This window comes from Gorilla gorilla, chromosome 10 (assembly GCF_029281585.2).
Source record: "Gorilla gorilla gorilla isolate KB3781 chromosome 10, NHGRI_mGorGor1-v2.1_pri, whole genome shotgun sequence".
Lineage (NCBI taxonomy): Eukaryota > Metazoa > Chordata > Mammalia > Primates > Hominidae > Gorilla > Gorilla gorilla.
In genome coordinates this window covers 126,351,691-126,423,779 of record NC_073234.2, presented here as the reverse complement: position 1 = coordinate 126,423,779, position 72,089 = coordinate 126,351,691, and the positions used below count along the sequence as shown (strand labels likewise).

General features: G+C 44.3%; 1 long non-coding RNA gene across 1 annotated transcript; it reads right to left on the bottom strand.

Moving 5' to 3' along the window:
• Positions 1-46,624: 46,624 nt before the first annotated feature.
• LOC134756589 (uncharacterized) lies at positions 46,625-71,834 on the bottom strand. Its single transcript, XR_010129423.1, has 3 exons — positions 71,735-71,834; positions 59,625-59,714; positions 46,625-50,215 (listed from the first exon to the last, which is right to left on the bottom strand). It is a non-coding gene; the product is annotated as an uncharacterized lncRNA (long non-coding RNA).
• Between the last annotated feature and the right edge of the window lie 255 nt (positions 71,835-72,089).

The window sequence follows — 72,089 nt, the reverse complement described above, 5'->3', positions numbered from 1 at the left end:
GCCAGAGCTGGGTCACACACCCATTCCTGAATCAGTGCCTGAGAGGAGGAATGGGATTCTTCCGCAACCCAGTGGGCTCGCCTTCCCCTAAGGCAAGTGACTTGGTGGGGAGGGGGCTGGGAACTTGAACAAAATGGGGGGCGGAAGAGGGGCAAGAATGCTGGAAAGGCAACCAACAGTGTGAACTATACAAGATGACACTAGCTGCTCAGCTACGTCTCAGGGGGGAAGTAAGATTCAGAAAAGTTGTAATTCTCTTCAATATTGTGAGAAAATATGGGACGGAGACCATCCCAAACCTGAGAAAATCACATACCACAGGCACAGATGCAAAACCCTGAGCTAGCTCCACCCAATGCATTTGTGTAAGTCACAGGCTTCTGTGACAGAAACAAAACTCAAATTCACTTAGGCCTAAAATAATGTATTGGCTTTATGTGGAAAGTTGAATGGTATGGATGGGCTTCAGTCATAGCTGGATCAAGAGCCTCTGCAGTTGAATTTTTGACTTCAATATTCTCTTTCTCTGGGCTCCAATTTCTTCTGTGTTGTCTTCATTCTAGACAGGCGTCTCCTCTCAGAGGGGCAAAGTTGGCTACCAGAGCCCAGACTTCCATCCTCCCAGCCTAACATCCCTAACGAAAGGAGAGTGCCCCTTCCCAAAAGTTCCCTCAGAAATCCTGGGGAAGCTTTTCATTAGTCCAGAATGGATCATATGCCTATGCCTGAACCAGTCACCAGGACTCTCTGCAAGATGGGGCCCAGATAACATGCCCAATTCTATAGCTGTGGCAGGGTGCTAATGAGTAACGAGAGTATGCCAGCCAAAGAGAAATGAAGAAGCCACATTTACAAGAAAGAAAAATGGTATGCAGGCAAAGGCAGTGCTTGTCTCCTCTGGCTTTAATTTTACTGATAGAGGAACTTAGGCCCAGAGAGGGTAAGACACCTGCCCAAGGTCTCACAGCAGTGGATCAATGCAATGAACTCCAGCTCCTGAACTCTTAACCACTCCACTGCCACCAGCAAGAGTGAAGAGGGCAGGTGAGTCTGTGATTCCCTATGACACCCACTGTAGACTCCCTTTCACCTGCCATCCTCCTTATCCAAGGATTGTCACACATGTTTCTTAGCTCGAGATTGTGTCTACTTTGCAGCTGAAGCATGACATTTTAGGGGCTTGCTACAGACTGAAGTGTATCCTTCTGAAATCCACATGTTGAAGCCCTAACCTTGAGGTGATAGTATTTAGAGATGGGGCCTTTGGAAGATAATTAGATTTAGATGAGGTCATGAAAGCAGGGCTCTAATGATGGGATTAGGGCTTTTATAAGAAAAGACACCAGAGAGCCTGTGTGTGCACGCGCTCTCTCTCTCTCTCTCCTCTCTGCCATGTGAGGACATAGCAAGAAGGAAGCCATCTGCAAGCCAGAAAGAGAGCCCTCCCCAGAACCTGACCATGATTTTGGATTTCCAGCTTCTAGAACTATGAGGAAATAAATGTCTGTGGTTTAAGCCCCCTGTCTATGGTATTTTGTTATGGCAGCCCCAGCTGACGAATGTAGGGTTCCATTTAGAGCAACAGGCATTTATTGTGAACCTGCTAAGTGCTAGACACATGCAGAATGCCAAGGTTCATTCGCTGAGTCTCAGTGCACAAAGAGCTTGGAATCTAGAGGTAGTACTGAAATGTCAATGATGGGGCCAGGCACTGTGGCTCATGCCTGTAATCCCAGCACTTTGGAAGGCCGAGGCGGGCAGATCACTTGAGGTCAGGAGCTCGAGACCAGCCTGGACAACACGGTGACACCCCGTCTCTACTAAAAATACAAAAATTAGCCAGGTGTAGTGGCATGTACCTGCGATCCCAGCTACTTAGGAAGCTGAGGCAGGAGAATCGCTTGAACCCTGGAGTAAGCTGAGATCACACCACTGCACTCCAGCCTGAGTGACAGAGTGAGACTCTGTCTCAAAAAAAAAAAAAAAAGTAATGGATCTCTTTTATGTTTTCTGTAACTTTCCAATCACTTTTATTCAAGAAAAGAAATTTCTAACTCAACCAATAACCTCCTTGCACTTTCTTCCTCTCTCCATCTGTCTCCGGAGACAGAACAGCACGTAGACTACAGGACTCTGGATTCATTTTTTTCCTACTTATTTCCCTCCATGGCAAGAGAAAAAAAAAATGGCAGCTATAAAGAGAGATGGCAGATGCTCTTAAGTGCCCTGTGTTCAGGGCTTTCTGTGTCAAACCTCATTTAATCCCCAAGCCAGCCCATGAGGCATCCATGACTAGTCCCGTTTCCCAAATGAGGAACCTGAGGCTCAGAGAGTCAAAGTGATTTGCCCAAGATCACATGGCTGGGTGAAGCTGAGATTTGAGCTCAGATCTCTCTGGATTTTTTCTTTTCTTTTCTTTTTTCTTTTTTTTTTTTTTTTTTTTTTTTTGAGACAGAGTCTTACTCTCTTGCCCAGGCTGGAGTACAGTGGCATGATCTCAGCTCACTGCAACCTCCTCTTCCCGGGTTCAAGTAATTCTCCTGCCTCAGCCTCTCAAGTGAGTAGCTGGGATTACAGGTGGCTGCCACCACGCCCAACTAATTTTTGTATTTTTAGTAGAGACGGGGTTTCACCATGTTGGCCAGGCTGGTCTCTAACTCCTGACCTCAAGTGATCCGCCCACTTCAACCTCCCAAAGTGCTGGGATTATAGGCATGAGCCACTGCGCCCAGCCCAGGTTTCTCTGGATTTAATGTCCAAGCTCTTAGCTCCCCACTGACTCCTACTGGCTAACCTGTTCCATGGATGAGCTCATAAAACAGATACTCATCCCAAGTTGAGACATTGTGATGACCTAAATTTTTTCATAAGAGCAGACGCCACTGAGGAAGCTAGTCGTGATGTGGATGGGCACATTACAAACTGTTATTGACTCTCCAAGTGATAATAATGGTATTAGTTTTGCTATTCACAAGAGCCTGAAGTCACTGAGCCTGTTCCCCGTGCTGGTCACTCCACATGTTTTCACTCTTTCCCTCTCGCATCAATCCTATGAGGTAGATCCTAGCGGCACCCCCATTTTCCAGATGACAAAACTGAAGCTCCACAGAAATCTCACCATTGAAAACCACTGAGGGAGGAGTAAATTTCCCAAACCCCTTGAGGTATAGAATTTTACAAGTCCATACTCAGAGACAGGAGCAAGATGGAAATTTAGAGCAAAATTTTCCTCTCGTAGAGGAAAGATGCTAACATCCATGCAGAATTCTGGGAAAATGCCAGAATTCTGGGATGTGGGAGAGAGAAGGCTTTTAAGGGAACCCCACGGGAAATGCAATGATAGCAGTGTTGTGCCCTGGGAGAGCTGTGGATGGGGTCCTCAGTGACAGGGGAGCCGAGATGCATACGCTTGAGTGGTTCTGCTGTCTGAATGTGCATAATGAAAAAACCTGTATAAAAATGTAATAAAATAGGCCTGTGAATTCAACTTTAAAACATCATGTGCACCTGGGTATTGTCCTGAAGGAAAAAAATCCTACCACCAGTTTGGTGAAGTCGGATGAGGGATGTGGTTAACAGCTGTTTATTATTTGCTTTTGTGTCTTTTGCAAAGGTAATACATATGCATTATTAAAAATGCAAGCAATGTATAGGTGATGGTGTTTCAGTTAGGAATGCTTCTAGCTACAAGTAACAGTAAACTCAACTAATGCCTCCTTAAAAGACTTAAAAGGGCATTTATTGTTAATTAGCAGGAAGCCTGAAGGTAGGGAGTTCTGGGCTTGGTTTAGGGACTCAACCAAGGCAACAAGGACCCAGACTCCTCTGCTCTTTCTGTTCTGCTAGACTCAGTGTGCTGGTGATGTCTCCCTTCATGGTCACAAGGTGGCTGCCACAGCCCCAGACATCAGGTCCTCACATCTGAGTCCCATGCAGAAGGGAAGAGGTAGGATGGGTCTAAAGAGAATCTTGTCTTCTTTTATTATTTACTTTATTTTTATGAGACAGGGTCTCACTCTTGTTGCCTGAGCTGGGGTGCAATGGTGCCATCACGGCTCACCGTAGCCTCAACTTCCTGGGCTCAGGTGATTCTCCCACCTCAGCTTCTCAAGTAGTTGGGGCTACAGGTGTGCACTACCACGCCCCGCTAATCTTTTGTACTGTTAGTATAGATAGGGTTTCGCCATTTTGCCCAGACTGGTCTCGAACTCTTGGACTCAAGCCGTCTGCCCACCTCAGCCTCCCAAAGTGCTGGCATTACAGGCATGAGCTACTGCGCCTGGCCATTTTCTTCTTTTATTTAAAAGGATGATCTTCCTCAGAGATTGTCCCCTTCCTTCACAAAGTTGGATCTCTGTCCATTTAATCTCTCTGAGCCTCAATTTCCCCATCCTGGAAATGGGAGTAATCATAGCACCTTGCTGATAAGGTGTTGTGAGAATTAGTTGAGAAAGCTTATTAGCCTGTAATAAGCACTTGCTATAATAAGTAAGTGCACTGATATCTTCACTTTGCCTGTCCAGATCCACTCTTCTCCACCTCTCTCCAGCTTGCTCTGTGCTGCCCCAGGACTGCAACGGCCTCCCTCGGCTCTGGCTTCTGCTGGATTTGGCCAATGGAAGATATTGACAGGAGATCAGATGCAGGAAGGAGAGGGAGGTCAGGTATGTATTCTTCTGGCTCCCTCCCTGGGGGACTGCCAAGGGAGGCTGAGCTTCTCTACCGATGGCCATGGCTTCTCTCTCTCTGCCAGCTGCTTGCTCTGTATCTCAGTGATGCCCACATGGGAACAGCTCCCTGTGGCTCCTAGCACAATTGCTGTTTCCAAATCTGCCTTCACCTTCATAAACAGTCTTCCAGCCTGAGCAACAAAGCAAGACCCTGTCTCTACAAACATTTTTTTAAAAAATTAGCTGGGCTTGGTTGCATGCACCTGTAGTTCCCAGGTACTGAGGAGGCTGAGATGGGGGGATCACTTGAGCCCAGGATTTCGAGGCTGCAGTGAGCTATCATCCCACCACCACACTCTAGCCTAGGCAACACAGAGAGACACTGTCTCTAAAAGTAAATGCATAAATGTCTTTTTATTAAACTCCTCTGTAAATGCCAGTTGGAGGGGTTTGCCTTTTCCTACCAAGACACTGACTGATTCATTAGCTTTTTGTTTGTTTGTTTGTTTGTTTGTTTCCCCAAAGTTATTTGCAAACTTTGGTATTTCATTAGTAGCTACAAGTGACTTGTGTTACACCTTGTGATTAAGAATCACCTGTCCACTTGGTCAAAAAGTCGGTAAGCTCAGATGTGATTGGGTTGGCTGTTACAACCGTGAATTAATTCTAAATCCTCGGGCTGCAATACATTCTAAATTCTAAATCCTCAATACATTGAGGCACAATATCTTTTATGTGAGAATGATTTTGAAAAATAGAAAAAGGAAAGACAGGATTTTACATTTACATGGCCTGAACTCATGGCTGTGTATTCTTGACGCCCTTCAGTTAAATGGAAAACACTGGGTTTTGAAACTATATGGATTTCAGTGGGCATATATTATTTTACTGTAAGTACCAATGTCTGTTGTACTTAATATACAATGGATTAATTTAAAATGCATTAGTTTAATAAAAATGCATAAAATAGAATAGAATTGCATTAGCTTCAATAAAAAATTCAATTTCATAAATATTATCTCCTGTTAAAATGCATTGATTTTCAGAAAAATATATTGGTCAAAGGTAATTTACATTGGTTTGAATGGAAATGCACCAGTATCCATACATATGTATTAGTTTAGTCAAACGTATCCAATTGTGTAAAATATCAGTTAGGCTGAAATGGATTCGAACCCTGTTGCTCTCATTGTTGTTGTTGTTTTATTCTCTTTTGCTGAATAAATAAATATCTCACACGATGGCTTTAATGTGGCCCAGTTCACTTGAAGGAAGGTAGTGAGTAAGCCAGGGGAACATTCTGGTAACCTACAGGTTTGTGAGTGGCACTGACTTCAGCGGCAGTTAAGGGTGGCAGTGAAGGGGCAGCCAGCTTCCCCACCCAGGCTGGCTATAGGATATGAGCAGAAGATCCAGGCTGAGGGCCCAGAAGAAATATCCCCTGCCCCCCTGAGGACTGATTGGAGACACCCCTAGACTAGGAAAATGGCGTCTTCATCATGGCACCCACTGCAGGCCTTGACTACTGAAACTGCCTTTGTAAAATTATAACTAAGGAAATTATGACAGTGAATGCTATCAAACCTAATCAACTCCATCTTGCTTCTAACCTCTAAACTGTCCTTGTCCATTCCTGGGCATAGGCCGAACTAGCCTTGGGAAGGAACTTAGTTTATAGTTTAAATAATAGCCCTTCCCAAAAGCTAAACTCTTCTTGTAAAAGGAATGAAAGGCCACCAGCCACCAAGTTAGAATGAGAGGGGCTGGAATTCTAAATATTACCAGCCATTATCCCAGAGGTCATAAGATTCGCAACTTCCCCAATTACTCTTAAAGGTAACATCGGCCGGGTGTGGTGGCTCAGGCTGGGCGTGGTGGCTCACGCCTGTAATCCTAGCACTTCGGGAGGCTGAGGCCGGCGGATCACCTGAGGTCAGGAGTTTGAGACCAGCCTGACCAACATGGAGAAACCCTGTCTCTACTAAAAATACAAAATTAGCTGGTTGTGGTGGCACATGCCTGTAATCCCAGCTACTCAGGAGGCTGAGGCAGGAGAATCGCTTGAACCCAGGAGGCGGAGGTTGCAGTGAGCTGAGATCGTGCCATTGTACTCCAGCCTGGGCAACAAGAGCGAAACTCCATCTCAAAAAAAAAAAAAAAGTAACATCACTGTTGTGAACCCAAGATTGGCCTTTTGGGATGTCTTTTCAGGTTTTTGCATTTCCTAAAACCAGATGGCCCCACCTGGACATGCAAACCAGTTCTGTGGCCCCCACCCAGGAACTGAGTCAGCAGACGAGAACAGCTTCGACTCCCTATGATTTCATCCCCAAGCCAACCAATCAGCACTTCTGATTCACTGGCCCCCTACCCACCAAATTATCCTTAAAAACTCTGACCCCCAAATTTTGGGGGAGACTGATTTGAGTAATAATAAAACTCTGGTCTCCTGCCCAGCTGGCTCTGCGTGAATTACTCTTTCTCTACTGCAATTTCCCTGTCTTGATAAATCGGCTCTGTCTAGGCAGGAGGCAAGGTGAACCCACTAGGACAGGGGGAGCTGGAAGGAAGCCTGAGATACAGGGACAAACGGGGACCAGAATCAGGAAGTGAGCTCAGGGTCAACAGGACACAGGATCCCATGAGGTTCTGGGGTCACCCAGGCCTGGGTCCAAACTCTGCGCCTGCCACTTCCTGTGTGACTGTGGCCAAATCACTTCACCTCTCCGAATCTCCATTTCCCCCAGGCGCTGTTAGACACTGCTCTGATCACTCTGTATATGACTGATTTGTTCCAATGGCTCTGTAACCCCATGGTACAGATAAGTGACTTGTTCTGCTCCAGCTAGCAAGTGGCAGAGCTGGGACCTGAACCAGAGTCTGTGCTCTCAGCCACTAGATTGCCTCCAATAATTGCTTTGTGGCTTCAGAAGGAGGCATCACATGGCAATTAAGGGAAAATATTCTAATCCTGGCTCTGCAGCTTTCTATCTGGGAATCTTGGGATAAGTGATCTGCCTCTTTCAGCCTTGGTTCCCTCATCTGCGAAACAGATATAATGATAGCATCCACCTCCTAGGGCACTCAGCATAGTGCCAGGGACATGGTAGGGGCTCGACAAATGGCAGCTCTTCCCTCCAGCAAAAACATATTGAACACATTTTTGTGGATGCAGGACTTTTCAGAGCCTTTAGTATGCTAATGTGGGTCACGAATCTCTAAGAGGGAAATGAGTAGGCAGGGTCTACTAAAGATATCATTGAGCTGTGAGGAGAAGAATTACAAATAATAATTAGAGGTCGGGTACAGTGGCTCACACCTGTAATCCCAGCACTTCAGGAGGCCAAGGCGGGAGGATCACTTGAGCCCAGGAGTTTGAGACCAGCTTGGGCAACACAGTGAGATCCTGTCTCAGCAACAACAACAACAACAACAACAACAACAACAACAACAACACACACACACACACACACACACACGATTAGCCAGGAGTGGTGGTGCACACCTGCAGTCCCAGATACTTAGGAGGCAAAGATAAAAGGATTGCTTGAGTCCAGGAGTTCAAGGCTTCAGTGAGCTGTGATCACACCACTGATCAGCCTGAGCAACAGAATGAGACCCTGTCTCAAAAAATAAATAAATAAATAAATAAAGGAGAAATCGCACCAACTGAGTAGCATTTTCCACAGCGCAGGATGAGTTCCTGTGATGTGTGCACAGTTGCTCTTGCTCTCCCCAGGTGGACATTTTCCAAAACCTTTTACTGGGGAAAAATATTAGTAAAGTTATAGGCCAGGTGTGGTGGCTGATGCTTGTAATCCCAGCACTTTGGGAGGCCGAGGTGGGCAGATCGCTGGAGCCCAAGAGTTTGAGACCAGCCTGGGCAACATAGCAAAACCCCCATATCTATAAAAAACATAAAAATTAGCCAAGAGTGGTGGTGTGTGCCTGTAGTCTCAGCTACTTGGGAGGCTGAGGTGGGAGGATCACTTGAGCCCAGGAGGTCAATGCTGCAGCCTGGATGACACAGGGAGAATCTAAAAAAAAAAAAAAAAAAAAAAAAAAAGAAAAGAAAGAAAAAGAAAAGTTGCAAGAAGAGTAAGGTACAACAAGCTCCCTGAATTTCCCCAGATTTGCCAAATGTTGACATTTTGCCACATTTACTGTATCTCTCTTGCCTCTATTTCCCAACCCCTGAAGCATTTGTGAGTTAATGCAGTCACTACCATGATCCTTGACACACACAGTTCAGTGTGTCTCTCCTAAGAATAAGGTCATTCATTCCCTTATATAATTACTGTACAATTATCACATTCAGAGAACTTAACATTGATGTAGTTCTATGATCTGAATTTTTTAGATTCCATCTTCAAATTTCACCAATTGTCCTAATGCTATATTTTATAGCAATTGGTTTTCCAGTCTAGGAGCAAATGCAGGACCATACACTGAAATCAGCGGTCATGTCTCTTTGGTCTCCTTTGATCTGGAATCCTTCCTTAGCCTTTCTTTGTGTTGGTCTTGACATTTTCGAAGAGTCCATTTTGGAGGATTTCCCTCACTTTGGGTTTCCTGGATGTTTCCTGGAGATTAGATTCAGGTGATGCACTTTTAGCAGGAATACCACAGAAGTGATGCTATGTCCCCCTCAGTGCATTGTAGCAGGAGGCACCTGGCATCTGTCTGTCCCTCTGGTGTCATACCTACTTACTTCTTGAATAGGGTGGTATCTGCCAGGTTTCTCCACTATAATTTTTCCCTTTGTAATTAGTAAGAAATATATAAAGGGAGCTATTATAGATAAGACCATACCAAGTTAAACATGGAATTTTTTAAAATTAACATATGTAGATTTATTTTTCTGTTAATTTTTTTCTGCAAAGGAAAACTGGTGTTTCATTTAAAGTAGCAACGTAATGTTTCCTTCTCCAATACATATATTTACAGTAAAAAGAAGAAAAAGAAAACTGAGTCCATTTGAAGAAAAGTGTAAAATAAGTGACAACAGTACATATGGGAAGATACTATGAAAGGTGGCTTCTGGGTGGCTGTTTTAGAGACACAGGATAGAGTCAGCTCTTGTCCCAGTCGGCACAGCAAAAGCCCCTGGAAGGTGGTGGAGCAAAGCTGTCGGGCTGGGAGAGGGTGCTTTTGGGGTCTTTTGAGACTTACCCTGAACTCACCCTCTGTCTCACCCTGCAGGCAAGGGGAGGCAGCCACTGGGATGGGCATTTTGGCCCCTTGACTGGCATGACCAGAGGGATCACCAGCTGGTCTGGGAGGTCCCAGGGACTGGGTGTGAGTCCTTGTTCTTGGAAATCCACCCAGCAGTCCATACAAGCTGAGCACCTACAGAAAGAGCCCCTCCCAGCCTCTCCTAAATCAGAGCCATGGGTAACAGCAAAGGCAGGCTGAGTGTTGCTTTTCTGGACCCAAACTTGGGCTCTTGTAAAGAAGGGTGAATGCACCAAGAGGCAGGGCCAACAAGGAGGACACACATAGTAGTGTTTGCTAACAAGAATCATCAAGGGGCTGATGTTTTTTGAGCAGTGACTATGTTTGAAGCCCTGGTTAAGCCTTTGACATGTGTTCTTACATCAAAACCTCAGAACCACCCTAGGTGGCACCCTACATGGCACCAGACAAGACAGAATGAGAGGCAAGTGAAAGGGGAAACTCCTTATAAAATCATCAGATCTCGTGAGACTTATTCACTACCAGAAGAACAGTATGGGGGAAACTGCCCCCATGATTCAATTATCTCCCACCAGGACCCTCCCACAACACATGGAAATTATGGGAGCTACAATTCAAGATGAGATTTGGGTGAGGACACAGACAAACCATACCAAGCCCTAATTTCATTCACTCACTTCTCCATTCATCCATTCCGCACTTACTGAACAATGGCTTTCACGCTGAGCAGTGTTTTAAGCACTTTCCTTACAGCAATTCATGTGACTCCCACAGCACCCCTAAATGAGGTAGACGCTATTATAATTTCCCTTTTACATATGGGTGACCTAAGGCCCTGAGAGGGACTGTCACTTGCCTTGGGTAACACAGCTTGTAAATGTTGAAGTCAGGATTCCAACTCAGAGCACCTGGCCACAAAGTCCATGCTCTTAACTTTTTATAGCCAGATGTTTCCTCTCTGCAAATCAGAGGTTATAATAGCACTTTCCTCCTGGGGTTGTTGTGGGGATGAAACTCAGTCTTGCCTTTACACAATTAGCACAGTGCCTGGTCCTCAGGGAGTTGTTATTTTAATTTTTTTTTTTTTTTTTTTTTGAGACGGAGACTTGCTCTGTTCTCCAGGTTGGGGTGAAGTGATGCGATCTCAACTCACTACAACCTCTACTTCCCAGGCTCAAGCGATCCTCCCACCTCAGCCTCCTGAGTAGGTAGGACTACAGATGCATGCCACCATGCTCGGCTAATTTTTTATTTTTTTTTAAATGAGGTCTCACTATATTGGCCAGGCTGGGGAGCTGTTATTTTTATTTATTATTTTCTTTTTCTTGCCAGTACACCTCCAGGCCTCTGCACTTGACTCCCCTCTTGGCCTGGCTCTCTTTGGATTGCCTTTGAAGCCTCCAGTTCAAGTGTCACCTCTTCTAGGGAGCCTTCCCTGACCTTGCAAAACAGGCTAAGTGTAAGCAGAGCCCCTGAGGTTACCACACTGTTCTACGATGTTCCACCTCCAGCTAATATAGGAACAGCAGTTGTGCTTTCTTTTTGGTATTTCTGGCTCTTGATATGGTTCTGAACCACTGCGGATGCATGCTCAGAGAACAAGTACTCTTCGTTCAACAAAATGTTCCAGCACTGATGGCGTGTTGGGCTCTGGAGCAACAGAGTGTGAGTTTGTTGAATGGCTAAAGGACCTGTTTCCATTTTTTGTGCTCATTTGGCCATCTCACTGTGAGTGCTACTCCCTCATGTACCTGAAAACGCTAAGGTGGCACTTTTTTTTTTTTTTTTTGAGACAGTGTCTTGCTCTGTCCCTGAGGCTGGGGTGCAATGGCAGGATCTTGGATCATTGCAACCTCTGCCTCCTGGGTTCAAGCGATTCTCCTGCCTCAGCCTCCTAAGTAGCTGGGATTACAGGCACCTGCCCTCACACCTGGCTAATTTTTGTATTTTTAGTAGAGACGGGGTTTCGCCATGTTGGCCAGGCTGGTCTCAAACTCCTGGCCTCAAGTGATCTGCCCGTCTCAGCCTCCCAAAGTACAGGGGTTCCAGACACAAGCCACCACACCCAGCCTAAGGTGGCACTTTCTGGAAGGTTCCAGGCTCCTCCAAGTAGCAGCCCCCTCCCCAGTTCCAGATACCCAGCGATCTGGCTGTTTTCCCCTCATTCCTCCCTACAAAGCTCCCAGGCTGCCCCTGGACCCAGCCCCTCTCCTGAAATAGTCTCTTGTGGCTTCCCATTTGTCTTCCCAGAGCAGTCTCGTTTCTTTCATGTGCCACGGGATGCACCAACTCTCCAGGCTAAAAATACCCCTGACATTTCTGAAGGCCTGTTACGGCCAGAGCTGCTCTCCTGAAGAGAATGAGTGTCTCTGCAAATGGAAGCAGGTGGCAGCACAGTCGCGGGCGGAGGGCACCTATCGCACTTGTGGCTCAGTCCGCCCAGTGGCCAACTGGCCTGCGTCCTTCATGACCCCCTCCTCGACCCTGAGCTCCTGGAGACCAGGAGTTATGAACTGGATTACATTCCCATAAAGCTCATATGGTGAAGCCCTAAACCCCAGTGTATTTGCAGACAGGGCCTTTAAGGAGGTAATTAATGTTAAATGGGATCATAAGGCCGGGGGGCTTATCCAACAGGACTGGTGTCCTTAGAAGAGGAAGACAATAGATCTCTCTCACGCTTTTGCTCTGTCCGCACACACAAGGAAGAGGCCATTTAAGGACCCAGCAAGCAGGTGGCTGTCCACAAGCTTGGAAGAGAGAGGCCTCACTAGAAACCAACCCTGATGGTATCCTGATCTTGGACTTCTGGACTCCAGAATTGTGAAAAGATAAATTTCTTTTCTTTTCTTTTCTTTTCTTTTCTTTTCTTTTCTTTTTTTTTTTTTTAAGACCAGCTCTCACCCTATGACCCAGGCTGGAGTGCAGTGACACGATCATGGCTCACCTCAGCTTCAACCTCCCAGGCTCAGGCGATCCTCCCACCTCAGCCTCCTGAGTAGCTGGGACTACGGGCACGTACCACCATACCTGGCTAATTTAAAAAAATTTTTTTTAGAGACGAGGTTTTGCCATGTTGCCCAAGCTGGTCTCAAACTCCTGGGCTCAAGTGATCCGCCTGCCTTGGCCTCCCAAAGTGCTAGGATTACAGGCATCAGCCACTGCACCCAGCCAAGATAAATTTCTGTTCTTTAGGCCACCCAGTTTGTTGTGTTCTGTTATGGCAGCCCTAGCAAACTGATGCACCAGGGATTAGGGCTGGTTCCTCTCCATGTCCTCACACAGCCTGGCACAGAGTAGGTGCTCAGTAAATGTTTGTTGAATGAGGCACAGTAGTTATGAACAGGGATTATGAAACCAGATTGCTTGACTTCCAGTTCTGGCTCTGCCCCTTACTGGGTGATCTCTCTGTACCTCCATCGTCTCATCTGTGAAGTGGAAGTAATAAAAGCTCCTAGGGTTGTTAGAGGAACACATAAATATAGGTATTGCTTCTAGAGTAGAGTTTGACAATGGTAAGCACAAGATATGAGTTATTAGTATTCGTATTCTTGTCATCATGTTTATCTCATTGGGAATCTAGCTTTTCTTACTGCTCTGCTGTTTTTGTCTATAGTCTTTATTCTCAGTCATGTGGCAAAATTTTTCCACCCTCATGGTGGGAAAATACCTGCTAGGTACTCAAGCTTGCATCCCATCCCTCAAAAACCCCAGTCTAAAGAGAGCTTGTCGTTTCCTTCCTCAAAGTTTCAGCAAAAATCCTGGATCGGCTTTCTTCAGTCTGTCTTTGAGTCCTGCCCTTTCCTGTACCAAACTCTGGGGCCAGAGAGAGAGCCTGTTCTTATGAGCCAGTCTTAGAGGTGTGCCAATCCCAGAACCAATCACTGTAGCCAGAAGGACAACAAGCTCTGATTGGCCAGGTCTGACACCAGTGATTGTGTCTAGGAGGATAAAATGCTCCAATTGGCTAGGCCTGAGTCACATGGGCATCAGGAACCAATCATTATGTCGAGGCAGATAAAATGCTCTGATAGGCCAGGTCTAAGTCATTGTGCTCATCCTTGGAGCCAAGGGTTGAGGTGGGCTTCACCCAAACCTTGCACTAGGGTGAGGGAGGGGTGAGGGGTGCTGCTCCTAGATGCGGGAATGAATACAGGCAGGCAGATGATAGCAACCTCAAAGTGGGACAAAGCCCTTTGTCCCTTTTCCCCAGAGTGCCAACTCTAGGTTATACTGGGTGTATGACTTTTATTAGACATGACAGTTGCAATGGTGTGTGCATGTGTGTGTGTCTACATCACATTGCACAATGCAATTTAAGATTAAATATTAGATCTCCTATTCTTAAAAGCCTTCAGGTTCTTCCCTCCCAGCATCAGGGAGTTGTCTCTGGTGAGCCTCTGGCTTGTCCAGAGTCCCCCTATCCCTAGGGGCAGACGTTTTGTGGTTTCTCTATCTGGGTCCATAAGGACATCTCTCTGCATCAAACGACATAAAATGCATTCACTGAACAAACATACCTTGATCTTATCTTCCTGCCTTGTCTCCTTTTAACCCTTTAGCTCCTCCTTCCACACAATGAGCAACTATTCACTTGGCAGGATTTGAAAGTCAAGCTTCATTCACTGTGAGGGTCTCCCCAGCATGAAAAAGTCGAGTCACATCTTAGAATAAAAATGGTTGTGGGAGGGATATGGGAATAAGAAAGTTCCAAGGGAAATTCTCCCCCAGACCTTGGGTAAAGCCTTTCAGCTTCTCAAATCAGGCAAGCAGTTGTCTTATTTGATTAGGATTAACAGATTTTCCAAAGATAACCTATTTTGGTTTTATGATTCTATCTCTCTAGGCAGTGTTTACAATATGTATTTGCAGAAACAGAAAATGTATGCCAGGAACGAGGCGAGGGCCCTTGCCTCTGCTCACACAGTCTGTCATAAATATAATATTAGGATGATGCCTGAAATTAATGTGAATCATTTCCCAATAAATATAGTCAGTTAGTGAGGTGTTCCAGGACCGCTGATGGGAGATTTATTTTGGTAAAATATGGTTTTTTTATCGGTTGGGAACTGGGGGTGGGGGCACAAGGAAGGCATAAATCTCTATGGAAGAAGTATCTTTTATGATTATTCAATTCCACAGTAGCTCTAAGAGCCTAAAGTAGATTCATATTTACAGTTCCTGGAAGCACCTGGTTTTTATATATTGGGGAAAGAATTAGTATCAGGGCCTCCTCGTGGAAATCACTGACTTATACTCTTGGACGGCAGGGAGGTGAGAGGCTCTTCTGCCAGGGTGCTCCATGAGACTGAATTAATTTCATCTGCATCCAGGCGTGGTGTGAAGGAGACGTCACACAGCTGTCAGGGGAGAAGGGGCTGCTGGAAAGGTGGTCTTTGCTGGCCCTGATGCACAGGTGGCCCCTGACGCACGGGAGACAGGCATCGGGAATGGTGGATCGGGGGACTGGGGTTAGGGCCACAGGGCTGGAAGAAGAAAAAGCATGCTAGGGAGAGGGCTAAAGCTAGCTGGCTGAAGGCAACAGTGATGGGGTGTATGTGCTTCTGTCCCTGAGAGCTCGGGCTAAACATACATATTCCCCATCTCGTCCCACCTGCCTTGATGCTCCCAAAGTCTGCAGATGAAGGAAGGAACCCTGGCCCTTTGTCACTTGCTGTTAATTTCCCTGCATGGGCATTATTCATTTCATTTTTTTTTTTTTTTGAGGTGGAGTTTCACTCCTGTTGCCCAAGCTGGAGTGCAATGGCACAATCTCGGCTCACTGCAAACTCCGCCTCCGAGGTTTAAGTGATTCTCCTGCCTCTGCCTCCCGAATAGCTGGGATTACAGTTGCCCACCAGCACGCCTGGCTAATATTTTTGTGTTTTTAGTAAAGACAAGATTTCACCACGTTGGCCAAGCTGGTCTTGAACTCCTGACCTCAGGTGATCCACCTGCCTCAGCCTCCCAAAGTGCTGGGATTACAGGTGTGAACCAGCACGGCCTTAATTTTAAGGTTAACTTTTGTATTAGTCTGTTCTTGTACTGCTATAAAGAACTACCTGAGGGCAGTTGCAGTGGCTTATGCCTGTAATCCCAGCACTTTGCGAACCCGAGGCGGGCAGATCACTTGAGGTCAGGAGTTTGAGACCAGCCTGGCCAACATGGTGAAACACCATCTCTACTAAAAATACAAAAAAAAAAAAAAAAAAAAATTTAGCCGGGTGTGGTGGCACATGCCTGTAATCCCAACTACTTGGGAGGCTGAGACAGGAGAATTGCTTGAACCTGAGAGATGGAGGTTGCAGTGAGCCAAGATTGTGCCACTACACTCCAGACTGGGCAACAGAGCAAGACTCCATTTCAGAAAAAAAAAAAAAAAAGAACTACCTGAGATTGGGTAATTTATGAAAAAAAAAAAGAGGTTTAATTGACTCACAGTTCCATAGACTATACAGGAAGCCTGATTGGGGAGGCCTCAGGAAACTTATAATCACGGCGGAAGGCGAAGAAGTAGGCAGATTTTCACATGGCGGAGCAGGAGAGAGGGGATGGGGAGGGGCCACATGCTTTTAAACAACCTAATCTTGCAACACTCACTCACCATCACGAGAGCAGCACTGAGGGGGAATTCCACCCCCATGAGCCAATCACATCCCACCAGGCTCCTCCTCCAACACTGGGAATTACAATTCAACATGAGTTTTGGGTGAGGACACAGAGCCAAACCATATCAACTTTATCATTTTTTTCCCTTCTGCAAACAAAAATAATGCAAGTCCACCATCTGTTAGCCAAAATTCTAAAGTCCTAAAAGCTCTGGAAACTGTTGAGTCCTTCCTGGTTAACATGTGTGGTGGCAAAAGCTGATCGGAACCAATATGAGGTTACTTATATTACTTATTCATCCCCCTTTGTGGAAATGTTTATACCTTTCACTGCAGAAATATTAATGTGTTTGATTATAGAGTGCTGCCCCAAACCTCTCTGGGAGTGTTAGATAAGACACGGCTCCCGATGCCTTTCTAAGAGCCACACAGATTTTGAATCCTGAAATAGATCTTGCCCCAAAGGTTTCAGATAAAGGACTGTAGACTTGAACTGGCTATTTGCCATAAGAAAGTCTATATAATGTAGAAAGTAAAAGCCTTAAACAAAAAGTGGGCAAAGCATGTAGATATTCACAGAAGAAAAACAACTGCCCACTAAGCTGAGAACGAATTCAACTGTACTTGTAATTGAAGATGGCAGACTGAAACCATAATAGGCTCCATCTTTATCAGTTTAAAAAAATAGGAGAACAGGCTGGGCGCGGTGGCTCACACCTGTAATCCCAGCACTTTGGGAGACCGAGGCAGGCGGATCATGAGGTCAGGAGATGAAGACCATCCTGGCTAACATGGTGAAACCCCGTCTCTACTAAAAATACAAAAAATTAGCCGGGCATGGTGGTGGGCACCTGTAGTCCCAGCTACTTGGGAGGCTGAGGCAGGAGAATTGCGTGAACCCAGGAGGCAGAGCTTGCAGTGAGCTGAGATTGTGCCACTGCACTCCAGCATGGGCGACAGAGCCAGACTCCATCTAAAAAAAAAACAAACAAAAAAAACAAATGGAGAACATCCATTGTTGGTGAGGATGTGGTTAAAAGGCACTTCCATTCATGCAGATGATGGGGTAAATCTCACCAACTTTTTTGGAAGACAATTTGGCAATACCCATCCATATTTTATGAATTTATCTTCGAGACGAGGGTCTCACTACATTGCCCAGGCTGGTCTCAAACTCCTGGGCTCAATTGATCCTCCAGCCTCAGCATCCCGGGCAGCCGGGACTACAGATGGATACCACAGCGCCCTGCTGGAGTGCTGCATCCACATTTTTATAAGTGTATCCCCCTTAGTCCAGCAGTTTCACTTCTTGGAATTTATCTTGTAACTAGTCATATTCACCTAGTGCAAAGATGAATGTTCACACATATTCAGTGCACCCCTCGTTCTGGAAGCAACCTAAACATTAAGTGTTTATGAGAGAGGATTGGTTAAATACACTTGGGGCACGAAAACCATGGAATATTATGAAGCCATTAAAAAGAATAAACTAGATCGACATGAACGGACTTGGTAAGATGCCCACAATATAGAGTCCCAGGGACAGAGCATGCTATGCAATTCTACAATTCAGTTTTTAGCTTCCAAAAGTACATATATGCATATTATGTGTTTATGTGTACAAAGAAAAAATTGTGGAAGAATATGTTCCAAACCATGGTTATACTTCTATAAGATGCATGAAGACCAGGGATATTTCTCTAGATTTTATGCATTTTTGTAATGTTTAAAAGTTTTTACATCGATTCTATATCATTTTTTAGTTAAAATAAATTACCCACAGTGAGGAAAAGGAAGCAGAAATTTCCCTTAATTCTACCCTCTTACCCAGAGATCACTGTTGTTGAAATTTGGCGTTTTTTTTAGAATTTTCTCTGTGACTACATCATATTTACATCCCTGCGCAGGTACATTTATTTTCCATCCACAAAAATGAGTTTGTGCTGTCCAAACTCAAACTCCCCTGCAATTTTCTTTTCCCTTTAGACATGATGCCCTGGACACCTTCACACCTTTCCACGTTACTGCCTGGAGCTCCCCATCCCAGGCATGCCACCATGAGAAGGCGTCATCGTCCATTTCACTGGCCACCCGTTGATGGACACCTGGGCTGACTCCAACTTTGGAGGCCTCATGTTCTGAAAAATTTTTGTCAAACAAACTGAATTTATTAAGTAATAATTAATTTGTTTCCCCATTTTTTATTCATCAAAGACGTACAAACTGCAGACCAAGGTTTCTGATTAGCAGGAGGCTCCCAAAGCCCAGAGAATCCCAGCCAAGAGCAAAGCGGCTGGGTGTTTGAAGAAGGCTGGGTGGCCTTATGGGTATGTGGGTTCCCTTTGTGTGTCGGGCCTTTTGCTTTTTTAACACAGGAGTAAACCCAGACCCCAAACAGAGAGGGGAGGGATGGCAAGGGCATTGATGGGCAGAAAGCTCTGGTGTTCAAGGGAACAGTAATTACAAAGTCACAGTGAAATCCGCCTTTGGGTAAGTGGCTTAAATGTTCTGAGCCTCAGTTCCCCCTTCTGTATGATAGGGATCATCTTTTCTGCCTCCTGCTAGAGTTCCATAGTGGCACATGGTAGGGCCTCAATAAACTCAATAGACATTAAAGGTAAACCACTAGAAATGAGGTGGAGCTTCTGTTATTTCAACAAATCTGTGTTGTGCTCCATGCTGATTGCTGGAGATGCGGACGGGACCAAGACCCAGCCCCTCCTCTCCGGGAATCCAAGGACTAACTGGTTTTGCACAAGGAAAGGATGATTTCCCTGAGGAAAGTAAGGTGTTATTCCAGGCAAGGCATTGGATACTGGATGGGCCAAATCAACTGGAAGCTGGAAGCAGAATGAAAAGGGCTAGGGGCTGGGGGAGGGGGAAGTGGGGAGTGACTGCTTAGTGGGTTTGGGGTGTCCTTCTGGGACAAAGAAAATGTTTTGCAACTAGATAGAGAGGGTGACTGCACAACACTGTGAGTGTACTTAATAAACACCACTGAGTCGTACACTTCAAAATGGTTCATTTTATATTACATGAATTTCACCTCAATGGAAACAAAAACCGGAGGCACAGATGAGTAAATGCAGCTCCACCCGCCCTCCTACCTAGCCATGTGAAGAGGAGCGGGACCTACTAGGTGTCGGCACATTGCTTAACCTCTTGGTGCTTCAATTTCCTCATCTGTCAATTGCAGATTATAAATATCCACTCACAGAGTTGCCAGAAGAATTAAATCAGGTAACAGTTAAATCAGGTAATTAAATCAGGTAAAGCTTATAGCAGAGCCTGGCCCACAGTAAGTGATCAACAAATGGCAGTTACTATTACCATTACAGGCAAGAAAAAAGGTGCTCAAGGGTAAAGGCAGAGAGACAGGCAGGGAGATTGCCTGGGCTGTGGATTGCAAGGTGTTACTTTGGGCTAGAGACACCCACAGGCATGATGAGGGAAGGTGGGAGAAACCAGTCTATTTCTGGATCCAACTGAACATGCTAGTGGGGGACCTCATCTGATCACAGCATTTATTGCAAAGTATAAATATGTAGTTTCCATGTGACACACTTGAGTCCAATCAAGATGATCAGGCTGCACCCTCAATTGTAAGAAGGTAAACTTGGAAAGGAAGGTGTAACCCAGTGCTCCCCAAAGTGAAATCCCTGGAACCCCAGTTCTTTAATGTTAATGTAATCCCTTTAAACCCCAGGGATTAAAACAGGAATAAGGTTTCAGGTCAGTTGCAAAGGTATCATTGTTCAAAATAACCCTTGGCAAGGGCACAGGAACTATCTTTCTTCTGTCTTTATAGCAAACCAATTATTCATTATTGTTTGTACAATAAACTGAGGATTTAAAAAAAATGCATGTTGATGACTATTCTGTTGTTTAAAAAGAAGTCACTGTGCTCTTGGCTTCCCCATTGGCTTTTGGCCTCATGAGGGATATTGGCAGAGTTTTTGGTAGCAGTGCCCCATGAAAGATATAGCAAATGCATGCCTAGCCCCTATCAGGTATTCTGAAAACAATCTAATTGGCAGATTATACCTACAGAGTGGCAGCTACAGGATGGGATTCAGGAATGGTGTGCACCAGGGGCTCTTTGAGAGTATCCTCTAGAACACAAAGGTAGTGAGTTGATAATAGATGTTCTATGAGAAAAGCATTCCCTGGTCAATTAAGTATGGGCAACAGCGAGATTAACAAAGTTCCACAGGTTTATTTCATGCAGAAATTGTCAGAGCCTTTAATGTCTTAAGGGTCATTTGACTTTCCCAAGAAGGGGTAGAGGATTTAGTGTTTCCCAAGTTGATTTGCATAGAGAACGCTTTTTCTCCCAAAACAAGCTAAAGAACTGGGGTTCCAGGGATTTCACTTTGGGAGCCACTGGGTTACACCTTCCTTTCCAAGTTTACCTTCTTACAATTGAGGGTGCAGCCTGATCATCTTGATTGGACGTAAGTGTGTCACCAAACACTGAATGAACATTTGTCAAAGACCTGTGTGTGTTGGTGCTGGGGAGGCAGCCTCGAAATGACACAGTCTCTGTCCTCAAGGAGAACATGATCTAACCAGGCAGAATACTAGCACTAACAACAACAACAGTAATAATAGCAGCTCTCATTTACTGAGCATTTGCTACATTCCAGGCACTGTGCTAAATGCATGCTCAAACAAGCTCATTTAAACACGTCAATAGTGGGAACAGTGTTATTTTATTCGCATTTTACAGGTGAAGAGATGAAGTTCAGAGACAGCAAGTAACTTGGCCAAGGGCACACAGCAAAGAGGTGTCAGAGTGGGGCTTTGAGCAGATTGTCTGAATCTGAAGGTCACAGACATCAGCCCATTTGCTCTAGAGACGCGGTCAGAGGAGAAAAGCAAAGGGGTTAAGTCATAGGCCACCAACGTAAGAAGAGCGTAGCAGAGACCTCTTGGCACCTTCTCCAGTTTGTGGTATGAGGTGTACCTAGCCCAAAAAGGGGCTCTAGGGTGAGAAGGACCAGGGGCTGGGTGAGAACTGGGGAGAAGCTTGAACTCCACACATAAATATCTGTAAGGAATGGAGCAATGGCTATAAGTTATCCCAGTGATGGGAGAGCTGGAAAGGAAACTCAGGATGATAAGAAGGAGGAGGCCAGGAGACACAGTGGGAGGAATGTGGACTGGAGAACCAGCCTCTTCTCTGGATCTTGCTCCAATTTACTGTGCAGTCTTGCACAGGTCACTTAACCTCTCTGGTTTATCCAAGTCTCAGCATCACACACCACTCCTGTACTCATACTAGAACTATGACAGTGCTTCCTCCAAAAGAGAGGCTCTTCCAAGGGCAAGGAGAAGCTTCAATTCACCTTCTGCTTCCCAGTGTATGGTATCATACCCCGCACACTTTAAGTTTCCCATAAATGTTTGTTGATTGAATGAGTGAAAAAGTAGGTGAAACTGTAAGGGGAAGAGGGTCAAATTAAACTGGCACCAGAGTAGAAGCTCCTGAGATGTATTTTCCCAGCTTTCCACTAAAATACCTGAGAAGGCAGAAAGAATTGAAAACTCACAGTGCTGACACCCAAGACTGACAGGCCCTTTTGCTAGAATGTGAGAGGAATTTCCATAAATACAAGGCAGATGGAGATGGGTTGAGATAAACAATGAGGATTCTGTTCAAGTTTTATCTCCTGAGTTAGGGGAACCACTCCAGGCCAAAAAGAGGTCGAAAAGTACTCAACAATTTCCCTGCTTGCAACCCCAGTCTCTGAGACCCGGAGTCTGTGCCAATCAGAAAGTTGGGGTTGGAGGAGGGGTGGAAGTTTTCTCCACTGTGTGGTGAGGAGGGGTGTGTAATTTTGTAGGCAAAGTACTCTTTTTCTTACTGGCCCATAGTTCTACTGAGGTTAGAGACTGAAGTTTCCAAGGCCAGCCATGGTGCCTCACGCCTCAAATCCCAACAATTTGGGAGGTTGAGGCAGGAGGATCACTTGAGCCCAATAGTTAGAGACCAGCCTGGGCAACATAGTGAGACCCCGTCTGTACTAAAAATACAAAAATTAGCTGGGTGTGGTGGTGCACACCTGTGGTCCCAGCTACTTGGGAGGCTGAGGTGGGAGGATCACTTGAACCCAGGAGTTTGAGGCTGCAGTGAGCTATGATTGCACCACTGCACTCCAGCCTGGATGAGAGATAAAGACTGTGTCTCAAAAAAATAAAAATTAAAACATTTAAAAAAATGAAGTTTCTAGAAGACTATATAGGTCAGGGGAGATAAAATAGAGGGAAGAATGTCAAAAGCACTTTGATTCGCAAGAGGGACAACTCCCAGAAGTGCTATTGCCCATGGAATGGAGTGCGTGCTGGGCATTATAGTTTTTAATGCATTTCTTTTAGGTCATTGTGCCAAAGAGCCAACAGTGCAGTGGGATACAAGGGGTTCCCTCCTCAGTTCAACACAGTGTAATAGGCGAGTGCCTGGTTGACACTGGCTCTAGTTGCTGTACAGACCAGCCAGCTTTTCCTCTGCAGGTTTAGATTATAAAGTGGTGGTGGCCGGGCACAGTGGCTCATGCCTGTAATCCCAACACTTTGGGAGACCAAGGCGGGTGGATGGCTTGAGCCCAGAGTTCAAGACCAGCCTGGGCAACATGGTGAAATCCCATCTCTACAAAATATTTAAAAAATTAGCTGGGCGTGGTGGTGGGTGCCTATAGTCCCAGCTACCTGGGAGGCTGAGGTGTGAGGATCACTTGAGCCCGGGAGACAGAGGTTGCAGTGAGCCGAGATCGCATCACTGCATTCCAGTCAGGGTAACAGAGTGTCCCTGTCTCAATAAATAAATAAATAAATAACAATTAAAATGGTGGCGTTTGGGGTGAGGAGCTGGGGTCAACCGGTACTTTAGTGGACAATGAGAGGTACTGAGGGCAATTCACACAACCTGTCTGTCGGTAAACACAAGCCTAGGTAATAACCAGCTTCTGCAAAGATGAATAAACAAAAGTCAATCGGTGGAGAGTATGCGAAAAATTACTGCATAATGAGAGGAAGGAAATGTCTTTCTAAAAGGAAGAAGCTACCTTTAAAAAATATTTACTGTGTGTCCCAGAAGAAAAACAGTGGAAATTTGTCTTGTGTGCTACATAGAACATACACAAAGGGGATAATTTCAATAAAATAGGAGCAGAAGTTTCTAAGAACAGTGTAGACAGAGATTAAAAAACAAAAGCAAAACTATGATTGCAATGACAGAATTTAAATCCCCAGTGGGGGTGGTTAAAGTGCAGCAGTGACCTTTCAGGAAACCAAAATCAGTAATATGGGAGGCAAGCTCGAGAAGCTCTTGTAGCATAAAGAGGAAAAATGATAAATGTTATGGACAGAAAGATTATTTATGAGGGGCAATATCAGCTTAAGGAAAATGGGCATTCATGATGGAAAAAAAGAAATAAAATGCAAAAACAAACATGGACAAAAATTACAGAAAGCATTCTGGGTCAGAAAAAAATAAAGCCCAAGTTGCTGGGCATGGTGGCTTACACCTGTAATCCCAGCACTTTGGGAGGCTGATGTGGGTAGATCACTTGAGGTCAGGAGTTCAAGGCCAGCCTGGCTAACATGGTGAAACCCCATCTCTACTAAAAATACAAAATTGGCCGGGCATGGTGGTGCATGCCAGTGATCCCAGCTACTTGGGAGGCTGAGGCAGAAGAACTGCTTGAACCTGGGAGACGGAGGTTGCAGTGACCCAAGATCACACCACTGCACCCCAGCCTGAGTGACAGAGTGAGACTCCTCCAAAAAAAAAAAAAAAAAAAAAAAGGCCAACTATACAGGGAAAAGGACTCATCGCAATTCAGGCAAAATTACTGAGAAGAAGCGCACATTTTTCTGGCTATCTTTTGCTTTGTAATGAACCCCATCATCTCACTATTATCTCTGATGGTTCTGTGGGTGCCCTCGGCACAGCTGGGTGACCTTGCTCAGGGTCTCTGGTTGCAGTCAGCTGGTGGCAGGGATTAGATCATTTGAAGGCTTCTGCCGTTGTGTCTGGGATCTGGGCTGGGATGGCGGGAACAGGTAGGGGCTGGCTGGGCATCTCTTTCTCTTCACTCTACCTGTCTGTGGGCTAGCTTGAGCCTCCTCACAGCCTGGCAGTCTCAATCAAGGTTACTGGGCTTCTCCCATGGTGGCTGGCTTCCTCCAAACTGAATGTTCTAAGAAGCCCCGGAATAAGCTTCAAGGCTTCTTCTGTGCCTAGCTTCAGAAGGCACATAGTCTTCTGAGAGTCTTCTTTTCCATTTCACTCTATTGGTCAAGTCAAAGAAGTGGAGAAAGAGATTGTACTTCTCAATCGGGAAAGGCTTGCATGTACGGGGAGGGAAGGAATGGATGGTGGCCATCTTGGAAACAAGCTCCCATCCCTACCAACATGCCCTTAAAAATATTTCAAGGAAAAACCTCTAAGGGTCCAAGTTGAAAACACAGGTTGCCTGAGAAAGGTAAGAATTGAATTTCACATATGCAACCCCAATATGGAGCAGTAGCCTCAGAGTTACAGAGCAAAATTATGTTCATAGTAATTTTATACTCAATCAAGTTATTACTCATGTGTGAAAGCAACTAAGGAACATTCTCTGATAGTCAAGGGCTCAGAGAATGTAATACTTGTATGATCTTTTGAAAAAGCTACTTGAAGATATATTCTAGTCAACCAAGAAGTGAATCCAAATCAAAGGATGCCTGAATTGGAAAGCCAATGAACTGAGTGTTTTCTGTTTAGTGGAAATATTTCCAAGAATAGCAAAGCTCCTCAATATTTGGTGATGATCATAGAAAGAATAAACGGAGGATGAAAAATTTCTGCTGTAGAATCTGCAGATTTGCCTCTACCACTCTGTGTGTCCCAAGATGCTGGGTGTGTGGTCAGGAATCTGGTGCACATTTCTTTTTCTCTTTTTTTTTGAGACAGAGTCACACTCTGTGGCCCAGGCTGGAGTGCAGTGGAGTGATCTCTGTTCACTGCAACCTCTGCTTCCTGGCTTCAAGCGACTGTCCTGCCTCAGCCTCCTGAGTAGCTGGAATTACAGGTGCAGGCCACCACCTCCAGATAATTTTTGTATTTTTAGTAGAGACAGGGTTTCGCCAGATGGGCCACCACCAGTGTAGTGGCCAGGTTGGTCTCGAACTCCTGACCTCAGGTGATCCACCCATCTCGGCCTCCCAAACTGCTGGGATTACAGGCATGAGCCACCGCGCCCAGCCTGATGCACATTTCTATGAAGCATGGAAATGACACCTTGTCATTCAGTGGAGAACAAAAACACGTGGCCTCTAGGCCAGGGGTCGCAGGCCCCATTGACATTTAGGGGCCAGCAGGTATTGTCTGTGGATAAAGTGGATAAGTGTTAGAGAGGGTGTTGAGGAGAACTGGGGAACTGGGCCCTGTGATGTCCGTTTTACAGATGTCCCCTGTCCCAGGTTTGTTTGCTTGTTTTTGAGACAGAGTCTTGCTCTGTTGCCCAGGCTGGAGTGCAGTGGCACAATCTTGGCTCACTGCAACCTCTGCCTCCCAGGTTCAAGCAATTCTTGTGTTTCAGCCTCCCAAGTAGCTGGGATTACAGGCATGTGACACCACACCCAGCTAATTTTTGTATTTTTAGTAGAGATGGGTTTTCGCCATGTTGGCCAGGCTGGTCTTGAACTCCTGGCCTCAAGCAATCCACCCATGTCAGCCTCCCAAAGTTCTAGGAATACAGGCGTGAGCCACCACGCCTGGTCCCCTGTCCCAAGTTTCATAGCAGTTTGGATCAGGACAGCTTCTTCATTCTGGAAGCTTCTTTAGAGGATGCTTACAGGGATGCTGGCGCTATCAGGAGGCAGCAGAGGTCTGTGTTTCTGAGGGGTGGAGGTGGGAGCAGCCATTGGCCTGGAGCTCATGTCCCTGCCACTGGGCACCTGGGTCTGCAGCCACTCACCTGGGTGAGGAGGGACCTTGTCTCTCTGCCAGCCAACCAGCCCTCCCTGCCTCACTCCTTCCTCATGTCTGTTCCTCCACTTTCTCTCTCTTCCCACCTGCTTTCCCTCCTCCCTCCTGTCTCTCTATTTCTTCCTCTCCCTTTGTCTCTCTCTCTCTTCCACTCTGCAAGCTCTTAGTAAGCACCTACTGTGTGCATATCACTGGGATAGGCTCTGAGTGTGACACACCACACCCAGCTGGATGTGAGCTCATCTGTCTCCCCCTGCACTTCCACATATGCAGAAACAAGGCTTTTCAGTAAAGAAATACAGCGAATTTCTCCGAGGCCGATAGTAATTACCCTCTAGACACAATTACATGAAATTAGCTGGAAAACTAACCTGATCCTTGAACTTTCTGCCTCCTCGGTAATTTCAGCTCTGAAATACTGTCATTGCATTTAAGAAAGAACAGTGAGAAGGAGCTTTGTGATAGGCCTGGAACAACTCTGCAAGCTCAGGCATGCCAGGGTCAGGCATTGGCTTCTAGAGGAGGCCAGCTCCTTGTCAGGGGTCTGCCCAGCTGTGCCCCAGAGCTCAACCCTCATCCTGGTTACGGGCCAGAATTTCCTTCCTCCACCGAAGCCCACGCAAGTTGGGCGCTGTGGTGGAGGAAATGCCTCACTCCAGTACTTTGGACCATGCTCAGATCTGCACATTTATACAAAACTACAAACCCTTCCTTCCTTTGCTCCCTCTCACCCCTCCACCCAATTCATACACCTAATGTCTTTTATAAAAGTCTTAATGTGCTATTTGCCCTAGGATTAAATTAAACCCAAATTTCTGGTTCCTTTCATCATTGTACCATCATGCTACTGGGGAGTGCTTATAAGATCCTCCACGTTCTTTCTTGATGAAAATCATCTCTTTTTTTTGTTTGTTTGTTTGAGATGGAGTCTCCTTCTGCCGCCCAGCCTGGAGTGCAATGGCATGATCTCGGCTCACTGCAACCTCCGCTTCCCAGGTTCAAGCAATTCTGTTGCCTCAGTCTCTCGAGTAGCTGAGATTACAGGCACCTGCCACCATGCCTGGCTAGTTTTTGTATTTTTAGTAGAGACGAGGTTTCGCCATGTTGGCAAGGCTGGTCTTGAACTCCTGAGCACAAGTGATCCGCTTGCCTCAGCCTCCCACAGTGCTGGGACTACAGGCATGAGCCACCGTGCCTGACCGAAAATCATCATTTTAATAATGCCTTTTTCTTTTAAGTTTGTGCAAATTATTTATGCTTTATGCTGTAATCAAAACTATGTGAGACAGACATTATATTGAGTGAAAGAAGCCAGAGATTGTATGAATTCATTTATGTGAAGGTAAAGAACACGCAAAATGAATGAGGGTCAAAATTACATTTCCCTCTGGTAAGGTGGTCAAGGGGTGTGAGGGAAACATCTCGGGTGCTAGACATACTCTGTATCTTTTTTTTTTTGAGAGAGAGAGAGGGTCTTGCTCTGTTGCCAAGGCTGGGAGTGCAGTGGTGCAACCACAGCTCACTGCACCCTTGACCTCCCAGGCTCAAGTGATCCTCCTGCTTCAGCCTCCCAAGTAGCTGGGACTACAGGTGCACACCACCATGCTCAGCTAATTTTTTTTATCTTTTTGTAGAGACAGGAGTCTCATTATGATGCCCAGGTTGGTCTGAAACTCCTGGGCTCAAGCAATCCTCCCACCTCAGCCTCCCAAAGTGGTGGGATTACAGATATGAGCCATCATGCCCGGCCTGTATGTTGATGTGAGTGCTGGTCACCATAGGTGTATGTAATGTTTGTCAACATTCATTGAATTGAACACATAGGGATATGTGCTGTTTATCATGTTATACCTTAATTTAAAAATAGATGTATGCAAGTTAGTTTCTTTACAATGCAAGTTTGTGCTAAAATTTCTCTATTTTTTGCTGTCCTTTGTACTATTGGCTTTGTTTGTTGGCAGAAAGTGTTGTGTTCTTTGCTCCTGTTAGCTTATTTTTAAGGAGCACTGTTAAATTACTTTTATGCATTGCCCCCCATCATGATATTATTCCTCATTAGAATTCATAATCTAGAAGGAAAGCTAACATTCATACTCAAGAAACAATCATGCAGAGTTTCAATGTGAATTTGGGAGGAAGCATGAGAATCTCTAAGGATGAAGGCAAGAATGTAAAGAGTGATCTCACACAATTAGTGCAATCTAACAACACAGGAAGAACAAACTGGGGTTCCATGGGCTGGGGTCAGATCATGGAGGGCTTGGATGCCAAATTGCCATTTGTTTTAGTAGACCATGGGAAGCTACTGGAGTTTCTTCAGCAGAAGAGGAGTGTTATCAAACCCATGCTTCCCAGAGAGAAATATAGCAGTGTGCCCAAGATGAGGCAATGCCTGAAGGCTGGGAAACCAGGCAAGAGGGTACTGCAATAGCCCAGTGAGAAGTAATAGGGCTTGACATAGGTAAAGAATTAGAAAGGAGGTGATGGATGCTATAAATAATGGGACCAATGGGTATAGAGAGGATTGATGAAAAAGAGAAAAAACAGGCCGGGTGTGGTAGCTCACGCCTATAATCACAACACTGGGAGGCTGAGGCGAGAGGATCACCTGAGGTCAGAGGTTTGAGACGAGGCTGGCCAACATGGTAAATCTGCGTCTCTACTAAAAATACAAAAATTAACTGGGCATGGCGGTGCGTGCATGTTATCCCAGCTACTCGAGAGGCTGAGGCAAGAGAATCACTTGAACCCGGGAGGCAGAGGTTGCAGTGAGCCAAGACCATGCCACTGCACTGCAGCCTGGGTGACAGAGAGAGACTCTGTCTCAGAAAAAATAAAAAAGAGGAAGAAAAGGCTTGCCAGTTGGGAGCATGGGCTCTGGACTGATACTGTGTGACCTTGAATCCCAGCTCCACTCACATACCAGCTGTTAATTTTAGGCAAGTCTCTTAACCTTATTATCACTCATCCAATGACAAGGAGATGGAAGCTTTGTGAAATTTGTAAGCTTCCATCTTTTTGATGATAAGAACACCTATTGCATAGGATTACATGAGTTGTGCCACATAAGGCACTATTGTAGGACACAGGGACACTGTAGGCCCTCAGTGAATGGGAAATAGTATAATGACTTTCATTATCATTATAATTATTTGGGATACTATTAAGAATGCCTAAAAGGTGGTCAGCACAGGCAGAGTGAAAGGTTAGGCGAATGATGGGTTCCTTTTTTTTCTCAGCAAAAGCTTTAAGAGCCAACACATGGTTCATCATGTTCCCATTTCCTTCTGCCGTTGCAGACAGAGGCCACGCCACTAGATCCCAACAAGAAGATACAGAACAGAGCCTCAAGCTACACACCATTGACATGTAACCTGAACAAGAAATAAACCTGTATGGTTGTAAGCCGTGGAGACTTAGGAGATGTTTGTTGCTGCAGCATAATCCAATCTCCCCTGACTGCTACAGAGGGTGAATGAGTTGTCCAATGACCCTCATCTGTGACATCAACAAGGTTAAAGCAGAAAACTCCCACAGGTTCCTCCAGAAAGGCTTACAAAGACACAGCTTCAGTCTTTCCCATCATAACAACAATCATAGCATCAGACTGTTAGCACACGCCAAGGGGGATAATTTGGGTGGAGTGGGAAGATGCTCTGTACCCGGTATTTTACAGTTAAGGGCAAATTTGCACAGATTTGGAAAATTGGGTGCTGTGTGGAGTAAACACACTGAGCAAGTTTTCAGCTACAACACAGCTGAGCTCAAGGGAATGGGGTTTGATAGTTAGTGTCAGCATAATGAATTAAAAAAAAAAAAAAACCCACTCCAGAATGTCTGCAAAATACTGTCAAGCTAAAAATCGTGCCTGCGGGGTTTTTTTAAAAAGCAATTTCCCTAGCCACTGTGGCTAATAATATCTCATTTTGTTGACTCTAAAAGAAGGCCTTTATAAAAATGCTGTAGCATGTCATCTCCCAGTTTAAATCCTCTCAATGACTTCCCATTGCCTTGAAGGTCAAGTTGAAACTCTTCAAATGACCCATAAGCCTCTTCATGACTGGGTCCTGCCTACCTATCCAGCTTCACATCTGGCCTCCCATCCTGTGGCCCCACCACTCAAGGACAGAAAATTCCTAGTAGAAAAGCCAAGCCCACCCTGCCTCTGAGCCTTTGCACTTGCTGTTCCCTCTGTCCAGAACACTCTTCCAACCATCGAGAAAATATTCAGTTATGCATAGGGTACCAGGCAAGCAGATGCTCCAAATGTTTGAAATAATACAAATAATTTCCATAATGCAAATGCAAGTACCTTTCTCCAAAACAGTATTGGGATGTGGAGGACATCACAACATGTTTTAAAGTTTCCTTGTACAGTTGACTGTTCAAACATGGGTTTGAACTGCCTGGGTCCACTTACGCATGGATTTTCTTCCATCTCTGACACCCGTGAGATAAGACCAACCCCTCTTATTCGTCCACCCACTCGACATGAAGACCATGAGGATGAAGACCTTTATGATGATCCACTTCCACTTAATGCGCGGTAAATATATTTTCTCGTCCTTATAATTTTCTTAATAACATTTTCTTTTCTCTAACTTACTTTATTGTAAGAATATAGTATATAATACATGTAACATACAACATATGTGTTAATCAACTGCGGACTGGAAGCCTTATCCGTTAAGCAATAATTCCTCCCCTCCCTCCTTCCTCCCAGCTTCTGGTAACCTCTAATCTACCGTCTACTTTCTGTTTCTATGGATTTATCTCTTTTGGACACTTGTATATGAAATCATACAATATATGGCTTTTGTGTCTGTGTCTTCCCCTTAGCACAATGTTTTCATGGTTCATCCACACTTTAGCAGGTTTGTAATCCACACTTCAGCAGAATCAGGACTTTATTCTTTTTCATGGCTAAATAATATGTCACTGCACAGAGGGGCCACATTTTGCTTATTCGTTCACCTGTTGCTGGACACTTGGGTCATTTCCACTTTTTTCTTCCACCTCTGCCACTCCTGAGACAGCAAGACCAACCCCTTCATCGTGAAGACTGTGAGGATGAAGACCTGCTGCCAGCAGTGCTGCCGTGAACAATATTGGCATTGCTTAGTGGGTATGATGAAAAAGTGTTGGAAAGAGATAGTGGTGATGGTTTCACAACACTGACTCCAGCAGATATTGCCATTCTGACCATTTCTGATTATATAATGTTCATTACCAGAGCAATGTTCATTACCAGAAATCAACATGAAAACTAACCAAACTAAGCAAATGTACTTAAGGCCACTGAATAGTATACTCAGAAATGATCAGAATGGCAACATCTGCTTGAGTCCCCGATTTAAATTCTTTTGGGATGTACCCAGGAGTAGAAATGCTGGGTTCTACAGGAATTCTCTTGTTTCCCATCACCCCACTACGCCCCCCTATCAGTGGCAATAATAATGTTTGGGAAGCCCTGGCTACTTGCCAGGCGCGGTGCTAGGCCTTTTAGCTGTATCAGCTCGTTGGAGCCTCTGGCAACTCTCTGTGGCATATACACTTATTACCCCCATTTTCCAGGTGGAGACACTGAGGCCTAAATAGATCCTGCAACTTGCCCCAAATTACAAACCTAGGAAGTGGCAAAGCAGGGATTTGAATTCCAAAATCTCTGCTCTTAACCAGTCTTCCTCCTGAATCACATGATGTGGTGGCGGGAGGAGCGGGGAATGGGAGGGAGGTGAATGGAGACCCTCTTTCTGAAAGTGTTGTCCAGTCTGTAATTATCAAGATTAACTGAAAAGTCTGGCATGGTAGTCCCAGAACTTAAGTTCCTTTGGAGGGTTTTTGTTTTCTGGTTTTTTTTAGACTGAGGCTCACTCTGTCGCCCAGGCTGGAGTGCACTGGTACTATCTCGGCTCACTGCAACCTCCACCTCCTGGGTTCAAGCGATTCTCCCACCTCAGCATCCTGAGTAGCTGGGATTACAGGCGGGCACCACCAAGCCTGGCTAATTTTTGTATTTTTAGTAGATACGGGGTTTTGCCATGTTGCCTAGGTTGGTCTCAAACTCCTGACCTCAAGTGATCTGCCCACCTTGGCCTCTCAAAGTGCTGAAATTACAGGCATGTGCCTCTGCACCCGGCCCCTTTGGAGGTATAATACTGTTTTAATGTAAACACGCCATTTGACTATTTTATACGAGGGAGGAGGAGGCTGGTGCTCCCTTATCATAAGAGCAATGTTCATTACCAGAAATCAACATGAAAACTAACCAAACAAGCAGAAAGAAGAAAATGTTTGAAACATGCACACACAAACTGTAGTTCTACCTCCTCAGGTGCTATTACTATTAACATCTTGGTGCTAATGATTCTTTCAAAAAAAATTTTTTTGTTTTTGAGACAGAATCTTGCTCTGTCACCCAGACTGGAATGCAGTGGTGCAATCATGGCTCACTGAGCCTCTCGGGCTCAAGTGATCCTCCCACCTCAGCCTGACAAAGCCAAAGCCTGACACTTAAGCAGAGGGCAAGGGCAGGAAGTTCAGAACAGAGCTATTCACAAAATGTCAGGATCTGGGAAGAGGTACAGGGGGCTTTGATTAATCTAAAGGCACATTTTAGTACTCCAGAGATGAGCAGATACATCAGGCTGAGGTACAGCCTCTGTGGGTGCATCAGAAAGGAATCTACCCAAGAGAAGGGGGCACACCTACCTAGGCCTTAGCTCTGGGAAATTCCCCAGAAAAGGACTGAGATACAGAAGGGGATGGTTTTCAAATAAAATGTTTGACATGTGGATAACTAAATAAACACTGACCATAAAAAACAATAACAATAATATCTAACCTAGTTAATTTAAAAAAATAAGTTAGAATTGAAATAATCCTGGATTATCATACTATGTTCACATAATTCATAAGTACAATATGATATGATTTTACTTATCATAAGTACTTATCATATCATATCATATCAACTACAGGTGTGTACCATTATGCCCTGCTAGTTTTTTTTCAGAGATGGGGTCTTGCTATGCTGCCCAGGCTGCTGTTGAACTCCTGGGCTCAAGTGATCCTCCTGCTCCAGTCTCCCAAAGTGCTGGGATTACAGGCATGAGCCACCTGGCCCAGCTTCCAAATCTTCTTCTATGCATATGCAAGTGTATGATGAATCTCTTTTTTAATGAGATTGTACAGAGTATGCCATTTCTTAATCTTTTTTAATTTAACACATCACAATTATATTCCATGTTAATAAATATATTTCTCCAATATAATTGTATGATTATTGTGTATTTCATTCATTCACTCAGCAAGCATTTGCTGAGTGACTTTGTGTCTCAGGATGTATTTAAGAGAGCCTCTAGTATTATGTATAATTTCTCCCAACTTCTTACTAGGATAAAGAGCACTATATTAATTATGCTCATAGCTAAATCTTTGAACTTATACTTTGATTATTTTTTGGAAATAAATTCCTAGAGGTAGAATTGTTTGATCTAAATAAAACACTTTTCAGGCTTTTGACATTCTCTGAATCAGTCATATTTGGTTGTGAGGAATAGATCGCTACTTGAACTAGCTCAAATTCAAGGTGGTTTATTAAAAGGACACAGACCTTAGGAAGGGTGAGAGCAGAGCAACTTCAGGGTTCTCAGCAGTCGAAGTTCATGGCCTCTCAGTCTAATGCTCCCATTGACTTGACTCTGCCAACTCAGTCTTCGTTTCAACTTTATCCAAATTCTCAAGAAAGAGAGAAGCTGGTTGGTGGAGCCTCAGCCTATGGGACTGGCTCCTCTACGTTAGACGATTCGTTGTTCGAATTATGGGCAGCCAGTGAGACCCACATGGAACTGATAACCTCCTATCCCATGAAGTGCGTCTTAATAATGGCTTGAGAATGAAAATATGTAGGAAGAGAAAAAAATAGCATCCTTTTAATTTTTTTTTGTGTGTAAATGGATCATCATTCTTGGAACATAATCAGAATTCTTCTGGTTGTACATGACAGAAATCCAATCTAAACTGGCCTAAGCATGAAGATATTTATCAGCTCATGTGACTGGGAAGTTCAGGGGGTAGATCTGTCATCAAACACAGCTACAGCCAAGAGGCCTACAGTGTCACCAAGACTCTTTCTTCCCCACTCCCCACCCCCCACCCTCTCTGCTCCACTCCACTTTCTTCAGCAATGGAGGCATTCACAGGCCAACCCTCTCCAGGGTAACGTGCAAAGGCCCCAGCAGTTCCTGACTTATCCTACCACCTTGGCAACCCCGACAGGAAGAGGGCCTGACTCCTCCCAGCAAAAGTCCCAGGGCTCACTCCTATTGAGACTTCACTGACTCAGTCACCATGGCCAAGGGAAAGGAGGTGGCTGATTGGTCAGGAGTAGGTCTTGGGCGTGCCCCTGGGCTGGGCAGTAGGGTTTGCCCTGCCTGAACCATGTGGACAGAGAGTAGGAGAAGGGTGACTAAATCAGGTGCTTTTTCCAAAAGAAGGGAAGTGGACACCAGGCAGAGCACAACAAGAAGTGTTGCTGCAGAAATGTAGTAGGGGTTTTCCCCTCTTTTTCCAGTAGAAGAGATGTATCATATCAAGCCATTCTGATTTTCTGTTCTCAGTTTTCTCAAATGACAAATAAGAGATGTTGTGAGCTTGGTGTGAGAAGTTCCAAAGAATTTTCTGGAATGATGGAAACATTCTATATCTGTGCTGTCCAGTATAGAAGCCACAAGCTATGACGTTGCTACTGGACTCTTAAAATGCAGCCAGTGGGACTGAGAAACTGAATTTTTCATTTTAATTAATTTAAATTTAAATAGCCACACAAGGCCGGTGGCTGCTGTAATCAGACAACACAGAATAAAAGCCTGCTAAGTTTTTCTGTTAGCATTGGATAGAAATGTGAGATCTTCAATGCATCTGGTCTGTAGTAAAAGAAACTCTCTTGCCCTTGTCTGCTGCCAGAGAAACTTTCTGAATCTCAGGGAGTTTTTCCACGAGAGTGATGGGAGGTCTGCGCTGCGTCCATAGGGCCAGCGATGAATGTGGCGCCTTGTAATGAAATAACTGAAACATCATTGTGACTGTAGAATCAAGGGTCTTCCCTCCTTATCTCCAAAGTGCCCGTGTTTTACATGAAAAAGCGTTTCTAATTAATAGGCCAGCCCCTCTTGAGTTTGATAAAAACAGAGGAGAAAAGGATTTGATTAACCCACGATCTTTTCAATTTGGCGTGTTCTGCATGAGTGAAGTGTGTTTTCTGCAACCGAGCCAAGCCAGGCTCGTCCTGGTTTACCGTGATAACATTCTTCCCTTTGTGCAGCCCTGATTCACTTCCAGGAGAGGCTGGTATGAAGAGATTCTCAGAGGTAATCACTAGCGTGGCCCTCAAGGGTAATCTGGATTCTCGTACAGACAGTGGCCCACACGAGGAAGGAAAAGACGACAAAAGCTTCCATTGTCCCCAAGTAAGATAGTTTGTTCAGCCTGGAGACCAAGGGTGGGAGGTTTGGGCTAAGCAGGGATGGGAGGAAGGGTGACTGGGTCACTCAAAGTCAAAATGTCAGGGACTGTGATGGTGCAGAAGGAAGACAGCCAGTTGTAGCAATCATCCGGTGCTATGATCTGTTGTCTGCTATCTGTCCTGTCTGCAGTGTGTGGCCAAAGAAGCCCTCACTGCCTGGGATCAAAGCAGGTCACAGAGTAATGTGTTTTCTGATTTCATTTTTTCTCTTTGTTGATGCAGAGATAAGAAACTTCTTTCTCCTCTCTGCTTACAGGGACAGGACAGGCTAGGTAGCAGATAACATCTCTCTAGATGGGTGTGGTGGTTTTAAAACATGACTGCAAAGTTTTTGACAGTTCACCATTGAGAAGTGAGGTCTTTAGTGCTTATCATTTGAATCAGGATGGGATTGTAATTGCCACCATGCTAGACAAGCCACATGTTGGAGCCTCAGTTGGGGGACCCTAGCAGAGCCCAGCCTTCCAGCCATCCCTAGCAAGGTACCAGACCTGGGAGTGGACCCTCTGGGCTAACCCACTGGCTAGCTGAATACTCCTGAGTGATCTCCATCAACACCATGTAGAACAGAAGAATCACCCAGCTAAGCCCTGCCTGATTTGCTGACCCACAAAATTGTGCAATATAAAAGAAGTGGTTGCTGTATTCAGCCACTAAGTTTTGGGATTATTTCTCACACAGTGAAAAGATAATAGGAAAATAATGTACTGAATTATTTTGTTTATTGGTAGGTTCCTGGCCCCATTCATCAAGGCTGGGCCAGGGAAGGCTTTGAATATGGCTACTGTTTGGGTCTGTAACACACTCCTCAAAAGACACACACTTCCTGCTTGAATTTTAAGGTGTATTGACCTCATAATGTCAGCTCAATGGACAAAAACTTTCAGGCTCCTGGGGCTGGGAGATGAATTGGGGCTACTGGGTTGCACAGCTTCAGCATTCAATGTAAGTGGACCCTCCCACTGGAGTTGAGCAGTATGGCGGCTTTGGGAGATGTCATGGAAAATGTGTGGACTCTTGACAGACTGCCTGGGTTGCGATCCTGGTTAGAACTGTTACACTGTGTGACCTAGAACAGCTATTAGCTTCAGTTTTCTTGGCTATAACATGGTCGTCATGATCAGGACTACTTCACTGAATTACTATGAGGGTTAAATAAGAATTTACATAGAAGGCATTGTCACTTCTTTTGCCATTTGGTGTCTGAAGTCCCTTTCTACATTTTGGGAATTCTTGGCTGTATCATCATGGGGGATGGGAAGGCAGAACCCTCATCTCTCTTTGGAAGTTGGAAGCCTGGCCTTTGCTCTCCCAGTCTCCCTGGCTGCCAGGGTGTCCTGTGTCATAGGTTATATGACATGGGCTCAGCCAATCAGGTGCACTGGCCTCAGACTTTGAACTGGGAGCTGAGGTTTGAAGAAACCAGGACAGGGAAACATATTATTGGGGGGCATCAGCAATGGCAGTCACATCCAGCTCCAGCAGTGGGGGACACAGTCAGCAATGCCTAGGTCAGTGGTTAGCACAGGAGCCTTCACCAGGCTGGCTTGGGGTGTGATTTTGGCTGTGCTTGGGGATGCATAGTCCCCCTTAGGCCCTTTTCCCCTTCTGAAGCTGCTGCTTCTTCCACGTGATATTGCGGCGACTCCACATCCTTCCGTTAATTCTTCATCTGCTTAAATCAGCCCAGCTAGGTGGGTGTCTATGGCCTGCCAATGAGAAACCTGACTGATGCTTTGCATGTAAAGTGTCTAGCACTGTGCTGGGCACAGAGAAGGGCCTCGGGAAAGGTCCCAGTGGCAGACATCTTCCTTTGTTTTTTTCTTTTTTGAGACAGGGTCTTGCTCTGTCACCCAGGCTGGAGTGTGGTGGTGAGATCATAGCTCACTGCAGCCTCGACCTCCTGGACTCAAGTGATCCTGCTGCCTCAGCCTCCCAAGTAGCTGGGATCACAGGTGTGTGCCACTAAACCTGGCTAATTTTTTAAAAATTTTGTAGAAAAAAAATCTTGCGAAGACAGAATCTCACTATGTTGCCCAAGCTGGTCTTGAACTCCCAGCCTCAAATGATCCTCCTGCCTCAGCCTCCCCAAATGCTGAGATTACAGGTGTAAGACACTATGTCAGGCCAGAGCACTTCTTAAACGTATCAAAATTAACATTATAACAAAATGTAGAAGGTGGGTACATGGGTATCCACAATTCTTTCTACTTTTCTCTATATTTGGGATTTTTCAAAAGAAAATACTGAGGGAGGCCTGGTGTGGTGCTTCACACCTGTAATCCCAACACTTTGGGAGGATGAGGCAGGCAGATCACTTGAAGTGATCACTCAGAAGTTTGAGACCAGCCTGGCCAATATGGTGAAACCCCATCTCTATTAGAAATGCAAAAAAATTAGCCAGGTGTGGTGGTGCATGCCTGTAATCCTAGCTACTCAGGAGGCTGAGGCAGGGGAATTGCTTGAACCCGGGAGACAGAGGTTGCAGTGAGCCGAGATGGCACCACTGAACTCCAGCCTGGGCAACACAGTGAGACTCTGTCTCAAAAAAAAAAAAAAAGAAAAGAAAAGAAAATATTGGGGGAAAGACAAAAAAAAAAAATCCAACAATAACAAAATAAGATGGAAGAACAGTGCTGTATTAGTTTGTTAGGGCTGCCATAACGAAGTACCACACACTGGGTGGCTTAAACAACAGAAATGTATTGTCTCACAGTTCTAGAGGCCAGAAATCTGAGACCAAAGTATTGGCAGCGTTGGTTCCCCCCGAGGGCTGTGAAGGCAAATCTGTTCCAGGCCGCTTCCCTGGCTTCTGGGTTGCTGGCAGTGCGTGGTGTTCCTTGGCTGGTAGAAACAGCACCCCGATCTCCATCTTCTTCTTCACATGACCCTCTTCCTGTGTGTGTCTTTGTGTCTGAATTTCCCCTCTTCATAAGGATACCCGTTGTATTGGATAGGACCCATCTTTGTGACCTTATTTTAACTTAATTACCTCTAGAAAGACCCTGTCTCCCAACAGTCACATTCTGAGGTACTGGGGGTTAGGGCTTCAGCATAGCTTTTGGGGGGATACAATTTAACCCATAACAGGTACATTTGCAGCCTGAACTTCATTTAGGTAAAAAATAACCATGAGGACCCGCTAAGTGATTAGCATTGTACTTGGCAAAAACTTACTCTCAAATCCCAGCACTTTGGGAGGGGCCAAGGCAGAAGGATCACTTGAGCCCAGGAGTATGAGACTAGCCTGGGCAACACAGGGAGACCTCGTCTCTACAAAAAACAAAAAAATTAGCCAGGCATAGTGGTGCATACCTGTGGTCTCAGCTACTTGGGAGGATGAGGCAAGAGGATCACTTGAGCCTGGGAGGTTGAGGCTGCAGTGAGCCATGATTGCACCACTGCACTCCAGCTTGGGCTACAGAGCAAGACACTGGCTCAAAAATAAATAAATAAATAAATAAATAAATAAATAAATAAATAAATAAATAAGCTTTCTCAGACTCCCATGTAGTTAGGAGTAGTCAGGGAACATAGTTCTTGTCAATGAAATGTAGGCAGAAGTCTGTCGGGTGGAGTTCCCAGATAACTCCTTGTTTTCCTAATTTAAAAATTGTGATAGTGGTAGTGGTAATGATGGTGGTGGACAGACTCAGATAGTATATCCTTTTTCCTCCTCTCTTTCCCTTTTTCCTCCCTGGAATGGGGATGCAATGCCTGGAGGTAGAGCCATCATTTTGAGGCTACAAGGATAAAAGCCTCATGCTAAGGATGAAAGAAGGAAGCTAGAAGACTAGGTCTTTTTTCTCCACCCCTAAATAGAGATGGGGTCTTGCTATGTTACCCAGGCTGGTCTCTAACTCCTCGATTGAAGCAATCCTGCCTCAATCTCCAAAAGTGCTAGAATTACACGCATGAGCCACTACCCCTGGCCTTAGAAGACAAGGTCTTTGGCAATGTCCTTGGATAGCTGCACCAATCTTGGACTGTTGAAGTCCAAAAATCTTGTTAACTGAAAACATTTAACCCTTACTTGTTTAAGCCACTACTTGTTGAGTTTTCTGTTATTTGAAACCAAATGCATCCCTAATTAATACATCTGAGTTTGAGTGGCTGATTATATTTTTTCTCTATTTTAATTCAAATAAACATGCAATTAGTTCAATAAGATTGCTTCTGGGTATCAACTGAAATTGATTCATGTAAACCAGTGCAATGACAGTTTTAGAAATTCTGACTTAGTAGGGTCCTTACTTTGGTTGAGCATTTCAGAATTTACTAAGATTTTCCTCCATCATCCTTTTGTTTAATCTTCACTGCAATTCCACAAACTAGTGAGGTAGATATTATTGTCCATGTGTTACAAATGAGGGAATGGATGGGGCTGAGACATGTTAAGTGACTTGCCAAAGATTCTATAGCTGGTAAGTGGGGAGGCCAGGAGGACCTCAACAAATGTTTATTATGCACCTACTAAGTGCCAGGCACTGTGGCTACAAAAGGGAATAAGACAGACAGTCTCTGATCCCATAGAGCAACAAGGAGGTAGAAAGTTAAACAAGTCATGGCAACCAAATGTGATCAATGTTATGGCAGAAGAAATCTCCAGGTCTGAGAAAGCGTGAAAGAGGGTTCCTATCTTAATTTTGGTCCCCCAGAAGCCAACCTTAAAGCAAGAATTTGAGAGCATATAGATTTGGGGGAGGTAATCCCAGGAAGTGACGGTACGGGAATTCGGGAAGTTAAACAGGGGAGAGAATATGTGTTGAAGCGTGTGTTACTAAACAGACTTTATGCTGTGGCAACTAGGGCACAACCCTGCCACCCCCCAACCAAGGACCCTCTAGGAAACTGTGCAGAACACATCTCGGTGTTGCCCCAGGAGGGGTGAGATGCTGGGATGTTTAGCCACCACCTCTTGTGTCTTGTTGGTTGAGATTTGCTCCTGGGGACATCAACTCCGTGGCACTCTGGCCTGTCCCCATGCACGGACCCAGCGAGCTCTGGCATCTAAAGAATATTAAAAGCCCCCAGCCAAGCAGATGGAAGAACCCCGGGGCTTGCACCAAAACTGTGTGCAGATGACTCCAGTGAGGGCCTAGAGAAGCTATGGGTTACCAGCAATGACTGCCACAGGTCCCTAATTTAGTGAAGAAGAGTCAGGAAAAGCTTCCTAAGGTAGTGGTGCAAAAATTCTAACCTTTGCTGGTCACATAGTGCGACAATCTGACAATGACACAGCCTCTAAGAGAGGCAGACTTCATGCACAAAATGCCTCAATATCCTGACACTTGGCCTGCTGGCTCACCCGTGAGGCCGATCCAGGTTAAGCCTAAATGCTATGGTGAAGCTGAAGGCAGACACAAGATCAAAGCACACCCCCTTCCAGAAGCCTCTTCAAGAACCGGCCTCCAGGGAGGGACCAGGGAACCGGCAGCCCTGTTTCCAACTTTGCCTGGGCTTCCTGCGGTGCGCGCTTCTGTCCTCGCTGACATGCCGAATGTTCTCCCCAAATTATTTCTGAGTTCTCCTGGCAGCGGCTCTGCCTCCCCGGCTCCCCTCCCCACTCCCGTTGGCAGATCTGTGTTATAAAATAAGAGGCTCGGGATTATGTCTGTCTGACAACTGAAGAATGAGCAACGGAGCAGATGCAGAGTCTTACAAATCCCGTGAATTATACATGGCCATCTGCAGCCTGGAGCCGTCCAGGATTTCCACCCCACACCACGGCGTTCCATATGGAGTCATATGTTTTTAGTAGCGGAGCCATGCTGTCAACGTCCAGCAATCCGTCATGTGGCACATGTGTGATGCAAGCGCCCAAATCAATGTTATCTCAGGCCCAGGAGTTCTGAGCAGAGCTGAGCGGTGGCTCGGGCAGTCCTGTCTTCTCACAAGGACGGCGCAGTGTCATTTTCCCACATTTGAACAATGTTATTAAATCTCTTTTTTATCACTCGGAAGGCAGCCCTCACACTCTCCGCCACACGCATGCCCCGAGAGAGAGGCCTGATTTGAATATAGAAATTTAAAAGTCACTAGATTGAAGCTGGAGGCTGGTGGATTTTAACTGCGTCTCTCCGGACGGGAGCCTGGGCCTTACCACCCTCTTCCTGAGACCTGGGCACCTTCGCCTGAAATCACTGGGCTGGAAATCACGTGACCCCCACCCTGGCTGGAGCTGATTGGCTCAAGATGGACTCCTGGCTCTGGCTGGGCCAATCGGATTCTCTCCTCTACTCAAGCTGCACTGAGACCTTTAAAGGAAGGAAATTTGGGCGCAGTGGGGAAGTGGTGTTAGGCCACGTGTGTGGGAAGGGAGAATCTGGGCTACAGAGAGGGATAGAAAGAGAGGGGGAATGAGAGAGAGGCAGAAGGGAGGGAGGGAGGGAGAGAACAAGGGGAAAAGAAAAGCTGTGTGGGGAGGCTCATGCTTGTAATCCCAGCACTTTGGGAGGCCGAGACGGGAGGATAACTTGAGATCAACCTGGCTGACAGAGCAAGACCCTATCTCAAAAAAAAAAAGGGGGGGGTGTGTGGAGGGGAGTAGGGAAGGAAAGGGATCACCATCTCTTTGCCAATGCCCTGTCGTTAGTCTCCCTCTTTCCTGAGCACTGGCCATACCCCTGTCCCTGTGTCTAAATTCTCCTGCTTCCCCAAGGGCTGTTTCTTGGCTGAGGTTTGTGGTGACAGAGAAGGGATCTCGAGATCTCTCGGTCAACTAGTCCAGACATGGTGCCCTGGACATAATCGCCTGGCATCACCACAGGGCCGGGATGCAGCTCTTCCAACCTTTTCAGGGAACCAGGGTCGGGGTGGGAGCTGAAAAGGAAACGACTTTCCTGGGCCCTGATGACCTTGCCTCAGAAACACCACGGTGTCCTTCCGAGAAACTGGGAAGGCCATCCAGCTCTTTGTTTTTCTGGTAACAGGAATATCCAGGTATTGGCGCTGTTTTGCAAATACCAACTTTATGCCCACAGGGAATGTCTGTTGTTTGGCCTTCCTGATATCTCTTTTTCCTGCTCAGATACCAGCACCCTAATTTGCCTTTGGGACACCAACCACCTTCCACTCGGGGTCCGCTTTGGGCTGATTGTCTCCTCACCTTGACCCAAGCCCAGCTAGAGGACAGAGAAAGAGAGAGTAGAGGAGAGAACCCGATTGGCCCAGCCGGAGCCAGGAGCCTAGCTTGGGCCAATCAGCTCCCGCCAGAGATTAGTACACATAGTGGTTAGTGAATGGGCAGAGAACAAAGCTGGGTCATGTGATATGAGAGTGAACCTCTGTGGCTCTCTCACACCATCAGGAAGCTTTCACAGTAATCTCTGCCTCTTTTATCTGTGGATAAATGGAGAAGGGGGTGCAGCAAGTTTTCATCGTCCTGGGGAATCAATGCATACCACCACTGGGAAGACAGAAGACCCTTGCATGCACCTTGGGAACCAAGACTGGGCCTCAGAGGCCCCAAACCTTGTGGTTGAGGCTCATTGGTGTTCATTCCAGACAGACCTGGATTTGAACCTCGATCCCACCACTTTCCAAATCTCTTTCCTTGGACAAGTCCCTTCACCCCTCTGAACCTTAGTTCCCACATCTGTAGAATGGAGATGGCAATGAAACTCACCTTGTGGGAATGGGGTGAAAAGCAGCATCATTCCAGGTATATGCAGCATTGGTGGGTACTAGGGGACAGAGACCGAAAGTTTTTATTTTAATAGTTATGCATTTATTTTAAGGTTACTGTCTACTTTTGGAAAATGTTACTGTCTACTGTTTTTTTCACTGATGGCAGTGCTCTAAAGTTCCTTTTCAAAATAAATTTATTGAAACAAAAACAGAGCCAATTTAAAGAAAAATATTAAGTCAAAAGTAGTACAGATGAAACTTGGAAAACCTGGGAAGCAGAATTCAAATGACTGAAGTTTGAGAAACACTGAAATATTGCCCAATGCCTGGTACATAGTAGTTGCTCATTAAAAGTGTGTAGATCAAGATGGTATTTTACACTGGCTGCAGGCAGCCAGTCCATGGTGAGATGGAAATGCATGAGTAGGGGCTGGGCGTGATGGCTGACGCCTGTAATCCCAGCACTTTGGGAGGACAAAACGGGCGAATCACTTGAGGTCAGGAGTTCAAGACCAGCCTGGCCAACATGGCAAAACCCCATCTCTACTACAAATACAAAAATTAGCCGGGGGTGCTGTGTGCCTGTAATCCCAGTTACACTGGAGGCTGAGGCAGGAGAATCACTTGAACCCGAGAGGCAGAGGTTGAGGTTGCAAGTGAGCCGAGATCATGCCTTTGCACTCCAGCCTGGGTGACAGAGCCTGACTCAATCTCAAAAATAAAATAAAATAAAATAAAATAAAAATTTTTTTTAAAAAGAAATGCATGAGTGGGAAGATGCCAGAGTCATGTGACCTTGTGGAGTAGATGCTCTGATGCCTGATAAACCTCAGCCAAGAAACAGCCCTTGGGGAAGCAGGAGAATGTAGACACAGGAACAGGGGTGTGGCCAGTGCTCAGGACAGAGGGAGACTAATAAGAGGGGATTCAAGTGGTTCTTATGGGAAAACATGAATCTCAGAGGAAATGATTCAAGAGAAGTCAGCCCCAGGGCAAGCCCTGGTGCTTAGAGCTGTGACTTCTGATCCCCATTTTGGGTCTAGAAAACTTCCCACCTGAAATGCCTTGTCCCTCTTGACAGCTGTCATCATATCCAGCACACAGGAGGAAGAGGGAGCCCAGGGCAGGATCCTGCAAGATGAGTCCTTTAAGCTGCCATAGGAAGCCACAGGGACTGGCCATAACCAGTCCATTTTCCATCTGGAACTTGGAAATATGGTCTTTCCTAGAGAAGAACATCAAAGCCTCAGATGGCATCTAGGGGGCTAGACAGGGAGATAAATGAATAAAGTTGGCAGGTTGAAACAATAATCCTGAGGATGGTGTTTCACTGGGCATGTGCCGCACCCAAGGTGACAAATTTAGTAAGTTGCTATTCAGGTCACATAAGATCCTGCATGTAAGTGCCTGGCACAGTGCCTGGCATCCAGACGATATGCAAGAAATGGTAGCTATTATGATAATTGTTGTCCATCAGCCTAAAGGGGAGTCCTAAACCAAAGACTGAAAAGCCCTGGAAAGTCCAATATCCTGTTATTTTCTGACTGTAATACACAAAGAAATGTGCTAAGAGGAGCTAGATGTTGGAAGGAAAGAACTGTTCAGTGGTTAGAGGAATGCCCAGTTTCTATTCTTTCTCTGATGAATTCTACAGCTTTCTCCAGCAGTAAAATTGAGATTTTTTTTTTAAAAAAAGATAGATTTAAAACTACTTTAGTGTTTTAAAACCCTGCTACCTTCTGAATGAGGGAGTATTACGACAATGGAGTATTAGGACAATGCAGTAGCGCTTGAAGCCAAAAAATAAATTAAACTGACAAATTACTCAGTGTTCTTGAATGTATTGAGAGATTTATAAGAATAGCAGAGAGCCTGGGGTGAGTTATTGATAAGAACACAGAAGACAAAAAAAAAGAGGCAATGGCTAACTCTAGGAAAAACAAAATGTTATAGTCATAGCACACGAAGTGGCCCAGTTGTGAATAATATAAACAATCATCAGGCTGGGCATGGTGGCTCCATGCCGGTAATCCCTGAACCTTGGGAGGCTGAGGTGGGAGGATTGCTTGAGCCTGGGAGGTCAAGCCTGCAGTGAGCCATGATTCTGCCGCTGAACTGTAGCCTAGGTGACAAAGTGAGACCCTGTTTCTCAAAAACAACAAGAAAACAACAACAACAAAACCCAATCATCATAATATAACCATCAAATATTAATTCAATATTTGAATAGACTTTTTAAAGAACTGTCTTAGGTTTAAAGGAAAATTAATAATATAGTTTAGGGAGTTCCTATATGCTCCATATCCAGTTTCCCCCATCACTAACATCTGACATTACTATCTGACATGAAATTTGTTACATTTAATGGACCAATCTCAATACATTATTATCAACTAAAGTCCATGGGTGATTAAGATCGCCTTAGTTTCTCCTAATGATTTTTTTCTGTTCTAAGATTCAATCCAGGAATCCATACTGCATTTATTTGTATGTATTTCCTTAGGCTCCTTTTGACTGTGGCAGCTTCTTAAACTTTCCTTGTTTTTGATGACCTTGATGGTTTTGAACAGTACTGATCAAGTATTTTACAGAATGTCCTTCAACTGGGGTTTGTCTAATGTTTTTCTCACCATTAGCCTAAGTTGTGGGTGTTTAGGAGGAAGATCACAGTGGTAAAGTGCCATTTTCATTACATCATACCAATGGTACATATATTATCAACATGTTTTATCACTATTGATGTTGATCTTGATCACCTAAGGTACTGTTCGTCACTTAAATAATTTTAAAATAGTAAACATAAAGTAGAAATAAAATATAATTTAAAAATTTAAATGGCACCAATCTATACTTGGAATATGAAGTGGTGAAGACTGTGTGTGTGTGTGGCATGTGCGTGGCATGTGGGGATAGTGATGAGGGAAGATATCTTTACCTTTCATAGTTGAGAGACAATCAGTATCTGAATGGAGGAAAAAATCAAGAAATTACAGAATAAACAATTTATTTAGAAAAATGGAGGAAGAGAATTACTTCAGGAGAGTGAGAACTCAGGATGAGGAGGGGTGGGACAGGGAACGGGGACCATGGTGGATACTGACCACTTGACACCCATCCCAACCTCCTTTATCTTGACTTTCTACTATACAGGCTGAAAAGCTAAAAAAAAGAAAAACTCTCACCATGTTAAACTCCCTTGCAGCTGGGGGTAATCAAGACACAGCTCTTGCCAATAACACAATCAGAAACCTGCTGGGGATTTCTGGGAAAGTCTTTGCTACCTTCCTTCTGCCTGGAACACAGATGTGATTGATGACTTAAGGAGCTGCAGCAGCCATCTTGTGATCATGAGGGGAAGGCCAAGAAAACGGAAAAACATCTGACCTGATGCTGTTGAGCCACTTAACAAACTGCTCACGTCTGGACCTCTGGTTGTGAATAACACCAAAAATATTAAAATCAATTCTTATAGTTTATGTTACCAGCAATCGGGTTTTCTGTTACTTGCAGCCATGTGCAATCCATAGCAAATATAAGGACTGTTTGACTTTTTTTTAAAAAAATCAATGTATCTGCAGTATTTTGATAACCATTAAAATGAAATTTTAAAATAGATTAGTAGAGTAGAGTGTTAGTCGTTAGTAAAATAGTCCCTGGACTCAGGGACTGCCTGGCACACATGGTGTTCTCATGTAATTTTGGTCGAGGCTCAGGTCCCTTCCTAGTTCCTGCATAGCTCTTAGACCCTGTCCTCCCCCATTCTTCAGGCAAACACCTCTTAGGCAGTTAGGAAAGAATACTGCAGGCCGGGCGCGGTGGCTCACGCCTGTAATCCCAGCACTTTGGGAGGCCGAGGCGGGTGGATCACGAGGTCAGGAGATCAAGACCATCCTGGCTAACACGGTGAAACCCCGTCTCTACTAAAAACACAAAAAATTAGCTGGGCGTGGTGGCGGGCGCCTGTAATCCCAGCTACTGGGAGGCTGAGGCAGGAGAATGGCGTGAACCCAGGAGGCGGAGCTTGCAGTGAGCCGAGATCGCGCCACTGCACTCCAGCCTGGGCGACAGAGCGAGACTCCGTCTCAAAAAAAAAAAAAAAAAAGAATACTGCAGATGTAGCAGCCTCTGTGACAGTCCCCATTACATTCCTGCACTTTGCATCTTGACATATATAGATTTTACTTAATGCTATAAATTAAGACAATTGTGCTGAAGTCCAATTAATCCATTGAATTTTCTGGGACAAATGCAAGGCAAAACTTGATTATGAGGTAGGAGCCCAAGCTCCTGTCTATTTTTTGCTCCTTTCTTTCTGATAAAGCCACTGCACAAAGGCCTCAAAAATACTTTCTGGGCTGGGCACAGTGGCTCATGCCTGTAATCCCAGCACTTTGAGAAACCAAGGCGGGCAGATCACCTGAGGTCAGGAGTTTGAGACCAGGTGAAAGCCCGTCTCTACTCAAAATACAAAAATTAGCCCGGCGTGGTGGTGGGCGCCTATAGTCCCAGATACTCAGGAAGCTGAGGCAGGAGAATCACATAAACCTGGAAAGTGGAGGTTGCAGCGAGCCGAGATCGCGCCACTGCACTCCAGCCTGGGTGACAGAGTGAGACTCTGTCTCAAAAACAAACAAAAAAAACTTTCTGAATTCTCCTCTGCTCGATGTCTATTTCTTTAGAGATACAACAAAATAGTTAAGAATCAGAACCCTGCATGTCATCCTAGACACTTCCCTCATCTGCTTTATCCTCGAGTCCTATTTTACCCCTTGGAATCTCTCAAGGCCATCTCCTGTTCATGACCTCTTCATCACCCTGGCCCAGGCAGCTGTCAGTGGTTGATATCCCCCTCTGTTCAAAGCCCTCCAATCGCCCCATCTCACTCAGTGTGAAAACCAATGACCTACCAGCTCACATGTGATCTGGTCTCATTTAACCTCTCTGGCTTCACTCTCCTCCACTCTTTCCCTCATTTTCCCTTTTCTACTAACATATGCGCCATGTCCCCTCTTACTTTTGCCTGGAATGCCCTCCTACCCACCCAGGCCCACATGTTTTGCCCTTTATCTTCCTAACTCCTATTCACCCTTCAGAGCTAACTTAGTTATCACTTCCTCTAGGAAGGCTTTCTTGATTCCCAATGTTATATAAAGAGAACTCCCCAAGGACAGGGTTCAACATCTCCTATTTTAGCCCCAGCATCAGAACAGTTCCTGACACAGAGTAGGCACTCAATAGACGTTTGTTGAGTGAATGAATGTTGGTAGACAGAAGAAAATAAGCTGTTGCTTCCAGCAAGTGGCAATTGAGCCTGTGAGCACAGCTGTGTTTGGGGTGAGAGACTGCCCTCTAGGGCAGCCCACACATGCTCTGTTAGAAATGCTTTGAGTGCAAGTAACTGCAAATCCAGCTAATATGGCCAAAAATACAGGTTGTGCCAAACAGTGGCACACAGGGCAAATCTGGCCCTTAGCCCGTTTTTGAAAATGAAGTTTTCTCAGAACATAGTCACATCCATTTGTTAACATATTGTCAAAGGCTGCTGTCACGATATAAATGAAGAGTTTAGTAGTCATGACAGAGACATATGGCTGGCAAAACTTAAAATATCTACTATGTGGCCCAAGGAGTTTCCAGGGTTAGTTTCATAGCTGAACAATACTCAGGACATTGGGATAGTGTCTCTGTTATTCTCTTGGCTTTCTCCTCATGGTCACAAAATGGCTTCCACAGCTCCAGGCATCACATCCTCACATAACTGCTTTTGGAGAAGGAAGTAACTGGAGGCTTAGAGCAGAGAGATCCCCTTATGTTTTCCTCTTATCAGGGAAGAAAAACTTTCCCAGACTGCCCATAAATTGACCTTTATACCTTGCTGGTCAGACTGGGTTACATGCCCATCCTCTAAGCCAGAGGCTGAACCCACCTTCCTTAAATTCCGGAACAAGATTAGAGTCCTTACAGCAAGGAAGAAGAGAAGGGATGTTACATTAGTGAGCAACCACAGTGTCTGCCATAACATTCCCTCCGACTACCTTTCTCTCTCCTCAGTGGCATCTGACTCTCCCTTAGGAAGGGAACTGCCTTAGATCTGGAAAAAGACCTTGCCAAGAGCTCAGGTTCGAAGGTGAGCTACCTCTTCCCCAGGGTAGGGTACAAAGTAGCACTACTGAAAGGAGAGCTGCTGCATTGTATAATTGAAGGAAAAGAATTTGAAGTTTCAGGGACAAAATCGGAGATCCAGGGTGGAGACTGAGGTGAAGGCACCGGCAAGATAGTGTCCTAGGAGAAAGTCACTGTCCAATCTTGAGTTTTCTGCCCTTTACAAAATCTTGTATAAAGTCTATTAAATTCGTAATAACCGCTAGAACACAGTGGTTGCAAACAAGAGAAAAACAAACAAGCTAAACCGTCTTAGGTGAAAAACAAAAACAGAATAAATCTTAAAAAGCACAACTGAATAGTCTGCTAGGAAGAATGGATGAGGGAGTGAGGGAAGCGGGACTGAAAAGATGGGATTTTATTTCTCTTTATTTCTCTGCCCCATTTCCTCCTGAATGGCTCCATTCTCAGGCAGTCTTCCTCCGCAGCACACGATGGCTGTCAGCAGCACCTGGAGAAAGATCATGCCTTTTTTTAGACCAGCAAGCAAACGAGTCTCTTCCCTCAGTTTGTAGAAAACATTCATCCTTATTCTGATGAACAAGCTCAGGTCACATGCCCATCCTTGGGCCAATCACTGTAGCCAAGAGGTAGGGATTATCCTGATTGGCTCAGACCTCAGCCACAGGCCCCACCCCAGGAAGAGGATGTCACTTCCCAGAAGCCCTCGGGCCCTTGGGGTGGGGACGGGCACTGTTCCCCAGAGCAGTGCAATCAATGCTGGGAAACTGAAGCTGTGAGTGTCCGAGGGACCCTGGGATGTCTCTGGGGTCTGCGTAGGTACCCATGGAGGAGCAGAGATGGTGGATGAAGGAGGCCGTGGAGGAGAAAAGAACACAGGAATTTACCAGAAATTGGCAGGCTGTGGAATTGATGGAGTCCACTTACTGTCCAGGCCTAAGGGGTAAGGAGACGTCTCCTTTCCCCCATGCTGGCATTTGGGTCACATGTGGAATCCGTGGTAAACTGAGGCACCTGTCTTCTCCTTCCCAGGTCCAATAATCCCATCCTTTGCCGAATGCTTTACTGTGGGACTGGCATCATTTCAAGCATTTAATCCTCGTCCCAACTCTACGAGGAAGGTACTGTTGTTCCCACTTCACAGGGGATGTGATTGAGGCACAGAAAGGTCAACCAATTCACTCAAGGTCACGCAGCTCCTACACAGTGCAGTTGGGATTCGAACCTGCAATGTGGTTCCCAGTGCAGCCCACCATGACCATTCCACGTGGCCAAAGCCAGCGCGCCTGGAATCCGGGAAGGGAGTTCTTTCTATTGCAGGCCAGGAGAGGGGTACATCCCACTTGCCTTGAGGGCCCCTAGTGCTTGTCAGGAGGCGACAGACCGAGGTGTTATCCTCTCTGGGGCAACTGAACTGCCACCAGAAAAATGACCCATAAACTCGAGATGGAGCCCGCTTTCCCTCTGTGGATTCCACCCTCCATTACGTCTCTCCCTCAATTAATTAATAAAGCCCCGCGCCTCTCTGCCTGGCTGCTTCCTTCCCTCACTCTACCTCCCCATCTCCACTGAGATCCCGGGGAAAAAAATCCCTCCCCATGGCCCAGCCTGCTATTGTCTCTCGGTCCCTACAGTTGCTCCTCATAGGGAGGCTGTTGGAGAGAGAGAGAACACGGAAGGCTCCGGGTGGATTTGTGCAGCCCTTAAAACGGGGCTCTGCTTCATCGAATCTCAGTTTTGTGAAGCTCTCCTGCTGAGTCCGGCCTCTGCTCCAGATTCATCCGTATGGGCAGACCTCCTAAAGACAGGTTCAGTCCAAGGACAGGTTCGAGGTTGAAGATGGGGTTCAGAGCTCTCTCTGAGGGCCCATGCTCTCTAGTTTCCTATTTGCAGGCACACCTTTTATGAACAGCTTGGTTCTGGGCTAAAAATGCGTGGGGAAGAGCTGAGGCCCTAAATTCAGGCAGACCTGGCTTCAAGTCCTAGCCCAACAATAACTGGCCTGGTGACTTGAACTTCTGTGGGTCTCATTTTCCTGTCCTGTAAAATGGGGATAGTAGCAGAAATTGTATATTTGGAAGTTAAATGACAGAACATGCAAATCTCTTAGCACAGAGCCTGACACAATAAAAGTAATTGATTTTTTTAAAATAGCTTTTTTTTTTTTTGAGACCGGGTCTCGCTTTGTCACCCAGGCTGGAGTGCAATGGTGCAATCACAGCATACTGCAGCCTCAACCTCCCAGGCTCAAGCAATCCTCCCACCTCAGCTTCGTGAGTAGCAGGGACTACAGGGGTGTGCTATCACACCTGTCTAATTTTTTGTTTTTTTTTTTTTTTGTAGAGACAGGGTTTCACCATGTTTCCCATGGCTGGTCTTAAACTACTGGTCTCAAGCAGCCCACCCATCTCAGCAACCCAAAGTGCTGCAATTACAGGCATGAACCACTGCGTCCAGCCAAAAATTAGCTATTTTATTGTCAATAGAATCGTTACAATTATTTTATGCCTTTCCAAGATATCACGTTACCCTTGGAGAAACAGCACAGAGCAGTAGCTAAGAACACAGACTCTGGATTCAGTCTTCATGACTTTAAATCCTGGCTCTGTCATTTTTCAGCTCTGTGACCTTAGGCAAGTTATTCTACCCCTCTGTGTCTCAGTTTCTTGATCTTGAAAATGGTAATAATAATAGTACCCACCTCACAGGCTCTTGTGAGGATTAAATGTGATGAGACATGTAGAGGGCTTAGAATGGCACACAATGAATATTAGCTATTACTATTTTCCAACATTCACTAACTTCTCAGTAAATGAAAACTGTCATTCTTTCAGTGGTGGGTTTTGATCAGTGGCAGGCTAGTAGCAACCAGCTGTCCTAAAAAAATTGTAGGCCAGGCATAGTGATACATGCCTGTAACCCCAGCACTTTGGGAGGCTAAGGTGAGAGGATCACTTGAGGCTAGGAGTTTGAGACCAGCCTGAGCAACATAGCAAGCTCCCATCTCTTTTTTTTTTTTTCAGTTTTATTTCTTTAATTAAATAATTATTTCTCAAGTGCTTATGCTATACAAAGCATCATATTGAAGGAATCGTAAAGGGGAATAAAATATGGAACTTGTTCTCAAGGAACTCACGTACTGTCTGTTTGATAGGTTTTTATTTTTAATTTTTTTTTATTATACTTTAAGTTTTAGGGTACATGTGCACATTGTGCAGGTTAGTTACATATGTATACATGTGCCATGCTGGTGCGCTGCACCCACTAACTCGTCATCTAGCATTAGGTATATCTCCCAATGCTATCCTTCCCCCCTCCCCCCACCCCACCACAGTCCCCAGAGTGTGATATTCCCCTTCCTGTGTCCATGTGATCTCATTGTTCAGTTCCCACCTATGAGTGAGAATATGCGGTGTTTGGTTTTTTGTTGTTGTGATAGTTTACTGAGAATGATGACTTCCAATTTCATCCATGTCCCTGCAAAGGATATGAACTCATCATTTTTTATGGCTGCGTAGTATTCCATGGTGTATATGTGCCACATTTTCTTAATCCAGTCTATCATTGTTGGACATTTGGGTTGGTTCCAAGTCTTTGCTATTGTGAATAATGCCACAATAAACATACGTGTGCATGTGTCTTTATAGCAGCATGATTTATAGTCCTTTGGGTATATACCCAGTAATGGGATGGCTGGGTCAAATGGTATTTCTAGTTCTAGATCCCTGAGGAATCGCCACACTGACTTCCACAATGGTTGAACTAGTTTACAGTCCCACCAACAGTGTAAAAGTGTTCCTATTTCTCCACATCCTCTCCAGCACCTGTTGTTTCCTGACTTTTTAATGATTGCCACTCTAACTGGTGTGAGATGGTATCTCATTGTGGTTTTGATTTGCATTGCTCTGATGGCCAGTGATGATGAGCATTTTTTCATGTGTTTTTTGGCTGCATAAATGTCTTCTTTTGAGAAGTGTCTGTTCATGTCCTTCGCCCACTTTTTGATGGGGTTGTTTGTTTTTTTCTTGTAAATTTGTTTGAGTTCATTGTAGATTCTGGATATTAGCCCTTTGTCAGATGAGTAGGTTGCGAAAATTTTCTCCCACTTTGTAGGTTGCCTGTTCACTCTGATGGTAGTTTCTTTTGCTGTGCAGAAGCTCTTTAGTTTAATTAGATCCCATTTGTCAATTTTGTCTTTTGTTGCCATTGCTTTTGGTGTTTTGGACATGAAGTTCTTGCCCATGCCTATGTCCTGAATGGTAATGCCTAGGTTTTCTTCTAGGGTTTTTATGGTTTTAGGTCTAATGTTTAAGTCTTTAATCCATCTTGAATTGATTTTTGTATAAGGTGTAAGGAAGGGATCCAGTTTCAGCTTTCTACATATGGCTAGCCAGTTTTCCCAGCACCATTTATTAAATAGGGGATCCTTTCCCCATTGCTTGTTTTTCTCAGGTTTGTCAAAGATCAGATAGTTGTAGATATGCAGTGTTATTTCTGAGGGCTCTGTTCTGTTCCATTGATCTATATCTCTGTTTGGTACCAGTACCATGCTGTTTTGGTTACTGTAGCCTTGTAGTATAGTTTGAAGTCAGGTAGTGTGATGCCTCCAGCTTTGTTCTTTTGGCTTAGGATTGCCTTGGTGATGCGGGCTCTTTTTTGGTTCCATATGAACTTTAAAGTAGTTTTTTCCAATTCTGTGAAGAAAGTCATTGGTAGCTTTATGGGGATGGCATTGAATCTATAAATTACCTTGGGCAGTATGGCCATTTTCACGATATTGATTCTTCCTACCCATGAGCATGGAATGTTCTTCCATTTGTTTGTATCCTCTTTTATTTCCTTGAGCAGTGGTTTGTAGTTCTCCTTGAAGAGGTCCTTCACATCCCTTGTAAGTTGGATTCCTAGGTATTTTATTCTCTTTGAAGCAATTGTGAATGGGAGTTCACTCATGATTTGGCTCTCTGTTTGTCTGTTGTTGGTGTATAAGAATGCTTGTGATTTTTGTACATTGATTTTGTATCCTGAGACTTTGCTGAAGTTGCTTATCAGCTTAAGGAGATTTTGGGCTGAGACAATGGGGTTTTCTAGATATACAATCATGTCGTCTGCAAACAGGGACAATTTGACTTCCTCTTTTCCTAATTGAATACCCTTTATTTCCTTCTCCTGCCTAATTGCCCTGGCCAGAACTTCCAACACTATGTTGAATAGGAGTGGTGAGAGAGGGCATCCCTGTCTTGTGCCAGTTTTCAAAGGGAATGCTTCCAGTTTTTGCCCATTCAGTATGATATTGGCTGTGGGTTTGTCATAGATAGCTCTTATTATTTTGAAATACGTCCCATCAATACCTAATTTATTGAGAGTTTTTAGCATGAAGGGTTGTTGAATTTTGTCAAAGGCTTTTTCTGCATCTATTGAGATAATCATGTGGTTTTTGTCTTTGGCTCTGTTTATATGCTGGATTACATTTATTGATTTGCGTATATTGAACCAGCCTTGCATCCCAGGGATGAAGCCCACTTGATCATGGTGGATAAGCTTTTTGATGTGCTGCTGGATTCGTTTTGCCAGTATTTTATTGAGGATTTTTGCATCAATGTTCATCAAGGATATTGGTCTAAAATTCTCTTTTTTGGTTGTGTGTCTTCCCGGCTTTGGTATCAGAGTGATGCTGGCCTCATAAAATGAGTTAGGGAGGATTCCCTCTTTTTCTATTGATTGGAATAGTTTCAGAAGGAATGGTACCAGTTCCTCCTTGTACCTCTGATAGAATTCGGCTGTGAATCCATCTGGTCCTGGACTCTTTTTGGTTGGTAAACTATTGATTATTGCCACAATTTCAGCTCCTGTTATTGGTCTATTCAGAGATTCAACTTCTTCCTGGTTTAGTCTTGGGAGAGTGTATGTGTCGAGGAATTTATCCATTTCTTCTAGATTTTCTAGTTTATTTGCATAGAGGTGTTTCCCATCTCTTAAAAAATGTATACATGTATGCATGTATGTACATACTTTTTTGTGTGATGAATTTTACTGATTTAAAGGATGTGTGGTGCAAATTTTGCAAATAATAATAAAGTTTCACTTAGTTTTGCCAAGCTCTATAGCTATTATCTATCTGTAATTGCAAGTTAACCATGATTTCCTTCCTTCCTTCATTTGTTTGAAATGGGATCTTGATATAATTCAGGCTGATCTTGAACTCCTGGGCTCAAGGAATCCTCCTCAGTAGCTGGGACTACAGGCGCCCACCAACCATGCCTGGCTAATGATTTTTAAAAAAATTTTTTTAGAGATAGGGTCTCTCTGTGTTATCCGGGCTGCAAGCCAACCATGATTTGACAAATGGAGTTGCACCCCAACCATGAGTGTATTTCCAACATGAATGTTGGCTGATTTTTCATTTCCATTAATGAGTAAAATGAAAGTGAGACAATGAAGACATATGTTGAAACTTCACTCAGCCTTCAACTTCTTTGCTAAATTGGATAATAGTTTTTAATACTGGAAGAATATTTACTCCAATTTTTATTGCTATTCACAATGTAATGGGTATAACACAACACACTTTAAAATTTAATCTGTGTTATAACATTTTCTTCATTTCTTTCTGAGGTCTAGACAATCAGCCAAAGCCCTGATTGGTAGCATCTGTCTATTTTCATGGTGTAAATATTCCCACCATGGCTATATTCAGGCTAACAAGATAGAGTCACTGAATGTGAAGTTGGAAAGAGAGGCACAGTGAGTGACCCACCATTATATATTATTTCCACCATATAGATACAATAGACTTTACTCTCAAGAGCATAGATAATAGCAAAATTTATAAAATAATCAGAAAGTAATGAGTAGTGCATCATTTATTACATGTTTTTAATTTAATCTCTTTGAGTGTTATATAATTTAATTTAAAATAATTGCTGTTTAACAACTAGCTTGCAAAATTTCTAAAAGTTTAACAATTGGCTTTCATGAGCCAGTGTGAGCTACCTCCAGCATACCTCTGGTTTTGATAGCTAAATCCCCAGAGGAAGCTTCAAGAACAACAAAAGAGGAAATGCATTAAATAATTATGGGACATGAGAGATTTTTTAAATTATGCATTAAGAACAATTTTTCCTAAATGAGGGGTTTTCCTTATTGTGGTAGCTTGTATTTTCCAAAGGTGGCCACAAAATATCTCGTATTCCCAAACGTTCTTCTAGTACTTTGCCACTCTACTGTCAAGAGGTAAGAGTCGGTGTCCCCTCTCCTTGAATTGGGATGAGTTTGGGATTGCCTGGAGCAATAGAGTATGGTGGAAGTGGCTTCCATCCATAGGTGACTTCCAAGGCTAGGTCTGAAAAGATGGTGCCGCTTCCTCCTTGTGACCTAGAAAACTCACTCTTGAAGCCTACAGCCTCCATATAAGCAATTTGGCCAAACTGAGACTGCCATGTTGTGAGGAAGCCCAAACTAGCCTATGCAGAGTGACTGCACGGAGAGCCCGGAGACTCCATGAAGAGAGAGAGAGGCTCAGGAACACCCAGCTGCCCCCTGCTAGCCCAGCACCAGCTCCATTTGACTGTAACTGTGCAAGAGGCTCTGGGCCAGATCCACGCATCAGAGACCTCGGCAGGGCCTTGGACATACTAAAAGCTTGTAGAGTCCTGAGAAGGATGTCAGCGCCGAATTAAGAAAAACGTTATTAGAAACTGGAAGAAAGGGGATCTTTGTTATGTGGTGGTGGAAAGTTTGTCACCTGCGGTAACATAGAAAGAAGACACGTATCTAGTGAACTCACTGTTATAGCAGAATATTAAAAGTGTTATCTGGCTTTTTCTTGCTACCTATGATAAAATGTAAAAGGAAAGAAACGAACTAAAACAAGCTATTAAATATAAAGGAGCCAGGATCTGCTGGACTTGAGAACAAAATTATTTTTCGTTCCTAGCTTCTCTAGATGGCAAAAACTTCTCAAACTGAGAAAAGGCCTCAGGCTTTTATTACCTGATTTCAAGACTTACTATAAAGTAAGTCTACAGTAATCAAGACAGTGTGGTATTGGTGAGAGGATAGTCACATAGATCAATGGAACAGAACAGAGAATCCAGAAATAGACCTGCTCGTACATGGTCAATTGATTTTCAACCAAGGTGCAAAGGCAATTCAATAGAAAAAGATAGTCTTTTTCAATAAAGAGTGCTAGAAAAAATGGACATTATATGCAAAATAAAACGACCCTCAGTTCATACCTAGCTCCCTGTACGAAAATTAACTTTAAATGGATCATAGACTTAAATGTAAAACCTAAAACTATGAAATTTTCAGGAGGTGACATAGGAGAAAATCTTTGTGACTCAAGTTTGGCAAAGATTTCTCATGTGGGACACAAAAACACAAATCATAAAAGAAAAAAGCTGATAAATTGGGCTTCATCAAAATTTAGAATTTCTGCTCTTTCAAAGCCTTGGTTAAGAAAATGAAAAGACAAGAAACTGGGAGAAAATATTTACAAAATGCATATCTTATAAAGGAGTGGTTTCCAAAATAAGAAGATAAAAAAACTCTCAAAACTCAATTTTGAAAGGAAACTCAGTGTTATTATAAAGCAACCCAATTTAAAGTGGGCAAAAGACTATCTGTTCTCCACTGAATTGCCTTTGTAACTTTGTCAAAAATCAGTTGTCCATTTATGTGTGGATCTATTTATAGACTCTGTATTCTGTTCTATTGATCTATATTTCTGTCTTTATACCAATACCATGCTGCCTTGAATACTGTAGTTTTATAATAAGTCTTGAAATCACATAGTATTAGTTCTCCAACTTTATTATTTTTCAAAGGCTTTCTAAGTCCTTTGTCTTTCTTTATGAATTTTAGAATAAACATCACTTTCTACCAAAAAAAAAAAAGCCTTCTGGGATCTTTGATCAGAATTGCATTAAATCTATAGTTCAGTTTGGGGGGAAATTGCCATCACAACAATACCAAGTCTTCCAACTCATGAACAGGATATATCTCTCCACCTATTTAGCTCTTTTTAAATTTCCTTCAGCAGTGTTTTGTAGTTTTTACTCTAGAAGTATTTCATCACTTTTTTGTCAGATTTATCCCGTAACACTTTTTACTTTTGATGCTATTGTAAATAGTATTGTGTTTTAATATTCCAATTTCTAGTTGTTCTTGACTGTATTTAGAAGTGTGATTGATTTTTGTATAACGATCTTGTATCCTGCAACCTTGCTAAACTCAATTACTAGTTCTCAATTACTAGAAAATCATCAGATTTTATATAAAGATTATCATATCATGTGAAAATTTTACTTCCTTTTTTCCAATGTTAATGCCTTTTATGTCTTTGCCTTGCATTATCAAAATGGCTGTAACACTGACTGCAGTGTTGAATAGGAATGGGTGAGAGCAGGCATTCTACATCTTATATGTAAAAATTAACTCAAAACAGCTTATAGATCTAAATGTAAAGATACAACACTACAAAGATTCCTGAAGAAAGAAAATTTTTGTGACCTTGGGTTAGGCAAACAGGATGTTCTTAGACACACTATCAAAAGCATGAGCCATAAAAAAATTGAAAAAGTGATCTTCATCAAAATTAAAACCTTCTGCTCTTTGAATAACTCTTTTAAGAGAATGGAAATGTGAGCCATGGACTGAGAGAAAATGTTTGCAAGTTACACATCTGAATTAAAGAAAAACAAAAACTTGTATCCACAATACATAAAGAACTCTCTAGACTCAATAATAAGAAAATAAACAGCCCAGCTTTTATAATGGGCAAAAGATTTGAACAGACATTTCACCAAACAAGATGGCAAATAAACACATGACCAGTTGTTTAGCATTATTAGTCATTACAAAAATGCAAATTTAAACCACAATGAGACACCACTACATACCTATTAGAATGGTAAATTTAAAAGACTGGCTGTACTGAGTTGAATAGGGTCGCCTCCAAATTCATGTCCACTGGAACCTCAGAATGTGACCTTATTTGGAAATAAGATATTTTCAGATAATTAGTTAAAGCAAGGTAATAGTGCATTAGGGTAGGCCCTAAATCTACTGACTGACTGTTGTCCTTAAGAAGGCCACATGAAGACACAGAGACACACAGAGAAGAGAATGCCATGTGAAGCCAGGGACAGAGATTGGAGTGATGTATATATAAGCCCAGGAATATCTGTGGCCACCAGAGCTGGAAGAGGCAAGAAGCTCTCTCCCTGAGAGCCTCCAGAGGGAATCAACCCTGCTGACTCTTGACTTTAAACTTCTGGCCTCCAGAGCTGTAAGAAAACACATTTCTCTTGTTTTAAGACCCCCAGTTTGTGGCAATTAATTACAGCAACCCTTGGAATCTAATATATTGACCATTCCAAATGCTGGGGAAGAATGTGGAGGAACTGGAACTCTTGTACATTGCTGATGGGAATGTAAGATAGTACAAGTGCTTTGGAAACCAGTTTGGCAATTTTTTAAAAAAGTTAAACACCTGCTGCAGGATCCAGCCATTCTGCTCCTAGGTATTTACCCAAGAGAAAAGAAAGCTGTGGTAGGCAAAATAATGGCCCCTGAAGATGTCCATGCCCTAATCCCTGGAACCATAAACATGTTAAATTACATGACAAAGGAGACTTTTTAGATGTGATTAGATTAAGGATCTTGAGATGGGGAGATTGTTCTGGATTATCCAGGTGGGCCTGATGTCATCACAAGGGTCCCTATAAGTGAAAGAGGGAGGCAGAAGAGTGAGTGTGAGAGTGACATCATGTGACAAGACTTGACTGGTCATTGCTGCCTTTGAAGATGGAGGAAGGAGCCACAAGCCATAAATTCAGGTGGCCTCTAGAAGCTGGAAAAGGCAAGGGAATAGATTCCTCCTAGAGCCTCCAGAAGGAATGCAGCTGTGCTGACACTTTGATCTTATCCCAGTGAAACTCATTTTAAAATTCTGACCCCCAGAACTATAAAATAATAAATTTGTGTTGTTTGAAGCCTCTACGTTTGTGGTGATTTGTTATAGCACCCATAGCAAACAAATACAAAAACATATATACACACAAAGACTTGTAAGCATCAATGTCCATAGCAGCTTTATTTGTAATAGACAAGTATCCACCAATATGGATAAACAAATTATGGAATATCCATGCAATGGGATTCTACTCACATACTGCATTATTCCCTGTATATGGCATTCTGAAAAGGGCAGAACTTCAGGGACAGAAAATAAATGAGGAACTGCCAGGGGCTGGGTGGGTGATAGAAATGACTACAAACGTATACAAGGGAAGTTTTTTGGGTGATTATAGTGGTAGTTACATAATTGTATGCATTTGTTGAACTTACAGAACTATACCCCTAAAAAGGGCAAATTTTTCTCTATATAAATTTTACTTCAGTAACTTTGACTTAGAAAACGGAGAGGTGAGAGACACAGCAAAGAAAAAGAAGGAAATGGCTGGGCGCAGTGGCTCACACCTGTAATCCCAGCATTTTGGGAGGCCGAGGCAAGTGGATCACCTGAGGTCAGGAGTTTGAGACCAGCCTGGCCAACATGGTGAAGCCCCATTTCTACTAAAAATACAAAAAATTAGCTGGATGTGGTGGTGCACACCTGTAATCCCAGCTACTTGGGAGGCTGAGGCAGGAGAATCTCCTGAACCCGGGAGGCGGAAGTTGCAGTGAGCTGAGATCATGCCATTCTACTCCAGCCTGGGCGACAAGAGCAAAACTCCATCAGAAAAAAAAAAAAAAAAAAAGGAAGGGCCTCAGACCAAATATCGAATCCAGGTGGGATTGTAAGTTCCTTTAAGACACAAGAAAGATTTATGGCAGTGCCTCATAGAAACTTTCCAGTACAGAAAAGCTTCTCTAAGGATCTATAGGCCATGCCTCACAGGCACTTTCCATTATATGACAAGCCTTTTTAAGATCTTAAAGGCATTGATCTACAGTGATCTCAATGGGAACCCACGGTAGAAAGGGCTTATCTCAAAGAGATTTGTGATTTTGGCTTTTCTTTAATGGCATGAGTCTCGATAAGATTCGTAGGAAACACACAATGTTTTTAATAGAATTGTTCTGATGGAAGCTGTGCCTGCTTGAACTAAAAGGAACTGAGAGAATAGAAAATAAAATGAGGTCTTTGGTTTTCCAAACTTCTATAGGTAGGAAGCAAGCCAAGAAAAACCCTCAGCTGCAAACATGGCTGTACTTTATGGAAAATAACAGTGACTCAGAATCATATCTCGGGAACAATCCTGAGTCCCAGTCAAGGAATTGGCAACATTTAGCAACATTTGCCCAGCTGGATTTTAGAATTGCTATGGACCAGTGATTTACCTCCTGTTTTCTACCTCTTTAAATGTGAGTGCCTGTAACAGTTGTCTTGTGCCTGACCCATGACTGCATGTTGAGTGTGTAAGAAGCAGTTAATTTGCTCTTTATTTTACAGATGTTCAGGTCAAAAAGAAAAGTACTCAAAGAGCTGTCCCCAAAGTATCATACCTGAGGAGCATCATGTGGGCCTGGACCTGATTTAGATAATAAAATCCTGGACCTTGATACTAAGCCTGATCCTGTAATGGGATGAAACTCCTGGGAGGTCTCAGAGGAGTGTATTTTACATGTGAAAGGGATATGAATTGTTGTGGCCAGAGAGTGAGCTTGGCACATTATATTTTCCAAAAAATGTCTGCAGTAATATTTCCCAACCCACATGCCCTTCTGGAACTTTGCAACTCCTCCATGAAGAGGTGGAATCTATGTTCCATCCCCACTTGAACTTGGTTTGGCATTTATGCCTTTCTTGAGTGGTGGAGTACAGTAAAAGTGATACCATGTGACTTCTGAGGCTAGGTCACAAAAATACCGTATACTTCTGCCTTGATTTACTGAGATGCTCAATCTTGAAACCCAGCCACCATGCTGTGAGGAAGCCCAAGTAGCCTTTGAAGAGACCCAGATGGAGAGGAACCAGAGTTCTCAGTCTAATGCCTGAGGTTAGGCTGAGCTTCTAACCAATGGTTAGCACCAAGACGCCACGTGAGTGAGCCATCTTGGAAGTGGATCTTCCCACCCACACTGAGCTGTGTCAGCTGAAGCCCCATGCAACAGAGACAAGCTGACCCCACTAAGTCCTGTCCAAATTGCTGATTCACAAGCAAAATAAATGATTATTATTTATTTCAAGCCACTAAGTTATGGGGTACATTGTTACACAGTAATGAATAAATAGAACCTTTACCTAGAGGTCTCTAAAAATAGTATAGAAATGAACCCAGAGCCAAAGCAATAAGAAAAATATTGATAGATGAGTATTTTAAAATGTAAAGCTTCTGCATACCAAAAAGAGTCACAGACAACATTAAAAGTTAAAGATATCCGTTTCCAGGTATATACACACAAGAATTGAGAGCAGGGACTTAAAAAGATATTTGTATACCCATGTTCATAGCAACACTATTCACAATAGCCAAAAGATGGAAACAATCCAAGTGTCCATCGATGGATGAATGGATAAGCAAAAATGTGGTCTATCCACACAATGAAATATTATTCAGCCTTAAAAAGGAAGGAAGTTCTGACATAGGCTACAACATGAATGACACTTGAAGAATCATGCTAAGTGAGATAAGCCAGACACACAAAAAAGATAAATATTGTATGATTTCACTTATGTGAGGTTCCTGGAGTAATTATAGAGACAGAAAGTAGAATAAGGGCTACCAAGGGCTGGGGGAGGGAGAATGGAGAGTTACTGTTTAATGGGTGCACAGTTTCAAATTTTGGTGATGAAAGTTTTGGAGATGGATGGTGGTGATGGTTGCACAACAGTGTCAATGTACTTAATGCCACTGAACTGGATTCTTTTTTTTTTTTTTTTGAGTCTCACTCTGTCGCCCAGGCTGGAGTGCAGTGTCGCGGTCTCAGATCACTACAACCTCCACTCCCAGGTTCAAGGGATTCTCATGCCTCAGCCTCCCAAGTAGCTGCGATTACAGGCATGCACCACTGCATCCAGCTTTTTTTTTTTTTTTTTTTTTTTTTTGTATTTTTAGTGGAGACAGGGTTTCACCATGTTGGCCAGGCTGGTCTCGAACTCCTGACCTTAAGTGATCCACCCCACCTCAGCCTCTCAAAGTGCTGGGATTACAGGCATGAGCCACCGCACCCGGCCTGAACTGGACTCTTAAAAATGGTTAAAAGGGTAAATTTTATGTTATGTGTATTTTACCACAATAAACAAGATAATTCAAAGACAAACAGAACACTGGAAAAATATTTGCAAAAATAACGGCTATATATTGCCAGTTTTTAAAAACATAGGCAAAGATAGAAACATGAAATGCAAACTAGGAAGAATTAGGATGAGGAGGAGAAATAAAAATGGCTAAAAACCAATTTGGAAATATATCCAATCTCTCTAGTGAGCAGTTTTAGTGGTGTGTGGGATAATATCATATATAGCTATTGAGCGTGTAAATTAGCATCTTTCTGGAAGGCAGTTTGGTTCTATGCATGAAATCTTTTTTTAAAAAGTTCCATGACCCCCCAATTACACTATTAGGAATTAAGTATAAAACAGTAGTCAGATAAAATACATACAAGGGCAAGCAATAGAGGATGGCTAATAATCAGACAAAAGTTTAAATCAACCTACAACCCCCAGTAAGAGGAGATTCGTAAATAAATGCTGGCACAACCATGGACTATGCAAACTTTAAAAGGGACGACATTCTTCTATATTTATTGACATGCCGAGGTGTGCATGACATATTTTAAGTGAAAAAGATGCAGATTAAGAGACAATATGTACAGTATGGGGGCGGAAAGTGCATGTGTCTGAATACATTAGAAGTCTAGAAGAAATGTTAACCATGCTCATTTGTGGGTAGTGGAACTCCAGATAATTTTTTTCTTCCTTACACTCATCTTTCTTTTTTTTTCTTTTTCGGGGCTATGAGCATATATTCCATCAGAAAATTTTAGAAGACCTTTTTTTTACACAGTTACAGAAAAGCACAGATGTGGTCCTGGCTGGAGAGGGAAGAATCCCACTGCCCTTCTCATTTGAGGATCTCAGGGCACATCAAAAAACATCTGCTGAGGACTTGGCAAACCCTAAGATGTCTCGGTCAAAGTTGCCCTCCCTGGAGAGTTCCAGCCCCAGTCTGCTCCAAGTCCAGTCCACACAGAGCATTCACTGACACTCCTCAAATCCTCCATAATCTGTGCAAGTGGAGTAGATAAAGTTTGTAAGAATCCAGGATCTCATCCACCACCTCTTTTCCCATCTTTCCATGGCATTGGTCTCCTCCTGGGACACCTGCTTCCCTGTTTTCTGTTGCTTCCTCCTGCCTTAAGATGGTGACATTGAGCAGACATGATCAAAAGATGTCCCCAGAAGCCAACCTTCTCTAAGCAGAGTCTGATTCTGGGTTCTCTGAATGCTGCCTCTCCACTACCCCACAAAGAAAGCTGAAACTGGGGAGGTTCTTGTTAAGGTAGAACACTTTTCTTCTTGCCTTTCCTAGTGAGTTCTTTCTACCTGGAAGGTGCATGTGTGGCCTGGAGCTGCAGCAGCCATTTTATGTCCACAAGGAAGTCTCATATCCTAAAAAAATGAAGCAGGAAATTAGAAGAAACTGGTATCTTGGGTAGCTTCCTTGATGCTTTGCGTAGCTTTGAGTTGCCTGCCCCCAACTCTTTATTTTGTGAAATAAATTATGTTTAAGCTAGATTATCAGAGGTTTACAGGCAGAGATGATCCTAACTGATCTCTTGGGATTTCCATCATGTCCACAACGCCTGGGCTTGGCCCTAAGTGTAGAGGCTGTGGGGTGTGTGTGTGTGTGTGTGTGTTTGTGTGTAGCGGGTGTGTCCCTTTCAACTGCTGGCAGAACTGTTGTTCTCTCTATTGCAATTCTTCTCTATGCTCATTTAATCTTTGTAACAACCCTAAAGGGAGGTACCGTTGCCATCTTCCTTTCACAGCTGGGAAATTGAGGCTTCCAGAAGATAAGTGACTTGCTTAAGTTTACACTAATCTGAGGACTCTTCCTATGACATTACATGATTCAGCCAGGGCAGAAGACAAACAGCCTTGTTAATAGTTGTTGTTAACTAGGCCATTTCTTGGTTCTCTGGAGAGTCCTCAAACCTAGGCCTTTGCTTTAAGCTTAACAAATAGCACAGTGATGAAGAGTGCAGACCATGGTCTCAGAAAGATTTGAATTCAAATTCTAGTTCCCCCAGAGTTCCAGGTCAGCCCTCTGGGAAGCAGACACCAAGGTGGAAGTGAACTTGCAAGAGATTTATTGAGGAAGATACCTAGGAAGGATAAAGGGGAGGGGAAGCCAGGCACAGTGGCTCACACCTGTAATTCCAGTGCTTTGGGGGACCAAGGTGGGAGGATGCTTGAACCCAGGAGTTCAAGACCAGCCTGGGCAACATAGTGAGACCCCATCTCTACAAAAAATTAAAAAAATGAAAGGGCCGGGCACTGTGACTCACACCTGTAATCCCAGCACTTTAAGAGGCCAAGACTGGTAGATTACTTGAGCCCAGGAGTTCAAGACCAGCCTGGGCAACATGGCAAAACCCCATCTCTACAAAATAATAATAATAATAATTATTATTATTATTATTATTATAAAATTAGCCAGGCATGGTAGCACACACCTATAGTCCCAGCTACTTAAGAGGCTGAGATGGTAGGATCACTTGAGCTCAGGAGGTCGAGGCTGCAGTGAGCTATGATCGCACCACTGAACTCCAGCCTGGGTGACAGAGTAAGACCATCTCAAAAAAAAAGAAGTGAAAGAAAGAAAAGAAAAGAAAATGAAAAGGATAAAGAGGAGAGAGTAGGAGGGGGGAGGGAGCACCTTCAGATCCTGATGCTGGTCTGACACCTGGGAATGGAGAGGGGAATGATAAGGACAAAAGATGGGAGGAGGAGCCTCAGATTGCAGTACAGCTCTGAGAAAGTCCCTAGGCTGATGGGGAGCCCAGAGCAAGGGTTGCCTGTCCCCGTCTTGGGCAGGCGTGACCCAGCTCTCCCACCCCGGCTGTGCCCAGTCATTGGCTGGGAGCAGTCAATGGACACCATGTCAATCTGGAGATGTGGCACTGGGGGCTGTCACCAACACCTTGAGGAAAGAGGTGCTCTCTTGAAGGGAGAGTGGCACATTCCATGGCCACCACCCCCCTCACCATGAGCAAGTCCCAGCACCTCACTTAGCCTCAGTGCACTCATCTGTGTAACGAGGGTGGTAATAATGGTGCCTATCTCTCAAGGTTGGCCCAAGGACTAAAAGGCATAATTTACACCAAGGCTTAACTGAGTGCCTGCCACATGGGAAGTGCTCAAAGAAAGGCAGCTATTTTTAATAAGGAAAATTCCCTGCCTGTCTTTCCCAACTCCACCTCCCCAGGAACCAACCCTGTGCATCCCTTCTGTGTTGAGATCTGCTAGGAGCTCAGCTCAAGGCAGTGACAGATGCTATCCTGCAGGTGCCTGGGGCTCACATCTCAGCTTTCCTGGCAATGAGGTCATTCGTGCACCCACAGAGCCAAGCAATAGAGGCTGGCGGAGGGGCCCCGCCCCAATGCTCTCCCGCCCCAGCCCCCAGGAGAGCTGGGAGTTCTCAAGTGAGGATGTGACATTGACACTCTAGGGGACGCCGATGTTTTGGGTCAGTCATGGTGGGATCTCAGGCTGAAAGGGCAGAGGCCAGCTCTTCTGAAACCCTCCTTTGAAGGTAAAGTAGTGGGTGGCTCAGAGCAGTCAGGGATGGGCCCAAAGTCTCAGTTCCCATCCTGACCCTCTGGGGTCTTTCATCAAGGCAAGGAATGACACCAAGAGAGATGCTAGTGGGCTGGGGAACATGGTGCAGCCCTGGGCAAGTTCTTTGCCATGCATGGGTTATGGGTTAGGTGACCTGGTTTGTGTGTACCCTTTTTCTTCAACTTCTTTACCTGTAAAATTGGCACAGTTGGACTTCTCTCAAGCTAGCCACTCATGGAAATGAAATGATGGAAATACCCACCAGAAATATTAGTTACAATGTCCTGAGAATGTACGATGTGGCAAGTCCTGTGCCACACACTTATAAACATTGGCCACTTAATCTTCACAAAACCGTGAAGTGGGAACTGTGATTGTACCCATTTGGCAGATGTGGAAACTGAGGCTCTGAGAGGCTAGCTGAGCTACTGTAGTCATGCAGCTGAGAGGTGAGCCTGATGGAGGCTGTGGGCCCTCTCAGCCCTGCTCAGCCCAGTCCTGCTCTCATCATAGACTAGAGCATGGAGATGTTCCATGTATCATTGTTTTAATGGCAAAACAACCCAGCTATCCATTCATAGGGGATCAAATAAATAACTCATGTGACCTTTACATAATGAAAATTGCTGCGTCAATTAAAAAGAACAAGGCAGGCTGGGCATGATGGCTCATGCCTGTGATCCAGGACTTTGGGAGGCCAAAGTGGGAGGATCACTTGAGGCCAGTAGTTCAAGACCAGCCTGAGCAACATAGTGAGACCCTGTCTCTAACAGTAAAAAAATAAATAAATTAATTAACCATGGTGGCATGTGCCTGTGGTCCCACTACTCCAGAGGCTGAGGCAGGAGAATCACTTGAGCCCAGGAGGTCGAGGCTGCAGTGAGTTATGATCACAGCACTGCACTCAAGCCTAAGTGACAGAGAAAGACCCTGTCTCAAAAAAAAAAAAAAAAAAAAAGAAAGAAAAAGAAAAAGAACAAGGCAGCCCATGTGCCCCTATAGGGAACAATTTCTAAGATAGGCAGTTGACACTTGAACAACACAGGTCTGAACTATGCAGATCTACTTACACGTGGATTTTTTTCAAGCTGACTGTGGGACTTGAGTATGCAAGGATTTTGGTATACGAAGGGGTCCTGCAGCCAATCCTCCAGCTATGCCAAGAGACAACTGTCTTGTTAAGAGAAGAAAGCAAGGGCCAGGCGCAGTGGCTCATGCCTGTAATCCCAACACTTGGGAGGCCAGGGCTGGGGGATCACTTGAGCCCAAGAGTTTGAGACCAGCCTGATCAAAATGGCAAGACCCTCTCTCTACAAAAGAATCAAAAATTAATAATTTTTTTAAAAAAAGAAGAAAGCAAGGAATAGAAATCATGTTTTAAACGAACCCTTTTGGAGGTTTTTTTAACGTGTAACATGATACTAATTTTATTTAAATTTTTTATTTTTATGACAGTATTTTCTTCCTACTGAGGGAAAATTCCCATAACAAAACTTATGCAGGAGCTGAACCATGTCTAGCAGGTGAACACACAAAATGAACCCGGGCAACTTCTGGGGAGATGTGGGCCTTTTCTTTCTGCTGTACGTACTTCTCTTGTGTTTGGTTTTTATAACAAGAAAAATTGCTTTCGTTAGAAAAATTAATACAAAAAGCAATGCATGTCCAATACCGAAAATACAATATAGAAATGAATAAAGAAGAAAATTAAAATTACCCAAACGACCAGCCCTACAGAGGCAAGCCCTGGCAATGTGGTAGGGTACTCATTTCTCTTCAGAAAAGGTGATTTCCTGCCAAATGGAACGTTCTCAGGCTGCTATAGGGTCCCCCTGAAACCCTCCCAAACCCTCTTGAGAAACACGCAGGCCTCACAGACTGTTGAGCAAAGTGCACAACCTTTGCTCCAACATTCCCACTCTAGAAGCACATCCTAAGGAAATAATTGGATACTCAGACAGTGTAGAAATTTTACAAGAATGGTGGCTGCATCGCTATTTATAATTGGGAAGATCACCTAAATGCCCGTTATTGGGGGAATGGTTGAATAAATCCCGAACATCTGTGAGATGGAACATTCTACAACCGTTTCAGTAATGATGTGGATCAATATTTATTGACATGGAATGATTGCCTTGTTATATTATTAGGCAAATAAGTGGTTATGAAACCGTATGATGGTATGACCCCAATTTTTGTAAAAAAAATACATATAATATACACACACACACGTATGTATGTGTGTATGCTTAAAAATGGAACACAAAAATATACACGACCATGTTACCAGTTATTTCTGGGTAGAGGGACAGGAAATGATTTTTTTAATGTCTAATTTTCCCACAGTAAATGGATATTATTTTGCACTTTTTAAAACTAAAAACTAAATAACATGCTAGCACAGTCTCACCTCGGGGCCTCTGCCCTGGCACTTTCCTCTGCCTGAAATGCTTTTCCCCAAATATTCTCCACTTTCATGTCTTTGTTCAAACGTCATTTTCTCCAGGAGGCTTCCTGACCGCTCGATTTAAAATTGTGTCTTGGCTGTGCACGGTGGCTCACGCTTGTAATCCAGCACTTTGAAAGGCCAAGGCGGGAGGATGGCTTGAGGCTGGGAGTTCAAGACCAGCCTGGGCAACAAAATGAGACATTATCTTTATTTAAAAAAAGTTTTTTTTTAATAGCTGGGCATGGTGGCACACATCTGTGGTCCCAGCTACTCGAAGGCTAAGGTGAGAGGATCGCTTGAGCCCAGGAGTTCCAGGCGGCAGTGAGCTATGATGGTGCCACTGCACTCCAGCCTGGGTGACAGAGAGAGACTCTGTCTCAATAAAGTATATTTAAAAAAAAAAATTAACCAAGTACCGTGGCTCACGCCTCTAATCCCAGCACTTTGGGAGGCCAAGGCGGGCGGATCACAAGGTCAAGAGACGAGACCGTCCTGGTCAACACGGTGAAACCCCGTCTCTACTAAAAATACAAAAATTAGCTGGGCGTGGCGGCGCGCGCCTATAGACCCAGCTACTCGGGAGGCTGAGGCAGGAGAATCACTTGAACCTGGGAGGCAGAGGTTGCAGTGAGCCGAGATCGCACCACTGCACTCCAGCCTGGTGACAGACTGAAACTCCGTCTCAAAAAAAAAAAAAAAATCGTGTTTATCTCTCTCTTTCTTCCTTTTTGTCTCTGGCTCTCTTCCCTCTTACCTTGTTCTATTTTCCTATTTTACTCCACAGAAGGTATCAACTTCTAACCTCCTAGGTCGTTTGCTTATTTATTACGTTTGTCATCTAAGACCTCCTGCCCACCGGCCCCCAGCAGGAAGGACTGCTCCAGGAAGGCAGGAATTGGAATTTGTGTCTGTTTTGTTCCCTGTTGACTCCCAGGGCGTAGAACAAGGCTTGGCACACAGTAGGAGCTCAGTAAATATTTGAGGAATGAATGAATGAAATCTAAACAAGCAAATGATTTTCCTTTATGAAGACTTTATTTCATCCTCACTCTTCTGATTTTCAGAAGCAGCAGCACGGATGAGACGGGTCTGGCAGGCCTGGCGGGGGACAGGTGGGAGGAAAGATGTTCCTCGCCCTCTCCAGATTCCGCGCCCTTGGTTCGCCAGCGGGAAGCCGTGGCTGCGCGGAGCCCTGAGGTAGCACCGCCCCCTGCTGGGCAATTTGGAGAAATGCAGCGCGGACGCTCAGCGATTGGGCCAGATAACATTTCAAACAAGTACACCTGGGAATTTGGAAAGGAACAGGATGGAAAGGTCATCGGGGGTGAGGCAGCCAGATGGATCTGCGGGAGGCCTTTTCAGAAAGGAAGAGGAGCCGAGAAAAAAAATGCAGCCCATTCTCTCAGCTGCAGGACCCGGATTCAAGCAGAGTCCACGTCTCGCAATGAATGGGTTTCTCCTGTTGAGGCCAAGGCTGACCGTGATGGAAGCCAGGTGCAATTCAAGGCCAACTCCCAGGGATCTCTTTTTGGAATTTCTGGTTTCCCTAGGTTTCCTCGCAGGTTTTGTGGTGAGCATGTATCCTTTTATCAAACCCACCCCACAAAACCAGAATTTCAAAACAAGTTTTTACCCAGACTTTTTAACAAATGTGCACATGCAGTTTCAGAAAGAGGAAATGTATTAGTGTATTAGTCCATTCTCACACTGCTACAAAGAACTACCTGAGACTGGGTAATTTATGAAGAAAAGAGGTTTTATGGACTCACCGTTCCGCAGGCTTAACCAGCAGTATGACTGGGAGACCTCAGGAAACTTACAATCATGGCGGAAGGCAAAGGGGAAACAAGCACCTTCTTCACGTGGTGGCAGGAGAGACAGAGAGAGAAGTGAGGAGAGCTCTATCACGAGAATAGCAAGGGGGAGGGGGAGCTCCGCCCCCATGATACAATCACCTCCCACCAGGCCCTTCCCCCGACAAGTGGGGAATACAATTGGAGATGAAATTTGGGTGGGGACACAGCCAAACCCTATCAATTTGCCAAGTCAAGATTGTTCATTGACTCGACATTTTTACTGTGAATTTACTGTGTGCCAGCCACGGTTCTGGGTGCTGGGGCTACA